A 72,089-nucleotide genomic window follows, 5' to 3' on the forward strand; every position below is an offset into this window, starting at 1 on the left:
CCTGCTGGGATAATCGATTTTTTTAACCAGCATTCCTGGGTTCTATTCTCTTGCTACAGTCAGCCAACACTTCCACTTTCCTTTTTTCATCATCCATTTTTTAAAAGCATCCATATCAGCTATTTCCATCATTCCTCTGTCAATTCAGCAAATTTTAAGCTAAACAATCAGGAGAGAAAATCTCTTACACTATGTCAGAAAGCACTGAATTATTCTGTAGTGATTGAAGGGGTTTCCTGTTCTTCCTGGAGCCATCTAAGTGAGGCTATATTCTGTATACCAATATATGGTAACTCTTTTAAGGGACATCAGTGCAGAATAGAAGAAACACATGGAGGGAGAGTCGGAAACACTTGTGTTTGTACCCCAGGTCTTTCTCTTAGTAGTTGTCACTTATTATTCTTTCTCGATAGCCTCTTTGTTAAAATGAAGATACTAATCCAAATGATTTTCAAGACTATGAGGGCAGATGAAAAGGTTTTGTAAGTAAATGGGAATATTGTTTTGAAATACTATTTATTTGATTACATCTAGTTTATCTTTAATCCTTGTTGACTCACAGATACTGTATAACGTGTCAAAAGCATCATCCTTAACTTTCAAGATTGATCTAAATCCAGCCAACTAACATGCATGTCCATTATTTCAAATTATGTGAAGAAAGTACTTTCTACATCTTACCACTAGTGGAGACAGACTGTGAATCCGGGTCTTCCAAAACCAAGATGGTTTTCTTTACTTAGAACATTGTGCTTCCCCAGAGGTACTATTTCACTGGCTATTTTAGATAGGTGTGGAACCAATGTTGAGGCCAAAGAACCATCAATCTCCAGATTCAGAAGTAGGCAAAAGAAGTTAGAAATTCTAACCTTGTGAAATGATAAGGATTCAAAACGCCCAGTGTCTGATGAGAAACTACAAATGATCTCATTAAAATGACCTGGAGGAAGAGTAAAAATTCTTCCATGTAGGCTTACAGAAAACTGGAAAGAAGCAGGGATGGCTTTACCTCTAACTGAGCCAAGTTGACCACAGCCCACTGACTCCTGAACTGAACCAAGAATACTGGTTTTGATTTTGGTTTTGGTTTAGGGGTCTCAGAGGATATCGAATAGAGTAGTTCCACACCCACTTAACAATATAGGAAATTAGAAATAGTGTCGTTCTCACCCTAACAATAGGAAAAAGCCAGATAATCTACAAAATAATAACTATTCTTGAATTCATTAGACAGCTGAGGTCTCAAGACAGCCTAGTGGCCTGAAGTCTAGGAAGAGTCCAATTCCCCGAAAGAGACAAAAAACAGTGGCTTCCCTGCCGCAAACTACAAGGAAGAGATGTCAGGCCAAGCGCCACACAAGCAGACAAGAATACCTCAGCTAAAATATTTAACAAATTGCTAAAGTTCAAATGCTGGGAAAGAGCATTAAGAAATTGAAGTCAGTGCTGCTTGAAGGTATTCATAGTAACAGTTTAAACAAAACAAAACAAAACCCAGTTCAACTTCTGAGTAGATTAACTCCACATAGAAAACACTAGCAAAAGTAGAGGTATGTGCATTTCCAGGCATAAATACTATGTATTTTAGAATTTGTTCTGCCCTTAATGATAGGAGTTCAATAAAAGTCATGAGAAAAAGAAGAAAAACAGCTCATTGTCAAAGGCAGGGTCATCAATAGAACCAGACTCCCCAAAATGGCCCAGTTATAAATAGGAATTATCCGAGAATAAATTCAAATTAGCTGTGATTAATATGGCAGATTTTTTTCTGGAAAAAGTAAATGTTATTACATGAATATATGGGAAGTTTCAGCAGAGAGAGGGACTCCATTAGAAAGAAACAAATGGGTATTCTAAAGATAAAAAGCATGATAATAGAGGTAAAAATGCATGTCATGGGTTCATAAGTGGATTAGACATATAGCCTAAGCAATTTAAAAAAACAAAAAAAACAAAAACAAAGAAACCAAGAGCTATGGAACAACATCAAATGGTTTAGCAAACATTTACTTGGAATCTCAAAAAAAGGAAGAGAAAACAACAACAAATTTAACTATGGATAAAGAAATTAAACCGCAGATCCAATAAGGTCAGAGAACCACCAAACACGACAAATACTCCCCTCTAAAAACATACCTATTGGGGTGCCTGGGTGGCTCAGTTGGTTGAGTGTTTGGCTCTTGGTTTTGGTTCAGGTCATGATCTCATGGTTCACGAGTTTAAGTCCCACATCAGGCTCTGTGCTCTGTGCTCTCAGTGCTCTGCTCTCAGAGCTGTGTTCTCAGTGCGGAGCCTGCCTGGAATTCTCTGTCTCTCTCTGCCTCTTTCTCTGCCCCTCCTCACCTCTCAAAATAAATGAATGAAAACTGAAAAAAAATATTAAAAACATACCTATCATATTTAAACTGCTGAAAAAAAATAAAGAGAAAATCTTGAAGACAGCCAAAGGAAAAAGGCACATTGCATACAGAAGAACTAGAATAAGAATTATTGTGTTAGAAATTATGTAAGCCAGAAGACAGTAGAGTGACATATTTAAAAGTTTGAAAGAAGAAAAATAATTGCCAACCCAGAATCCTATACAGAGCAAAAGTATCATTCAAAAATGGAGGTCAAATAAGAACATTTTTAGACAAAAGCAAAGAAATTTTATTATTAGCAGACCTTCAATATAATGTATGTTAAAGGAAGTTCTTTAAGCAGAAACAATGTATTACACATAAGCTAAGATCTAAATGTATACATATATATCTCCAGAAATAGTAAAATGAAGATACATGTAAAGTATATTTCTCTCTTTTACTAAAATAGTATAAAGCAATAACAATGCCAGTGTATCTTGGGTTTATAGCAGGTGTTAAAGTAAAATGTAGATAAGAGAAGACAAGATGGGAAGGAGGAATTACAAGTATTTTTTGTTTAACATTATTTGAAGGTAGATGGTGATTAAAGATCAATATTGCAAACCTAGTCTTTTAAAGAAGTATAAATATTAAACCAGTAATGGAAACAAAATAGAATCCCAGAAAATATTTAATTAATTGAAAAGCCAGCAGAGAAAGAGAAAAGAAAAAGGAGATGTAGAATAAATAGAAACAACTAACTAAATGTAAGATTTGATCTGAACATATCAATAATTACATTGAATATAAATAGTCTAAACATATCAATTAAAAGACAAAAGATAATGGCAAAAAGACAAAAGATTGTTGGTAGAATTTTTTTAGAAAACATCTATATACCATCTGAAGGGAAACAGTGATAGATTAAAAGTACAATGAAAAAATATATCCCAAGTAAACATTAATCAAAAGGAAGTGGGGCACCTGGGTGGCTCAGTCAGTTAAGCATCTGACTTCGGCTCAGGTCATGATCTCATAATTCATGAGTTTGAGCCCTGCGTTGGGCTCTGTGCTGACAGCTCAGAGCCTGGAACCTACTTCAGATTCTGTGTCTCCCTCTCTACCTCTCTGTCCCTCCCCTGCTGGCACTCTGTCTCTCTCCCTCAAAAATAAATAAACATTAAAAAAATTTTTTAATAAAAAAAAGGAAGGAAAAGTGGCTATCTTAGTATCAAAGTAGGCTTTAGAACAAGGAACATTACCAGGAAAAAAAGAAAACATTTACGTAAAAATAAGGAATCATTTTAACAAGAAGAATACTAATCTCAAATGTGAATTCATTTACTAGCACAACTATAAAACACATGAAACAAAATTAATGGAATAGAAAGGAGAAGTAGATGTATCCACAATTATGATGGGAGATATCAATGCTCCTCTCAGTAATGAATAGAATGAATACAGATGGAAAATCTATAAGGATATGGAAGACCTGAAAAACACTATCAACCAATTTGACATAATTGATATTTATAGAATCCTCCACTGAACAAAAGCCAATATGTATTGTTTTCAAGTGTACATGAAATATCCACCATGTTGGACCATATTCTAGGCCAGAAAACAACCGTTAATAATTTTTTAAAAATTTAAGCCATGCAAGGATGCAGAGAAAGGGGAACACTTGTGCACTGCTGGTGGGACTGCAAACTGGTGCAGCCACTCTAGAAAACAGTATGGAGGTTCCTCGAAAAAATTAAAAATAGAGCTACCCTACAACCCAGCAATTGCACCACTAGGTATTTATCTAAAGGATACAAAAATGCTTGTTCAAAGGGCACATGCACTTATAGCATGTGTTTATAGCAGCATTAATAATCCTGGAGGACATAAGTGAAGTGAAATAAGCCAGACAGAGAAAGGCAAATACTGTATGATTTTACTTAAATGTGGAATCTAAAATAGATTCATAGAAGCAGAGAATAGAATGGGTGGGTAGGGGGAGGGGAAATGGTCAAAGAGTACAGAGTTTCAGCTGTGCAAGATAAGTTCTAGAGATCTACTCTATAGCATAGTACCTACAGCTCACCATACTGTACTGTATACTTAAAATTTTCTAAGAGTAAATCTTATGTTGTGTTGCTACTATTACTACTACTAATGGTAATACCCCACACAGTTCATAATTCTACCATATATTTGATAACAAGATCAAACAAACACAGCAAAGTTAGAGAAAATTTGTAGATAATTTCATTTATCAAAATAAATATGAAAAATCTCAAATAAAATTGAGCACTGTAAATATCAAACCAAATCCATCAATATATTTATAAAAGTAAATAATTCTAACATTTAGAATATGAATAAGCAGAGCTTATCCCAAGACTGAAAGAATTTTCCAGTATTAGAAAATTTGCTTATATAATTCACCATCTTAATATACTTAACAGAGGAAATTCCCAGCATTTTATAAAATTTAGCAGTCTTTTATTATAAAATTTTCTGGAAAGTAAGAATATAATATGATTTTCTTAATTTTAATCAAATAATATATCACAAATGTTAGTAAACACAGTGGTGAAACTTTGAAAACATTGCTGTTAAAATAAGAAAGATGGTAAGGGTTTATCTTACTGTTCTCACTATTCAAAATTGTACTTAGGCTTCAGCCTAAGCAATAGAACAGAAAACAAAAGTGAGAAGAGGATTTAGAAAGCATAAGATTATACTGAAATTATTTTCATGCATGTGTTGATCCACAAAGAAAATCCAAGAGCATATGTAGGTTAACAAATGGAAGCAGTCAGAGTTCAGGAAAGTTGTTCTTAGGTTTTGGTCTTCTGTTTGATCACTTTCCTGTTGTGTTCTACTTTCTGAGACCTTAATTTATAGTTCAGTCTGTCTGTTGAAATCTTAAAACTTCTCATACATTTTTGTATTCAAGAGCTGTTTCTTGTTGTTGTGTTGTTTTTTTTCCCCCAATACCTTTGTCATATAATTTAGGTTGTGTTTGTAGATGCAACATCACTTTGAGGATATTACTGATTTTTGTTTCTGGCTTCATCTATCTCTGAGTAATTATAACAATTAGTAGGATTGGTAGTATCTTTTTCATGTTGTAATTATGCCTCAAATTCTTACTGAACCTTTTCTGGTCCTTTTAATTTAGGAATAACCCAATAAAGATTGATAAGGTGAGGCTTGTTCATTGATGGGCTTTAGGGTAAACAGATATTAAGTAGACATTTTTCACCATGAGACCCCACCCCCACCCCCACTTCAGCAAGTGAAGATCTTTCCTCTTAAGATGTTTGTTTCTTAGGACACACGTCCTCCAATCTCCTGTCAGTAGGTGTGTTCATACTGGGGTGGGAGAAGATAATATGCTGTTACCCTGAGAACAAAGTGGGTCTGAAAGGCCACACAATTCAGAGTAAAGAAATTAATTTAATTCCTTTGTTTTCAGCTCCTTCCTTTGGCTCTACTTTCTGCTGTGCATAAATTCCCTTAGGAATAGCTTTTTCCATTCAAATTCTCTGAAGGAAAAAAAAGTAGGAGGCAACGTCTCAGTCATTAAGAGAATGGAGACAGACTGCTTGGGTTTGAATCATAGCACCACCACTTACTCTATGGGCCACCCTAAGCAAGTTAACCTATCTGTGCCTCAGTTTTCTTATCTGTAAAGGGAATAATGTTAATACTCTACTCTTAGGTTTATTATAGAAGTAAAACAATATTTTCTGTAAAGCACCAAGAATTATACTTAGCACATAGTGAATGCTATCTATATAGATACCACACTAAGTGCCACATTAAGTAACCTCTCTCTAGACAAACTTCCAATTGGTTCCCCAGTTTTCTGGCCCATATTTCACACCTCTCTGCCAAAGGCAGTGGGTGCTGCCATAAACAGAACTTACTGATGATGCTTATTTTCATTGTTTTTTTCCGGGTTGGTATTTGCTCACCGAGTCCAGATACAACAATAAATTTACTGGTGAGAGTCCATGCTGTACAGAGCATTTAATAGTTTTACTATCATTCTGAGGTAAAGCCTCTTCAGGTTCTTAAGCAGTAGCTTTCCTTCCTTATTTCTTTCTTTCTTTCTTTCTTTCTTTCTTTCTTTCTTTCTTTCTTTCTTTTCTTTCTTTCTTTCTTTCTTTCTTTCTTTCTTTCTTTCTTTCTTTCTTTCTTTCTTTCTTTCTTTCGATTTCCAGGGTCAGCTATCACTTCTCCACCTGGTTTGTGTCTCTTAAAAATTTGCAGAAATATTTCATCTGCAGCTCTCTCTCCCATTCTCATTGTCCCTTGCGGATCCATAAGATTTTTATTCATGTGCTTTCAATTTAGTAGTGATTTAATAGTAATTTTTCAATTTAGCAATAGTGATTAAATATTTGATCAGAAATCAACATGTCTCATTTTCCTTCCTTTTTTAAAAAAAGCTTATAATGTCAAATAGAAGCAATGGGATGCATTTATTTAGACACATTGGTATGTGTGTGTTCATGTGTATGAGTTTGTGGGTTTTATGTTAGCTGTGAAGTCTTAGGAGTTCCACAGGGATACATATTGGGGATGAGATGGCTGCGTAGTGATAGACTCCAAAACTCTTTTTGAGGAAACCTCAAATAGAAATGCCCCTTTTCTGTTGAGCTTATATATTGTTTTTACACTTACATCGTATTTGAAGAAAAATGTATTTGAGGAAATTGCTAGCTTTCAACTTTGTGGTTACCAAAAGTACAAAGATAATATAAATATATTATTGTGAGTAAAGATAGTAATGAGACATTTCATGAATATATAGAAAATATATATAGGGTTCAGTCATGTGGGAAATACACTGGTGGTCCCCAGAAATACAAACTACTTAATGGAATTGGATACTTGAATGGATACAAAATGAAACCTGTTAATCCATTGCAAGTGATATTTCAGGATGAATAAATAAAATATGAATGAGCAATCCAGAAAATAGCCAGGATCTAAGTGAGAAGGTTGGGTGTATTCTATCCTTCAAAATAGAAAGGAAGACCTTAAGCCTATTTGTAAACTTCCCATTCCCATTAAGGAAGCTAGAATAATCGGGGTGTCTGGGTGGCTCAGTCGGTTAAGCATCTGACTCTTCATTTCAGCTCAGGTCATGATCTCACTGTTCTTGAGTTTGAGCCGCATGTCAGGCTGGGGAAGCTTGCTTGGTATTCTCTGTCTCTTTCTCTTTCTCTTCCCCTCCCCACTCACTTTTTCTCAAAAATACACATTTTTTTAAAAGAGAGCTATGATAATGACTATACAAACTGCTGAACGTCCCCACATTGTCATGCTGCCATATTTTTATCTTTAATGTGTTATGCTCAGCCTGTCTTCTTGTAAAACTTATTATTAACAATCTTCAGGCAGCCACTTTGGGGAATTTCACATGATACAGTGGGTGGGGGTACCAATGAAGAAAAAGAAGGTAGACCTAGATGCTGAAACCTGTAGCAGGAAAGAAAAGGAGAGCACTTCATGCTGGTCTCGGCATGCTCTGAGAAATGCATAAAGTTCAGGTTCACTCAGAATTGTACAATCCTCCAGCAGAAACTTATCCTTTTCAAGGATGAGGTACTGTTTTCTCTACCATGTCAGCAAAAATAAAACAGCTGCTAGGACACATTAGTAGATATTATTAAAATACAAGCTTTTATTCCACTCTCTCCCTGAAAATATTGAGTCAGCATTGAATAGCAATGTGCACAGGTCAGCAGGTACTTCCTAGATTTTAATGGATTCATTTGCCAGAGAAGGAAGCATAGTGTCTGAAATTAGGTTAGCATATAACTTCCTTTTACTCTGAGTTGCCCAGAAGAAAAGGAAAAGTAAACAATACCTTGGATTTGTTGGTCCAGATTAGATCCAGATTTTCAGTGCCATTTCTCATGATTTATCACGTAGTTGTTTTTATCACTCTATAGTAAGGGAAAAGAAAAGACAAATCACAGGTATGACTTGATGTCACTGACTGGTTGCTGATATACTGTCCCCACCTTTTCATTGTTAAAAAAGAAAACAAAGAAAATATGAAAATTTGCATGGCAGGCAAAGGTAAGATTATCAACAAATAGGTTCTTTGGTGAAGTGTTTTTCAAACTAGAGTTCATAACCCAATAGTGGATTGTGAAATCAATTTTGTGGCTTGTAACCAGTTTTTGTTTAAGAAAAAAAAAATTTAAATTGAATCAAATCGATAGCATATAGAATGGACTGGAATAGAAGTACATCTCAAATGTATAGGTTAGTATTATTTCTTAAAATATTTGTTTCAGCTGTGGGCATTTATGAATGTGTGTGTTGCATCAAAATGTAAAATGTATCGTGAATCGTAAAGTTGTTCAAAAAACACCCCCTTAGAGTAACCATCCCTAAATAAAGATAGTGGAGGCAGGTTAGCAAAAGTATAGTCTATTTCATCCCTAATCCTCTGAAACAACAACATGACCACAGAGGAAAGGGATTGGCAAAGATTTCTGTTCTTTCCTGGAACAGGTAGAAACTTCTCCACTATAACGTACTATCCTCAGAGACAAACCTAATTATTTCTAACATCTCCCTTTTTTGTTTGAAGTAAAGAAACACATATTTGTGATTTTCCAGAAGCTTTCTGAGAAATTGCAAAGTTATTTTTGCATGTAATAGATAATCCTAAAATGTTTTATTTGTTTTCAAAATCTAGAGTATTATTTTGGGAATGCAAAATAAAAAATACTTTCACAGATTTGTTTATGTGGCTGATTAAGAGTGGCAAGTGACTGAGAAACTACTTGGTTTCCTATTGTATCAAGTTGACAATAAAATATTTCAAAATACATATACAAGGTAACACTATTATAAGGTATCTCAGCTCTTCCGTAAGTGAAGAACCTTAGTTCTTGATGGTTTTATTTCCCCGGTCCTTTACCATCATGGATATAACAACAGTAACATAAAGCACAGAAAATTATTCTACTAGGAAGCAGAACTGCTTCTATCTAAGCAGATTACACAGAAGGTAGTGAACAGTTTAGGAGCACCCGGGTGGCTCAGTTGGTTAAGTGCCAACTTCAGGTCATGATCTCACAGTTCATAGGTTCGAGCCCCACACTGGGCTCTGCACTGCCGGTGTGGAGCCTTCTTGTGATTCTCTCTCTTCTTCTCTCTTTGCCTGTCCCTGACTTGTGCTTTCTCTCTCTCTCAAAATAAATAAATAAACTAAAAAAAAAAAAAAAAGAGAGAAAAGAACACTTATCCATAGTAGAGGTTAAGGCATCAATTAGTAGGCCAAGGAAGCCAGCCCATCAAGACTTAAGCAAATGTTGCTAAAATTTTAATGTATTTTGTGGCCTACTTGTAAATTCAAGTATTCTGAACCAAGGCAAAATACAATTCAGTTGCATATTGCCCTTCATTGTGCTTTTTGGTATTCTGGAACAGACTGACATTTCACTTTAGGATAGCTATTCTCTTTCAATAGGTCTGAGATCAAAACTATTTTCATTGTGGGGTGCCTGGGTGGCTCAGTCGGTTAAGCGTCCAACTTCAGCTCAGGTCATGATCTCACAGTCTGTGAGTTCGAACCCTGCGTTGGGCTCTGTGCTGACAGCTCAGAGCCTGGAGCCTGCTTTGGATTCTGTGTCTTCCTCTCTCTCTGCCCCTCCCCTGCTCATACTCTGTCTCTCTCTGTCTCAAAAATAAATAAAAACATTTAAAAAATTAAAAAGAAAACAGTTAAAAAAAACTATTTTCACTGTAACATGAAGGTGTTATTTGCCTTCTGCTCTCTTCTCGGGAGTATACTGTGGAGCTTCCTAGAGGCTGTAGAACATGTGATATTCGGAACACGGAATATAGAAGCTGACCTGAGAACCCAGCTATCTATCAAGTAAGACATTTAAGAGATTTGCAAAAATGTCACTCTAATCATAATTATATTTTTGCTTTGAAAAAGTGTTATTTCTTCATAAAAATGTTGCTTTGTTAACACGAAATGAGTTCACTTTGACTATTTTCGAATGAATTCAGCATATATTTTAAAGTTTTATTTATTTAAATTTCTGAGGGTGTAATTTTGATAGTGGTCATTCACATTAAATCCAACATAAAGGAAAAATTTTAGGGGCCTGAAGACCAAAAAGTTTGGTAGCTGCTGCTTTAGGGAAAAACACTCTTTTCCTTAGGAAAAAAAAATATAAATAAAATAAAAGCATGCACAGTTGAATTTCTCTGTCATGAATGCTCTTTGTCTCAACTGTCTATATTCAGTATAACTTCTACCCAAAGTCACTGACTTATTTCACAGAGAAAATTGGGACTTGATAATTGAGAATTGACTATCAAGCACAAGCATTTTAAGACATGTGAAGCTCATGAAAACAACACATCTTGTACCCACACACATTCTTCTTACACCTTCTTAAAGAGGAAAACAATGAACATATTTAAGAAATATGACCCAAGAAACTTTCCGTAGCATATAAAAATAAGAAGCAAAAGTATATAACCTTAACTATTCTTAGTAATCTGTGTTTGATAATTCTATCTTATTTAGAAAATCTGAGTATACAATCTTATTTGTTGTTTTTAGGGAGATGAATCACAAAGAAAGATTTGACCTGGAAAATCCAATGAATAAATTAAAGAAAGTATGGATTAGCAAATAAAAAATAGCTATAAGATTATATGAGACCTTTTGTTTTTATGATGGTACTCTATGACATTCTTTCCTCAAAACGTTGAAAAGCTGTAGAAAATTGACAATATGGTAGGAAAATGTGAATTACTACAGTTTTCCCCAAAAAAGAAAACCTGAAAGGTCAGTGGGTAAGGAAAAAATTAAGAACTCTTTAAAAATTCCCTTCAAATAAACTCTGTGGCACACACACACATGCTCACACACACACCCTCACACCCTCACACCCTCACACACACACACACACACACACACACACACACACACGCAGGAGAGAGACAGAGTGGGAAAGACAGAGAGAGAGGATAAGTAAATGAAGCAAAATATAAATTTATATAAATATAAGTAATACTCTCAGTCATCCAGTCAGGCTGCAATGTGAGCTAGCCTTATGCACCCAAAAAATAAGAAAAATTCCATCAAAAGCCAATGCCCAACATTTAAGTAGAGTAACTATATTTACATCATATTTATAATAGAGTTTTTAAAAATTTAAAATGAGGAACAAGCTAAATTTCACCCAAGCTTCCCTTCCTTAGGCTGTTCTACTGGAGGAAATGTTCCAGCAAATATAAGTCAGCAAGAAATAGAATTGGGGTTGGAAATAAGAAGGCAGTACAGGAGTGGGGAGGAGGAAAGTATGAGAAGAAAAAAATAAAGATGTAGATTCTGATAGAGGGAATACAAGGTTTTCTAGAGATAGAAGATTTCTGATTTTACCTTAGGAAGACAGATTTCTAATTGTGGGAAATAATCAAACTTTAAGGAAGGAGTTCAGTATGCTGGGAGCCATAAAGATAGATATCCCCACAGTTTTTCATCCATCTTCTTCCCTGTTGTTGTTTATGATTCCCATTCTTTCATTGTGGTCACTGCAGTGGAGTCTCAGGAAAGAGAGAGATTACTGTACATCTTCAGCCATCCTTCTAGTTAACTCTTTAAAAAAAAAAAACGTGTATAAATCTCTGTATATATACACACATACGTAAATACATGTATACATGTATGTAGGAATTATGTATTGTATGTATATATAGAGAGAGAGAGGGAGAGAAAGAGAGCTTTTAATAGGAGAGTAATTTCTCTAAGAATTATTTTAATGAAACAGATACAGAGAGGGTTGAAATGAGCTAACCAAAACTCTTACACTCCTATGGTCTCCTTTAACAATTCAAGGCTTTCAATGAACAAATTTGAAATGTCAGGGAACTATTTTATTTTAGGCAACAAGTAGTTACTGAATATGACCAGAATAAGCTCCTTGGACCTGTGGCAAAAATGAATGGAGAGAACACAGGATACATCTTCATGTCTAATGTAGGGCACCGGATCAAGCCGTGAAGAGTTAGTTCCCTCTGAGGTTCACCATGGTATTAACTTCAGTCCTGCAGTATTTTTTTAATTAATTTTCTTGGGCTTTATTTGTCCTACAAATGAAAATCTTTACCTAATATTAAAATCTGCCATATAATATCATCTGCTTCTACCCCTTCCTAAGGGGCTTTCTACTATTTCTCATAAAACAGAATTTTCTCCTAATCTGTATCATGCATAACCCTTCCTTTTGTATTCCTGATTCCAGTTGTGCATTTAGGCAAACACAATCTCTTGATTTTCTTGAAATTCTAATTAATATACAGCCCCTCTTACATTTATTGATTGATCACTTACTCTATGAAACACTCTTTTAGGCTCTGGACATACAATGGTGAGCAAAAAGGAACAAAGACCTTACTTACCTAGAGTTCAAAAATCTCATTATTATAATTCACAAAATTACCAAATCATCCCACCAATAATGCAATGTTTTAGCTGTTATACTTTTTATGAGTAAGAGGTACATAAGGCTATGAGGGAGAGAGGTTGATTTGAGGAGGTTAGAGGTTTAGGGAAGTGATAAAAAAAATATTTGCTTGATGAATAAGCAGTTGAATAGATAGTTGAATGAAAATAAGGAAAAGATACTTTCCCTTGAAGTTGAAAACAAAGCATTTTTAGAAAAAATCTGTCATCAAATTCCAATATTTATGTAATAGGATATTTTTTGTTTATGTGATTGAAGTACATAAATTCATTAAACTAAGCATGAAAGTCTGGTTGGTTTTATGTGTCCATTACCACTTTTAAATAGGATCTTACTTTTTTTTATTATGTTTTGCTCCTTCCGAATTGAATTTATATTGCCTCCTTATTTTATGAAAATCTGATATCATATATTATCAACGTTTTATAGTAATTCCATCTCTTTATGAATTTATGAATACAGCTAATTAATTCACAACCTTAATTTGGCAAGGTCAGTAAATAGCATGAGAGATTATAAACATCTGGATGGAAAATCCAAGATGTTTGAATTAAAGTGTTTAGTTTTCACTCGATGTAAATCTTAATAAATAAAACCCCTAGGCTATTTGCACAAGTGACATGTCTCAGAACAAATTGATGGTGTATGTATGATAAGCCGTTTGTATGCATAAAAATTCCTGATATTTACTGGAATTAGGTACAGCAGATGTCACATTAACATTTGGCAAGAAAAAGCCCATATGAATGATTGGAGAAAGTAAATAGTCGACAGGGTTTTAATAGAATGTGTGTACACACCAGAGACTTCAGAAAACTATTAAATATTGAAATATATAAACTGACATCGTACTTGGTAGATGTATTTGGAATGAATGGGCCAAAGTAAAAATCAATGCTTCACAGAGGTGGGGTTTTTCATCTCTTTGTAAATCCTGGAAATGTGTCCTTCACCAGAAAGGTATCGATCAACATTTTTTAGGGATTTGTAGAAAATGTTAGAAAACTAGTACCAAGACTATCCAAACAGAGAAACAGCTTCATTAAACACCCAAAATACATACAAATGTTTCATTCTCTTCATCACAACAAAATTTAAAATTCACAGTGTTCTCTATTATTGTTATTTATAACAATTATAGTCAAATTGGTATCAGTAATAATTAGAGATGTATAGAGATGGGAAGAGAAGATGGAGGTAAACTGACTATAGAATATTACCCTGAGATTTTTGATTCTCTCCTATTGTGAAGAATGGATATATGTTGGGGCAAACAGCAAAATAAACAGTATCAACTACCCCCTCCAACTCTTTGAAATAGCAACCATATATGTAAACAAAATTTTCTCCCTTACCTTGAGAGCTCATTTGTTGAAGTTGAAACCCAAGAAAAGCAAGAAAAGAAAAGAAAAGAAAAGAAAAAAAAAAGAAAATCCACTTGGCCCAATGTAGCAGTACCCTCTGGCAAAGTGGAAGAAGAGGGAGGCTGAACCAAGCTGACCCTTGTCTTAGGAAATGTGAAGTGAAAGACCGGAAGTTACTATTAGGGGAGGAAACTGAACAGAGTGGCAAAAACATTGTATAAATTCCGCATTCAGCTTTGTTAGACAGTGAGCAGGGTATGTACCCAAAGGAAATGAAGAACAGTAAGAAAGTGAAAAATTATTTTTTAAAAATAAAATGTGGCCTATATGAGAAAGAAATACCAGACACTGCTCATGAAAATGTAAAATGATAAAACCATTTTAAAAACTGGCAGTTTTTGCTAACTCTGAATATTTGCCTTCCCTACAACTCAGCAGGTTCACTGTTGGTGTATTCACAAGATAAAAGAGTACATCTGGCCACCAAAAAACATACAAAATGCTTGTAGCAACTTTATTCAAAGTAGCTAAAACTGGATGCCCATGAAAAGAAGAATAGATATATTGTGGTATATTCATTCAGTGAAAATACTATACAGATATGAAAAATGGACTACTACATATAAAAACATAGATATTATGTTCATAGATATTATGTTTTGAAAAAAGCTAGATACATAAGTGTATTGTCAGTAACATTCCATTTATATTAACTTCAAAACAGGCAAAGTTATCTAATGATTATAAATGTCAGAGTTGTAGTCATCTGATGGGTGTCTTCAGGACAGATGCAAGAGAGTGTTAGAAATAGAGTACTAGAAATAGTCTATATATTCCTTGGAAAATGACTAGACAGGTGTAAATGTGTCAAAAAGTCATGATTATTAACATTCAAGATTAGTGTATGTCATATATCAATTGAAAAGAGTGTTTCCAATCATGGCAAATAGATAACTCATCCCGACCCTTCCTTTGATAATATCTGGAAAAACCAGAAAAGTATGGAAAGAACATCCATCTGGAAGTACGGGAGAACTAGTAAGACTGTGAAGAATTCAGGGGCCAACATCCAAGAAAAAAAAAGAAACTAAGAGATGTGAGCTCAGAAATCAGGACTACTTTTTCCTAGCTGTATTCTATCGATTCAGGTGTAGGCTAATATCTGCTGCATAAACTCTTATGGAGACAGCTGAAAGCATGTAATACGAAATAGAGTTTTGACAGGTTAAGTTGACAAAAATTGGAGTTCAGGATTTAGGTATCAAAGGGCTTCAATTTAGAAATAGACTACTCTCATGGTACTGTGGAATCGGATGCCCAAAAATAGAGAAAGGAAGAGAATCAGGATTTAAAGATGTAATTACCACTTTGTAAAACTGAGTAGCTACATAAAGCCGTAATTCCCGGGAGCACTATGAGGTAAAAGAGAAAAATCTTAAAAGCAGCCAGAGTGGCAGTGGAACCCAGAACTCACTGGAAGACCATCTTCAGAGTTTGGGGGAATACTTAGTAATATACCCTTTTACTATTTCTAGTTTAATTTAATTATTTTGCAGTGGTCAAACATTTATTCCCATAGTCTGCTCTCTTTGACCTTGAATGTGTCAGCTTTATAGTAGGATAAAATATGCAAACCTGTTGTGTTTTTTGTTTGTTTTGTTTTTGTTTTTCTTCCAAGTTTGTATTTAAATTCAAATTAGTTAACATGTAGTATTGGTTTCAGGAATAGAATTCAGTGATTCATCACTTACATATAACACCCACTGCTTCTCACAGCAAGTGACTTCAGTAATGACCATCACCCATTTAGCCCATCCCCCAACCCACCACCCCTCCACCAACCCTCAGTTTGTTCTCTATAGTTAAGAGTCTCTTTAAGATGGTTTGCCTCCCTCTCTGTTTTTATCATATTTTATTTTTCCTTCCCTTCCCCTATGTTCATCTGTTATGTTTCTTAAATTCCACCTAATGAGTGAAATCATATGATATGTGAAAGGGGAAGCCTTTTATACTGTTGGTGGGAATGCATACTGGTGCAACTGACTCTGGAAAACAGTATGGAGGTTCCTCAAAAAATTAAAAATAGAGCTACCCTACAACCCAGCAATGGTACTAATAGGTATTTATCCAAAGGATACAAAAATACTGATTTGAGGGGGTGCATGCACCCCAATGTTTGTAGAAGCATTATCAAAAATAGCCAAATTATGGAAAGAGCCCAAATGTCCAACAACTGACAAATGGATGAAGAAGGTGTGATATATATGTACAATGGAATATTACTCAGTGATCAAAAAGAATGAAATCTTGCCATTGGCAGCAACGTGGATGGAACTAAAGTGTATTGTCTTAAGTGAAATAAGTCAGAGAAAGTAACATGCCCTTTATTTTTTTAGTTTTTTTATTTTGAGCGAGAGAGAGCATGAGTAGGGGAGGGGCAGAGAGAGAGGGATAGAGAGAATCCCAAGCAGGCTCTGTACAGTCAGTGACTTGGGGCTTGAGATCACAAACTGTGAGACCATGACTGAGCCCAGATCAAAAGTTGGGAGCTTAACTGACTGTGCTACCCAGGCGCCCCAAAAGTACCGTGCCCTTTTAAAACAAAAGCAAAATGAAATGTTTTCAGACAAAGAGAAACAGATTATTTGTCACAACCAGATTTGTGCTAAAAAGAAGGTAAAAGATATTCTAAAGCCAGAAGAGTAATGATCCACAGATGCAAGTTTAGAGATGCAAGAAAGAACATAAAGTAACAATAAATGTAAATATAAATAAATATTTAATATTTAAAAGTCATAAAAATTTTGTGTTTATATGTTTATAATTCACATGTATGAAAATATATGGCAAACTATAATAATAGCATTAAGTCAGAGAGACAAACAGCATTAAAATGTTCTGAAAGTCTTGGTCAGGAAAAGTAGACATGTTAATACACATTAAACTTTAATGAATCAGAAATGCATGTTGTAATCTGTAGAGTAACCTTAAAAATAACAAGCTGGGGTGCCTGGGTGGCTCAGTCGGTTAAGCGTCCGACTTCAGCTCAGGTCATGATCTCACAGTTCGTGGGTTCGAGCCCCGTGTTGGGCTCTGTGCTGACAGTTCAGACCCTGGAGCCTGCTTCAGATTCTGTGTCTCCCTCTCTCTCTGCCCCCTCCCTGACTTACACTCTGTCTCTCTCTCTCTCTCAAAAATAAATAGACATTAAAAAATAATTAACAAGTATACAAACTATGATGCTAAGACAGGGAAAATATTGACATTAAGAAATACATACATATTTAACACATATATATTTAACCCATATAACAAACAAAAGATCACAATGGAATTTGGAAGATATTTGTAAATACACAATGATGAAAATATAGCAAATAAATTATGTGGGATGTAGTTAGATTTGTGCTTAAACACAGAATGTATAGCCTGCAACTCTGATATAGCAGAGAACAAAGCCTGAACAGAAATTTTCTTTTTTATAATATTTATTTGTTTATTTATTTTTTCAATATATAGCTATAGTTTATTTTTTTTAATATAAATTATTGTCAGGTTAGCTAACATACAGTGTATACAGTGTGCTCTTGGCTTTTTGAGAGAGATAGACACTGAGTGCAAGTGGGGGAGGAGCTGAAAGAGAGGGAGACACAGAATCGAAAGTAGGCTCCAAGCTCAGAGCTATCAGCACAGAGCCTGAACTCAAGAACCACAAGATCATGACCTGAGCCGTAATCAAGAGTTGGGTGCTTAACCGACTGAGCCACCCAGGTGCCCCAAATTTTCTAAGTATCAGTAGAAGATAGAAAAGAACAGCACATTAAAGTGGAGGAATGAAAATTATAAAGATAAGAGCCGAAATTACTGAAAGAAAAAAAATTAATGAGGAGGATCAAGGAAGCCATTTTATGCTTGTATACCTTTAATCACAGAAGTAATACAAGGTTTTCCTGCAGGTGGAAGCAGCCTTAAATCCAGGAACAATAAAGATGGTGGAGCATGAACAGGACTGATGCTGTTAAATCAGACTTGCAAAAGGCCCATTGAGTTTAAGATGTTAGAGGTCCATTAGAGATCTGATGAGGAAGGGGAAAAGAAGGGGTGACTGAACCAGAAGCAACAACTTTTTTAAAAAGAAAAGGAAAAGAAAACATAGAGCACAACTAATAACCAGTGAGAGTAATATGAATCTTAGCTATAGATGTATTTTTAAAATGAACATAATTTCCATTAGCTCTTGTTAAGAATGGTTGCAAGGATTTAAAGAGAACATTAGCTATTCTGGATGTATTTTTCCAGAGGTACTGGGTAGAAAAGGAATACTTCTAAATGACCTGATATTCTTACCAGAGGATATAGGAATCTCCTACAGTGTAAGCAACCAAGAGAACATAGGCTTCAGACTAAAAATATTTGATAGCCACAGTAGGATGTGGGTCAGGGTTAAGCTATATTTTCCTCCTGCTCGTTTTGGTAGCAACAAGCCCCAGATTATATTCGGACTAGTAATTAAAAGGTCAAAGCAATAATGGAGGGGAAAAAATTGTTTATCTAGACCTGGATCTGAGAGGAAAATAATTTCAGTGGAGTCCAAGTGGACTCTAAAACACACTGTTTTGGGGGCACCTGGGTGACTCAGCCGGTTAAGCGTCCGACTTCGGCTCAGGTCATGATCTCGCAGTTTGTGGGTTCCAGCCCTCCCCCCCCCCCCCATCGGGCTCTCTGCTGACAGCTCAGAGCCCGGAGTGTGCTTCGGATTTTGTGTCTTCCTCTCTCTGTCCCTCCCCTGCTCACACTCTGTCTCTGTCTCAAAATTAAGTAAACATTAAACAAAAATTTAAAACACACTGTTTTCTAGCATAAATATACTAAAAATGTTAACTGTCTTCTAATATTGTTCTAGCTATACTGATTTTAAAATAGAGCCTCTTGAGAGCACAATTAATAAATGCAAGATAAAGTGAGATAAAATCATTTCTTTATCTCATCATACCTTGTAGCCTTAAAGCTACCTAATCAGAATACCTTAGAGGAAGAATTTAATGGTAAGTGAGAGAAGATGAAAGCCTAAATTTCACAAGAAAAAGAGACAATAGAAAATCTAAGAGCTAAGTTTTCTGATAAATTATAGAGAATGTACTCTGTTTTATTACTTTCAGTCTTACAAATTAATATCTCAGATCATATTTCTCATTTTCACCTTTTCTGTATTTCCATGAGGAATATCTGGCATGTCATTTCATTTTGTCTCATTAATAGTAATGACTCAATGTGAAAGAATTGGATTTTGAATTGTCCATTACTGTTAATGGGAACATTGAGGGAAGGCATCTTCCATATCTAATGATGTCAGCTTGTTTACTTTTGGAAAGCATGACTTCCAGGGTTTATACAGGAGGAAAACTCCCTTCAGAAATAATCTTGTCAGGTTAATGTTGAAATTCCTTCCACAATAAACTGTTAGATTTCTCCCAGTTCCCCAAATCAGAATTAATCACTGTGTGCCCACTGGCATTTTTGTCATACTTCTTCAGGCACTTTTTGGTCTAACTTTATTATAGTTTCTCATAAACATGAATACCTCACCATGAGGTTATAAACCACTTAAAGGTAAGAATGAATCTTATTTTTCTTTTCCCACCATACGCAGTAAGCACATGAAATAAATATTTTTGAATGAATAGAAAATCAGCTTAATAAGAAACATGTAGTATTTTACAAGTCCCTATGGGGGAAATGCAGTACTATTTAGAGTGTATTTGTCTTACCATCCTAACATATGTACATATATATAGTTGGAGCATAAGGGATTCAGTACACAAGGGAACTGGGAGGAGATATTGACTCCTCAGGGACATGTAAAGAAGTTAATGCACAATTGGAATATTAAATATAACCTCATGAATCTTGTTTTCCCTAAGCAAAAATGAGCCAGACCACCCAGGGAAGATAACAGAAACATCAAACATAATGATGTTGAGGAGCAAGAGCAGATGAAACAAAGTCACGGCTAATTGTATTAGACTGAGAGATAGGCAGTCTCTTTAAACTGGAAATCAGCAAATCAGTACCAGGGGAGAAGACTTTGGAGTCATGGGATAACTGCTAGAGGGTCTAGTACCCATATATAAATCAGTCACCAAGATTTGAACCAGTGTGATCATAACTCAGCAGAATAGAGATTAAATCTAACTTTCCCAGGAAAAGGGGGCTAGGACATGCAAAGGGAACAAAACACCATGACATACATGGATGAAAATCTAACCCCCACTGCCTCCTAGAATGTTTCTATCAAAAGGACCTTCAAAACAAACAAACAAACAAACAAACAAATTTATTGCCCCCAATATACAGTGTGGTGATTAGAGATTATATGATTAGGAAATATCCCAAAATCTCAGCTAAGAGTTCTAGTCTTTTCCTATGGGTCTACATAGACAGAAAATCTAGGACCATTTGCTATCACAATTACATGGAGTCCTTGTCTGTTGCACATGTAGGTATGGTGTGGCTAGACTGCACATTTGTGCCAGTTTTATTCAGTACTTTTCAGAAGAAATCAGCAACAATATCCTCACTAATTAGCCCAGTTAGAGAATGATCCTTCAAGTTTGAGAATAGAACCTCTCTTGGTACATAAATTGAAAAACTTTGTTTTTCACATAATTAATATTAGCTGAATGACTCTTGCAATGCTTTTATTGCCAGAAAGCTCTTGCACTTGTAGTTGATGAGTAGGATCTCCCCCATTTCATCCTCCAAGAACATGGAAGTAAAGTTATCTCATAAGAATACAATATAAATCAAAACAGTGAATCAGAACATAACTATACAAAGTATACCTCAAAAGAGAATGGCACTAAAACCAGCTAAACTTGGTACCAAATTTAAAGGTTTGTGATGGAGGGTGGATGGTGCATGAAAGCATAAATAAGCATTATATATTATTAATTATATATTATATATTATGAAGAGTTATAGAGACAAACCTTATTTCCCATTTCCATTATTTCCCAAATTCCTGTGCTAATATCCTGAGCAACTCACAAATCTATTACAATTATGAGATGGATATATTGGATATCAAGTCTGATGTCATTGAACTGAACATCTCAAAGAGCCTGATTTGACCTGAAAAACATACTGTCTTTGGCCCATGCAGTTTTAAGAATTAAGCTTATGTTTACAAAATAGAAATTTCTCCTCAAATCGAAATTTTGGGCTTCTCTTGAAAAATTAGGTCTGACAGTGTTGGGATAGCATTTCTGCATGATATGACACCATTCTTAGTGTCTGCAGAGTGGCTGTCTCCTTGTGATGGCCCATAACTTCCAGTTTGCAAGTACCCAGCATTAATTCACAAGGCCAGCTTCATACATTAACACTATCTGCTTGGCAGCTAAACATTGAATTTCACATCCCTTGAACCAATCTGAAATTCTGGAGGCTTTTCTGTAGTTCCTATTAATAAGGACAAATTACCAGCAATATTTAGATGTAAGTTTTCTTATTAATTCAGGTGCATAATGGAAAGTCATTGTCAATAATTTTTTTTCTTTTTTTAAAAATTTATTTATTTAAATTCAAGTTAGTTAATATACAGTGTAGTATTTGTTTCAGGTGTATAACCCAGTGACTCATCACTTACACAAAACCAGTGCTCATGCCAACAAGTGCCCTCCTTAATGCCCATCACCCATTTAGCCCTTCCCCCCACCCAAACCCCCTCCAGCAACTCTCAGTTCTCTGTATTTAAGAGTCTCTTATGGTTTGCCTCCCTCTGTTTTTATCTTATTTTTCCTTCCCTTCCCCTATGTTCATCTGTTTTGTTTCTTAAATTTCACATGAGTGAAATCATATGATATTTGTCTTTCTTTGACTTATTTTGTTTTGTTCCATCCATATTGTTGCATATGGCAAGATTTCATTCTTTTTGATAACCGAGTAATATTCCATTATATATATATATATATATATATATATATATATATATATATATATATATATATATATAAGACATCTTCTTTATCCATTCATCAGTCGATGGACATTTGGGCTCTTTCCATAATTTGGCTATTGTTGATGGCACTGCCATCAACATTGGGGTGCATGTGCCTCTTTATATCAGCATTTTTGTATCCTCCTTTGAATAAATACCTAGCAGTGCAGTTTCTGGGTCATAGGGAAGTTCTATTTTCAACTTTTCAAGGAACCTCCATACTCTTTTCCAGAGTGGCTCTACCGGTTTACATTCCCAGCAATATTGCAAAAGCATTCCCCTTTCTCCACATCCTTGCCAACATGTGTTGCTTCCTAAGTTGTCCATTTTAGCCATTCTGACAGGTGTGAGGTGGGATCTCCTTGTGGTTTTGATCTGTATGTCTCTGCTGATTAGTGATGTTGAGTATCTTTTCATGTGTCTGTTAGCCATCTGGATTTCTTCTTTGGAAAGTGTCTCTTCATGTTTTCTGCCCATTTCTTCACTTGATTGTTTTTGGGGAGTTGAGTTTGACAAGTTCTTTATAGATTTTGGATACTTACTTGATATGCCATTTGCAAATATCTTCTCCCATTCTATCTATTGCCATTTAGTTTGGTCAATTGTTTCTTTCACTGTGCAGAAGCTTTTTATTTTGAAGAGGTCCCAATAGTTCATGTTTGCTTTTGTTTCCCTTGTCTAGATATGGAGACACATCTAGTAAGAAGTTGCTGTGACCAAGGTCAAAGAGGTTGCTGCCAGTTTTCTCCTGTAGTATTTTGATGATTTTCTATCTTACATTTAGGTCTTTCACCCATTTTCAATTTATTTTTCTGTATGATGTAAGAAAGTGGTCCAGGTTCATTCCTCTGCATGTTGCTGTCCAGTTTTCCCAACACCATTTGCTGAAGAGACTCTTTTTTCCATTGTATATTCTTTCCTGCTTTGTCAAAGATGAGTTGGCCATACATTTGTGTGTCCATTTCTGGGTTCTCTGTTCTGTTCCATTGATCTGTTTCTGTTTTTGTGCCAGTACCTTACTGTCTTGTTGATTACAGCTTTGAAATAGAGCTCGAATCCAGAATCGTGATGCCTCCAGTTTTGGTTTTCTTTTTCAACATTACACTGGCTATTTGGGGTCTTTTCTGGTGGTTATACAAAGTTTAGAATTGTTTGATCTAGCCCTGTGAAGAATGTTGGTGTTATTTTGATAAGGATTTCATTGAATGTGTATATTGCTTTGGATATTTCATTCTTTTTTATCACTTTGGATAGTATAGACATTTTAACAATATTTGTTCTTCTAATCCATGAGCATGGAATGTTTTTTTATTTATTTGTGTCTTCAATTTCTTTCTTTCTATTACTTTCTATAGTTTTCAGTGTACAGATCTTTTACCTCTTAGGTCAGTAATTTTTTTGTGGGCCAGTAAGTAATTTATGATAAAGTCAACTGACATAATTGTGTATTCAAATATGTACCTCTAAAATTCAAAGTTTAATCTTTCTGATAACTTAAAGATGTTGGAAGTGTAAAATAGTTGATAAACAATAATCCTAAGTCATTACTCTTCTAATAATAAACAATTAGAGGGGTGCCTGGGTGGCTTAGTCGGTTAAGCGTCCGACTTCGGCCCAGGTCATGATCTCATGGTTCATGAGTTCGAGCCCCGCGACGAGCTCTGTGCTGGCAGCTTGGAGCCCGGAGCCTGCTTCAGATTCTGTGTCTCCTCCTCTCTCTGCCCCTCCCCAGCTCATGCTCACACTCTGTCTCTGTCAAAAATAAATAAACTTAATAAAAAAAATGTTTTAATTAAAAAAAAATAGTTTGTGTAGTGTAGTCTTTCATTGTAATAGATGTTTTAACAAGCAAGTATGTGATATGTAAAGTAAATAATTTGTTTATACTCTACAATCAATAGATTTCCCATAGGTAATCATATTAAAAACTAATTTGGATTAAAGAGATTGTGAAACCATTCAAATAAAAGTATTATTCTACTATGGGTATATGGGTAGGGAGGGATAGGGACAGATATATTTTCTTTTGAGGGGAGTATGGATGGGGAGGGATATGAGGTATCTGAGAGACAATTCATAGTGAAGATTTGTCTTGTTAGAAAATACTTTTATTTATTGGAAAAAGATATGAAATAGTGAAGAGGATGCTATTATAATGTTCTGAGTAGAGATACCAAATCCTCAGTGCTACTTTGTTCCTCTTCTGTTCATGTATTCTTATAATAGTTCCACTTGTGAGGTATATAGTATATTCAGTAATTGTGATTCTTGGTCCTCATAATATCCATTATTTAAAGAAGGTGCACTTTTCTAGACCCTGCCCCTCTGGTTTATTAATCGAACAGAAGTGTGTCAATGGATTGAGTTTTATGGTAACTGTATTCAGCTATCAACCAACTTGGCTTACAGTGGCATAGCAAGTTGAAACACACCATTCTGCCATTAAGCAGATACATACCCCCTTCTCTCAAATATGCTCCCCCTGCCTCCATTCCCTAGAGAGTTGGGGAGTGGCATTATACTTCCTATTTTGACATTACATGATTAGTAGCATCCCAATAATTATATTTTCTCAGACTTCTCAGAATCGGCAAAACGTTCCAAATCTCTTGTCCTCCCAAATTCAAACATCTATGTGTCAAAATAATAAAGAAAATAAATCTTACATGCCAGGAAGGTAGAGCCATACATTTGAAGAGTGTTAGGGAAGGTCATCCAAGGTAATGTAGAAAAGCAATTTGAAAAGAGGGCAAAATATATTATCCCTGAGAATCTTTACTCTGAAGGTGTACCCTCAGAGGACTGAAGCATTGCTCAAATGCTAAGGACTAGGTTCTCATGTAAGTGATATTCAGTAGTTCCAAAAATTTGCACTTACTTGTATCTAGGGCCAAAGGATCAAAGCCACCAGGGCCTCCTATTCCAGGGCCTCCAGAATCATCCACACCACCAGCATCATCTGCCATTTGGTGTTTTCTTGGAGAGGAAGTTAGTTCACTTTTAGATGATATAAGAATCAACCTGACTTCATTTTCTATGCTAAAAATTACATATACTTCAAGTAACTGCAATATGATTTCACAATTAATAGAGTTGAGTCATGGGCACCTGGGTGGCTTAGTCAGTTAAGCACTGGACTCTTGATTTTGACTCAGGTCATGATACAAGGGTCTTGGGATTGAGCCCTGTGTTAGCTGGCACTGAGTGTGGAGCCTGCTTAGGATTCTCTCTCTCTCTCTCTCTCTCTCTCTCTCTCTCTTTCTTTCTCTCTCAAAATAAATAAATAAACTGTAAAGGGTAGAGTTGAGTCAGATACTCAAGGTATGGAGGACAGGAGGGGTTTAGGAAAGGCTTAGTGTTAACGAGATAAGAAAATCACTATCCATTAGATTCCCAGTAAAGATTTAACAAAACACAAAATTTCAGAATTCTAGGATTACAGAGACATTTAGAATTTATCTAGTTAAATTTAACTTTGGCTTTATAGATGAGGAAACAGATCCACATAGGAGAAAGAATTTACAAGACACAAGAGAGCCTGGGACTTAAATATGTCACTCCTTATGGCAATAATGGGCCTTCCTCTGTACCAGACTGCATAGCAATATATTTTGCATGTGCGTTTTATAAACTAATAGGGTATATTCAAACTATTATAATTGTAGGACAAAGTGTAAGTTCACAGTCTTAGATTTAACTTTATTAGAGGTAAGCAGCTGTCTAGTATATCCTTTGGGAGAAAATAATCCCAGCAGTGATGATGCTCTCTTCATCATTGTCTATAAATGTACTAAATTATTTATTAACGAATATCACAGATGTCAACCAGAGTGGAAAACTAATAACTTATAGTGCTTTAATTGATTTGATTTACACATATTGTCAGAGACAACCTTTATGGAGGAACATATAATAATTAAGCACTTGTCAGAATGGCTAAATGTCACTATAAAATAAACTAGCATCCAAATCTCTTGGGACAGTTTGGATATGTCACCAGTTCTCCTGGGAAGGGAGGCTTTTGAAAGCACCATATTTGCAAAATGTAGCCAATGTGGCAGGTTAATAGAATCAATAGATTTCACTTATGGAGCTAAGATTAATGACTAGGCAAAAATCCAAGCTAGTTATGGGAAATAACAAGTAACCAAATTTTAGGAACAATATGGGTAAGAATTGATTATTTTAAAGAGGGGTCAAAATCCTAGTTTAGATAGATGGCTATAAAAATCTCATTTCTCTCCTCTCTCTTCTGGTTTTCCTCTCTTCCCTTTTTCCTTTTTTTTTCTTTCCCTTTCTTTGTCTATTTTTTCTTTTTTTTTCTCTGTTTGTTTATAAGAACTCCCAGAACTATCTAATCATTTATAGTGTGTTATGCACTTTCTGTTGTCTCTTCCTTTTTCTTACAGCCAACCCTGCTAGAGGATCATTAGTTTTACAGAAAAAAAAAGCGTTTATTTGTAATATTTTTTGAATCATTTTAACATTTATATTTTAGCCCGCTTGACCCGCTTGAGAACTTTGCTGAAAGAGGCTCATTGGTTAATTTCCTTTAGATCTAGGGCTATTCATGAATTTTTAGATCTCTTGATTCTTAGATGGAACATCTCAGAGATAAAAAGTCTGGAGCATTCCTGTGGGTAATGTCTGTCTTTATTAAGATATAACAATGATGTAATGCTGCTGTGATTCATAGTACAATTAATTGTTTTTTGCTTAAACACATGAGGGTTCAATACTTTACATTTTTTTCTCTCCTCTTTACTTTTCATTATATAACTCTGTAAAAATAAATTAACAGAGGAGTTAAGAGGGAGTCTGCTTCTAGCCATGATGGAGTAACTGGCAGTTGTTACCCTCCTTCCACAAACAACTATAAAATTGGACAGAATATATGAGGCAATGGTTGTTAAACATGGGACAATAGATATGGTAGGATAGTCGTCTTTCAGAGAAGGGAGATGTATAAAGTCAATCCCAGGTTTATCTTCTTCTGTGTGAGGTAACTTTCCAAACTATGATTTAGGGAATCAAGTCCAACTGAAACCCTGTATGTCATTGAAAATAAAGAGATTAAAATAACTGAAATTGGTAGAGTTTGAAGCTACAGAAGAGGGATTTGCATGGGGGCTGCAAGGAGGACAAAATGGGTGATTTTGAAATATCCTTGACCAATGGCTGGCCTGCCTGTACACATCATTAGGCTTCATGGGACCTATCAGGGAACTCCGTGTATTCACAGTTGTGGGGCTGTGAGGTAAATGGGGATATCAGAGGTTGTGGGTTCTGAGACACATTGAAATCACAGTTCAGTCATAGTGAAATAACTTCACTGAGGAACTCAGGCTTTCAGCTGAGACTAAAGAAAGGCCATTCTTTAAAAATAAGTCCTCAATTTTAGGGGTGCCTGGGTGGCTCAGTCGGTTGAGCATACGACTTCGGCTCAGGTCATGGTCTTGCAGTTCGTGAGTTCGAGTCCCTCATTGGGCACTGTGCTAACAAACAGCTCAGAGCCTCAAGCCTGCTTCAGATTCTGTATCTCTCTCTCTCTCCCCCTCCCCTGCTCATGCTCTGCCTCTCTGTCTCTCAAAAATAAATAAATGTTAAAAAAAAAAAGTTTAAAAAAATAAGTCCTTAATTTTAGAAAAAATTATGTTAGAAAAATGTCCTGAAAGCTAAGGATATTACTGAAACAGACCTGCCATAATGAGGAATAAATCCAAGCGTACAAGATCAAGAGGATCCATTACTAATTTATTTCTCTACCAGGAAATCTAATACCTATTTAAATAAGTCAACATAATTTAAGCTCACAGCAACATATTATTTCTAACACCCAGTATATAATAAAAAAAAATAGTATACATACCAAAAATAAAGCAAAAAAAAAAAAAAAATGAAGAACATTGGTCAGTAGAAACTGTTCCTATCATGATTCCAGAAGTTGTAATTAGCAGAAAGTAACTTTGCAGTACCTTTTATAAATATGTTCAGATATTTAAAAAGAAAAAGAATGTAATGATTGAAAAGGTAGGGTACATCACATTAGAAATAGAAACTATAAAATAACCAAATGGAAATTCAAGAACAGTACATTATCTGAAAACTGACATCTATAATTTACTTAATATAAAATATTGAATGTTTTCCTGCTAAGACCATGATCAATAAAAGGATATTTAGGATATCTTCTAGTCATAGCTATTCTAATAAGGAAAGTAAAAGAAAGAAAAGTCATAAAGATTGGGAAGGAAGAAGTAAAATTATCCTTATACCAGATGTCATGATCATTTACACAGAAAATCCTAAGGAATAGACATTAAAAGCCTACTAGAATAAGTCAACTTCAAGCAGTCAAGGGATAAAATAGTAATCAATAAAAATTAAATGTATTTCTACATTTAAAACAATTAGCATTTAAAATTGAAAAAGTCAAAGTCATTTATAACAGCATCTAAAAACATGAAATACATGATACTCCTAACTAAAGATACACAATACCTATTCACTGAATCCATAGAAATTCTGAGAGAACTTTAATAAGACATAAATGTAGTTACATAAATGTAAAAAAAAAAATGTATAAATGTACCATGCTCACGGAATGAAGGACTTAATGTTAAAAATAAGTTATTTCAAAATGAAATGCTCCAAACAAAATTACAGTACCTTTTTTTAAAGAAGTTGACAAGTTCATTCTAAAATATATATGGAATTAGGGCCACCTGGGTGACCCAGTTGGTTAGGTATCTGACTCTTAATTTCAGCTCAGGTCATGATCTCATGGTTCATGGGATCAAGCCCTGTGTCAGGCTCTGTGCTGGCTGCGTGGAGCCTGATTGGGATTCTCTCTTTCTCTCTCTCTGCCCTTCCCACGCTCTCCCTCTTTCTCTCAAAATAAATGAATAAACAATAAACACATATATATATATTTCTGGAATATATATATGAAAATTCATAATGTCTATAAATTCTATACTTACTATAAGGCTGCAGAAATGTAGACAGTAGTATTGACATTAGTATAGAAATATATATCAATAAAAAGTAGACTACATATATGATTAATTGATTTCTGTTAAATTGGCATGTTTAATTGCTTTTGATGTTTTAGAATTATAGTAAAAATAATCATTTAGGAAAAAATTAATCTTTAGAACAAAGACATAAAATTTAAGCTTTAGAATAAGGCCACTTTCACATGATTTTCCATTTCCCTTCTTCATAACAGCATTTTTCAAAAGTCAGTTTCTTTCCAAATCTTCAAAGGAAATAAAACATCATAAGAAGTGTCTAAGTACCCACATCAAATTCCATCTTATGGAGTTTAGATAGATATTGTAAAGTTACTGCTACTTGGAAAAATAAAGCATCCTCAATTGTGGCTCTACACATACACATTTTTTAAGCCATATATCAGCTAGAGATTCAGGTAAAGTCAAAACCCTGTGCTGGCTGATAAAGTCCATCATTAGGAGAAAAAACCCAGTTTGAGTCACTCTCTGACATAAAATTTCAAAACAAACTAAACTTTTCTGAGGAATAGTTTTGCACGGAAGGCAGCTTCAGGAACGAGTCTCTAACACAACATCTAAAATTTAATGTCTACTCTCGGGGCACCTGGGTGGCTCAGTCAGTTAAGCTTACAACTCATGATCTCATAGTTGGGGTGGAGGGTGGTTTGAGTCCTGCTTTGGGCTCTGCACTGACAGTGAGGAACCTACTTGGGTCTCTCTCTCTCTTTCTCTGCCCTTACCCTGCTCTCTCTCTCTCTCTCTCTCTGTCTCTGTCTCTGTCTCTGTCTCAAAATAAAATAAAACTAAAAATAATGTCTACTCTCCAAAAGAAAAGAGAGAGAGCAAGCATCCTATTATACTTTCTTTTAATGTTTATTTATTTTTGAGAGAGAGACAGAGTGTAAGTGGGGGAACGGGCAGAGAGAAGCAGGCTCCAGGCTGTGAGCTGTCAGCACAGAGCCCCACGTGGGGCTTGAACTCCTGAACCAGGAGATCGTGTCCTGAGCTGAAGTCGGCGCTTAACCAACTGCGCCACCCCAGGCACTCCAACAAGCACCTGTTATAATCATAAGCCCTATCAAACATTCATCACCACTCAATGCCAGATACAGTCACCGAAAGTGGGCATATTTCCCCCACACTAGCAGTCTTATACCTACCACCAGATGAAATTAGCAGGCTTATAGGTGTATCTCCTGGTGCCAGCGGTTTTTTTCATATAATATAGAATACAAAGTTACTCCCACACATAACTGTTTCCTTGAGTATTTAAATGAGGGAATCCCTGTCTATGATTTGTACTGATTTGTTTATCTAAACTTGGAAGGAAATTCTAACTCAAAGTGACTTCTTAGAGATCATATATTTTGAATCAGAAACAGGCTTTCTTCAAGGGAAAGCTAAGGGTAAAATAATAGATAACTGGAGTTAGAGTTTTCTGACCAAGTACTTTGCCAATTTGTGGACACTAAATGCAGCTGAGATGCTGGTTAATTAAATTCTAACACCTCATGGCTTTTGATAAAGTGAAGCTCTGCCTGGGGAAGCAATTATAAGAATCAGCCAAGAGCAAACCGCAGATCCTAAGATCTGGGCTATATTCACCCTGTGTGGTTGAGTGATTTCTTGTAAGTCGTCTCCACTCTGCTATGGAACCCATCCATTGACGTTTTATTTTCATTACGGTAATGTTCAGGTCTGTAATTTCCATTTCTTTCTTTTTTATAAATTCTATTTATTTTCTGAGATTTTCAGTTTTTTCATTTGTTGCAAGATAATTTTTTAAACTGAATTTTAAACCATTTCAACGATGGCTACTTCCAAACCCATATTAGGTAATTCCCACATCTGATTCATCTTGATGTTAGTGTCTGTCAATTGTCTTCTCTCATTCCATTGTGATTTGCTTACTGGAAATTTTGGATATTTTGAGATTCTGTATACATGAGAAATAAAAATACATATGTGCAGAAGTAACTTGTACATGAAGGTTTATAGGTGCCTTATTCATATAGTCCAAAAATTAAAATCACATGATGTTTCCCATCAGGATAGGATAATCAAACTTGGAATATTCATATAATGGAAAAATAATTAGCAATAAAGATAAGTGAATTATAGATACATCCTGCAATATGGATTCTTCTCAGAAATAATACATTGAGTTAAAGAAGGCACAGAAGAGTATATACTGTATGCTTCCATTTATATAAGGTTCAAGACCAAGATAAACTAGTATATGATAATAACTAGAAACATGGTTGGCTATGGGGACAAGAGTTGACTAAAAAGGGCATGAAGGATATTTCTGGAGTGATGAAAATGTTCTAAATTTTTATGGAGATGCCAGTCGCTTGAATGTACAGATTTGTCAAAACTCACTGACTTAGATACCTAAGTTCTATGCATTTCATTGTAGGTAAATTTTCCCTCAATTAAAAAAAAACTATACAAATGAATAAAAATAAATAAATAACTGACGTACGGGGAAAACAATTTTATTTTTTAAAAGTTCTTATGTAAAAGAATACTTTGTAATTCATAAAAGCATTCTGTCAGGCATAAATTTCTCCTTTCCTTAGAATGGGATTCCCCCCTGGACATTAATACCAGAAATCTAACAAGCAACCAATATAGAACATGATGCTGTCTCAGTCTTCAACTCTCTGCCACTACCTCCTGTTTGCACCTACTTCTGGATTTTTCCATAATTTCTTTAGGAATCTTAGGGGCTTCTGAGTGGCTCAGTTGGTTAAGTGTCCGACTTCGGCTCAGGTCATAATCTCAGTTTGTGAGTTCGAGCCCTATATCAGACTGTCTACTCTCAGCACAAAGCCTGCTTTGGATCTTCTGTCTCCCTCTCTCTCTGCCTCTGCCCCACTTCCGCGTGTGCTCTCTCTCTCTCTCTCCCTCAAAAATAAATAAATATTAAAAAAAAAAGGAAATCTATAAAATGGCAGTGATGAGGAGGTCATAGTGATTGCATTATGTACTCAATGGCAATGCAAATTCATTTTGATGACTTGTAAGACATCAAATATATCAAAAGACAATGTAATAAATGAATACTACTGGATGGATAAAAATAGGCCACTAAAGACAACAGACTTCCCTAGGTTAAATGAAGTCTTTTGTGACATGTTAAAATAGTGCTGAGTAGAAAATGATACTCATGTGTAAAAGAATAACATATCATCAGAAAGACGAAGAAGAGTGGTAGAGTTCACCTTACTTTTCCTACTGAAGTGCCGTCTCTTTCTGCCTGGGTGAACAGTGCCATCCAGAAGTAAAACAAAGAACACACTAGTTGTTGGTGCATCTGTCAGCCCCCTTCAAGGATCCCTCTGCTATTCCTGACTGATTATAGCTCTATTCTGTGGCCTAATCTTCATCACCCAAGATAGAGGTCAAGGGTAGATTTTGGACCCTCTACCTATTCACACAGTAGCTTATGCTCTGGGCTGTTACTCTCAAGCATTATCATTTATTGTTAATCATATCCAGTCCATTATTTCAAGAAATAAATCGTCTCCCTGAAGAGGTAATATAGGATATTTACAATGAAAACATCATGGGCAGCATTCCACAATGCAATCACAATAATCATTTATAGTAATAAATCCTAGGTAAAGACAGTCACTATAGTAAATCCAGACATTGGAGATATTATTGCTGTCATAATTACAGAATTAAGAAATAAAGGGTGTGCTGAATTATCTGAAGAAAATCATTCTTCTGCAAATAACAACAGCTGTTCAAATTTCTAAGTTGCTAAAATCCTTACGCCATAACTCACCAGTCTTCGTATGAATATACCTTTTGTTTTGATGATTCTTTTTTCATCATGGCTGACAATTTATTTCATTTACAATATCAGGAACACAGGTGACCACAATTGATAAAATCTATACTGCAGAGGAAGCCAAGAAATTTTTTCATTTAACTTAAAAACAGGCCACTAAAGAAGAGATAAGGAAACAGACCTACACTTTGGTCCTCATGCTGTCTTCATAAAGAGCTTCAAAGAAAAGGTGTAACTGGATTCTTCCAGTAAACCCATCTTGCACAAATCTTGTGGGCATTCTAGGCTTACTAAACATGTTACCCGTCCTTGTGCAAAAAATACATTGTATCCCCACGAATTGTGCCAAGTTTTACTGTGTACTGATAATGTACCATTTAATGTGGAAAGCTTCACCAGAGCCGAGCAGCTATTTGGAGATGGGATAACCTTCATAATAGCAAATCTATTTGGTCTGAAGCTAGTCCACGTTCCAGTGATAGTTCTACTACCTCTGGACTGAGAGTTCAATCTTAGAACTAGAAAAATAAATAATGATAGAATAGTTTATTGTTGGAGTTTAATGCCCTCAGTACTCTTGATCTGCTATACAATTACTGGAGAAGGCCACTGCAATTCCATTAGTAGGAAAGCAGATTGGCGTTGAAGAAAACAAATGTTCATTCTGCATAGTTGGTTTGGAGAAGAAAAAACAACATGCTTCGCATCATCTACCAATCCTACCACAAAAGCATTTATTTTAATACCCTTACAAGTCTTTGTATAAAATTGCTAATGCTAAAGCTTTTAACATGCAGACGTACACACACACACACACACACACACACAATACATAGATAAGCAAGCAAACAACTGAATAATTAAGTGCATTTGAATTTGGAAGACCTTTTTTTTTTTTGTTGTCACATATAAGAGTTAATCCCTATTTTCATTTGTGTTTTAGCAAAAGAAAATGCTTGAGGCCTTCCCTAGAAACTACACCAACACTGACATTGTCAGTGTATGTTGCACCTGTACCCAACTAAGACCTCCAATATGAGGAAGGCAATATAATAATGCTTTCTAGTCACCACATCATATCATCCTGATTTTAGTATCACTTTTCATTATATGTTTTCTCATGTTTATGTATTATCTGTCACTTACAATAGGGCAGACACCTCTATTTTTCACTATGATACTATACTTAAAAGATTGCAGGCACATAAATACTCATTAAACATCTGTGAGAGGGAAGGGTTGACAGTGCTCAATCAGCTCTGAAAAGGAATGGCATGTGGGTGGGTGAGGAGAAAGACAGTTATCTGTAACTATGAGATAGAGCCTTTAGCCACCTATAATTTCCTAAATATAATTTATTTATATTATCATAAATAACTTGCTTTTCTTCCTTAGTAATTATGGGTTGTGCTTGGCCATCTTTGAAGATTTCTCAGTCCAGAGAGACTGCACTGATGGAGGACACGACTGTCCATTTAAGTCCTTTGTCTGTTAAAGTCCTGGGTTTACACAGAAGTCTAGTGAGATGATATTGTTTTAGTGTAAGTTCTTCTCCTTGAATTCTGTCCATACTTTTTCAAATCCAAGTTTGATTTTTCTCATCAAGTAGAACTGAGAATGAGTACCTGAAACATAGTAAATTCTTTAAGTTAATGCCAAACCTGAGTAAGCAAGGACAACCAGCTAATCTTGCTTACAACAATCTCCACATATGCTAATAATGGTTGTAGCATTGTGTTAAAGCACATTTCAGGAAACCAGAGGCTTTTAAGTGGATTGAATATAAGCCTAGTAAAAATAATTTAAAATCTTTTTTCCTTTTTAAAAAAATTTTTTTAATGTTTATTTATTTTTGAGACAGAGAGAGACAGAGCATGAACAGGGGAGGGTCAGAGAGAGAGGGAGACACAGAATCTGAAACAGGCTCCAGGCTCTGAGCTGTCAGCACAGAGCCCGACGCGGTGCTCAAACTCATGGACCGCAAGATCATGACCTGAGCCGAAGTCGGCCGCTTAACTGACTGAGACACCCAGGCGCCCCTAAAATCTTTTTTTCTCTAAAAACATAATGTAACAGTCAAGGTCCTCCAGAAAAACAGACCAGTATATATGTGTGTACATATATACATGCACAAGCCTATGTATATATACATACCTATATATTTTAAGGGGTCTTTGATGATAACTTTTAATAGTTTAATTATGGCTTTTGAGTAAGGTAAAAATTTTACCAAATTAAACATTCGTACCAATACTAACATACAACCTATTTTCAGAAACCGGATCTTAAAATCAAGGTAGTCCCTGTCGATACAGCATAGAATGTGATGGGGAGAGGGAGGAAGCTGTAGCTTAAATGGCCATCTCAAGCAGAAGCTTATAAGAACTAAAATTATTTAACTCTTAGAAGCATAGGAGTAAATTTTCATGACCAAAAAGGAAAACCATATCCATTAGCAGATACTCCTCATTCCTCCCTTCTCCCAGCATCTGGCAATCATGAATCTACTTTTGCCTCTATGGTTTTGTTTATCTATGCATCAGCTCATGAGCATTTGAATTGTTTCTACTTTTTGGCTATTATGAATAGTGCTGCTATGAATGTTTGTGTACAAGTTTTTATGTGGACATACATTTTCAGTTCTCTTGGGCATATACCAAGGAGTGGAATTTCTGGGTCATATGGTAACAAGTTTTAAAATTTTGCAGAACTGCTAAACTATTCTCCAAAGTGTTTGGAACATTTTACAGTGCCACTGGCAATATATGAGGGTTCCAATTTGCCATATCTCATCAATGCTTGTTACTGTGTCTTTGAATTTATACAAATTTTTAGCCACTGTAGTGAGTGTGAAGTAACATCTCATTGTGATTTTGATTTGCATTTTTCCCAGAAAATAATGTTCAGCACCTTTTCATGTGCTTAGTGGCCATTGTAGATCTTATTTGGAGAAATGTCTTGAAATACTTTGCCCATTTTTTGACTAGGTTGCCTTTTTATTGTGGAATTGTAACTGTTCTTTATGTATACTTTTTTTTAAGTTATTTATTTATTTATTTATTTATTTATTTATTTTTTATTTATTTATTTTGAGAGAGAGAGAGAGAGAGAGCGCGAGTGGGAAGTGCAAAGAGGGAGAGAGAGAGAGAGAGAATCCCAATTAGGCTCTGCACTGTCAGCGCACAGCCTGATGTGAGGCTTGAACTTATGAATTGAGAGATCATGACCTGAGCCGAAACCAAGAGTCAGATGCTTAACCAACAGAGCCGCCCCAAATGTCTTTATGTATTCTTCATGTGAGTCCCTTTTCAGACATATAATTTGCAAATATCTCTCTCAGTCTATGTGTTGTCTTTTCACTTTCTTGATAGTATCCTTTGAGATATAATGTTTTTAATTATAGTGATGCATGGGTCAATGAAGATATATCTAGAGTATTGTGCACTTGTGCGCAAGAAAGTGCCTGATGAAAAGGCTGTCTAAAAAAGGCCTACTGGGGCACCTGGGTGGCTCAGTTGGTTAAGCGGCCGACTTCAGCTCAGGTCACGATCTCACGGTCTGTGAGTTCGAGCCCCGAGTTGGGCTCTGTGCTGACAGCTCAGAGCCTGGAGCCTGTTTCAGATTCTGTGTCTCCCTCTCTCTGACCCTCCCCCATTCATGCTCTGTCTCTCTCTGTCTCAAAAATAAATAAAACGTTAAAAAAAAAATTTTTTTTTTAAAATAAAAAATAAAAAATAAAAAAGGCCTACTTTTACTCCTCTTCCTTTAGTCAGCCTGATGCTGTGTATTACATATGTGTGCTAATACCTTGAAGCAATTTTTAATCCATTTATCATCTTTTGTCAGCTCTATAAAGTTGGCCTAGTAATTGGCCACACTGTGTTTGACACTTTTTATATAGCCAGCTTCTGGAAATAACATCTTACAAATCAAGAAATGAATATATTCTCAGAAGTTTCTAAACAACACCTTCATTGACTAGGATCCAAGTATAAGAACTTTGCTATTTAGTTCTTCTTAAAAATTCACAAAACAGGGGTGCCTGGTTGGCTCATTTGGTTAAGTGTCAGACTCTTGTTTTCATTGTCTTGAGATAAAGCCCCACATTGGGCTCTGTACTGGGCATGGAACCTACTTAAGATTTTCTCTCTCCCCTCTGCTTGTGCCCTGCTCACACACGTGCACTGTCTGTCTCTCAAAAAGAAGAAAAAAATCACAAAACATAAGCCACTCATTGTTGGGGGATGAGGAGGAAAGGTATGGGCTCAAACCTAATTCTATATCATACTTAAATTAAGGTATTAGCATACTTCTTTGTATAGTGCTTCTAGAGTTCAACACAGTGCCTGGCACATAGTAGACTCATATGAATACGTTTGTTCTAATGAATATGATTACATATACATTTGTTTGTATATACACTGTAGTGGGAAACTTGTATAGTATCCATGCCCCTTGAAAATATCATTGGGGATATTCTGGGGATGCTATATGATTTTAAAATTGATTGCAAAAATCCAATCAAAACAAAAATGAAAGCCTAAGTGTCTTTCAAGCAAAGTATACTTTTCAAGCAAAGTATAATATATCCCATGATGAAAAACTGCATAAATTAAAATAATTTTAACATCAAATCCATGTTTATTTACTTTAAAACTTATTAATGATATTTCATGAAATCAATAAGAAAAATATGAAAATACTATAACCATTGGAAAATTTTAAAGTATTCTTAGAATGGTAAGACTTTTGCAAATATGACATAAAATTCAGAATCATTAAATTGAATACATAAAAATTCAATGATCTGTATAAAATATATAGTTACTCCATTGGAAAGCCCAACATAAGCACTTCAAAAGCATAAATTACAAACTGGGGAAAATATTTGAAAATATTTTTGGAGACAATGGATAATTTTTCTATTATGTAAAGAACTTCATGTCAACAAGATGTAAACAACCTACAAGAGGAAGATCAAAAGATATGTTAAGTTTAAGGAGAATAATATGCATATGCATTTTAAACATATGAAAATCTTTATTATATTAAGAGAAATACAGGGGCCTCTGTGTGGCTCAGTTGGTTAAGCATCCAACTTTTGGTTTTGGCTCAGGTCATGATCTCACAGTTTGTGAGATCGAGCTCCGTGTTGGGCTCTGCACTGACAACATGTAGCCTGCTTGGAATTCTCTTTCTCTCCTTCTCTCTCTCTCTTTCTTTCTGCCCCTTCCCAGCACTTTCTTTCTCTCTCTCTCTCTCTCTCTGTCTCTGTCTCTCTCTCTCAAAATAAATAAATAAATAAACATTAAAAAAGAGAAATGCAAATAAGAACTACACTGAGATGCAGTTATTTTTAGTTTGGCAAAAATAAAAATGTTTAAAAACACACTCATGTATCAGTGACAGGGTAGAGAAACAAATTCTCCAAAGATCATTGAAATCACATAAATTGGTGAACATTTGTGGAAAACAATAGTATTTATAAGTATGTTAAGTATGCCTGCCACTTGATCCAGCAATTCTATTTCTTTTTTCTTAAAATTTTTTAATGTTTATTTATTTTTGAGAGACCGAGACAGTGACAGAGCATAAGTGAGGGAGGGGCAGAGAGAGAGGGAGACACAGAATCTGAAGCAGGCTCCAGGCTCCGAGCTGTCAGCACACAGCTGGACGCGGGGCTCGAACTCACAAACCCTGAGATCATGACCTGAGCCGAAGTCGGATACTCAACCGACTGAGCCATCCAGGCGTCCCTCAGCAATTCTATTTCTAAAGATTTTGTTTTACATATATTTTTCAGCATGTAAGAAATTACATGTGTACAATATTTTATATTTTGGCATTGATTGTAATAATAAAAGAATAGAAGCGACATAAGTATTTATTAATAGAGATCACTCAAATAAATTATAGTACATATATCCATACAGTGATAATCAGTGCAGCCATTAAAGGGATTGAAGAAGTTCTTCATAAACTGTTCTGTAAAACTCTCTAAGATATACTGTTGCTTGGAAAAAAAGTCAAGGCATAGGACAATACATATAGTATTCTGCCTCTGTATGTAAGTGTATTAGAAGAATAATATATGTATGCACAGAATATCACTGGGAGTGATATAAGATATTCATAATATTGGTTGTCTCTAAGGGAAATGATATGCATAGTTCAGAAAAGAGATTGGAATGTTAAACCATATGAATTCATTATATTTAATAATAAGCAAATAAAACTTAGCTACAGAAAAAGTTTACACAAGATTATGTGAACATTATGTGATTCCAATTTTTAGCAAACAAAATGAATAACAAAAATTAGCTAACTCTGTACACTGAAAGGGCCTAGAGATGATGCCAATGGCAGAGAGCATCCTCAATGCCCATATTTTGGGTTCTAAATACAATCCTCCAGTAAAAGAAACCAGTGTTGCTTGGAAAATGGCTCACTCTAGTACTGGGCCAGGGAAGATAAAAGATGAATGAAGATCATCTTGTAGTACCAGAAGTGCTCAAAAAAATGAAAGAATATGTTAAAGGAACACAGGATTCAACCTGGAAGAGCAACCACTGACCAAAACTGTACTAGTACTAATCCTCAACATTGTGAAAGTCATTAAAGCAAGGAAAGGCAAATTCCTTCCCAGAGGAGACTGGCAAACATGCATTGTGGTACCTAGATTAGATCCTGGAACATAAAGTAGACATTAATGGAATATCTGGTAAAATCCAAATAAAGTCTGGAGTTCAGTTAATAGTAGTGTACCAATTTTGTCATTTCAACTGGAAAAGAGGGTTCAGAGGTTTCAGCCTATATATTTCAAAAGTAATTTCTAGTCACAATTGTGCCTGGGTAGAACAGGGAAAAAGACTCTGATATTATTAGCCTTTTCTTCTCATTGCCTTCCTTTTCTCCACTATTTTTACCAATTCTTCCATTGTGGTATCCATAACTCATTTCTCCAGATGAGGTGATATGAGGAATAAGGACAACATTGTTCAGTGGACAGTTGAGTCTCTCTGACTGAGAAATACATAGAGGAAGGAAACACCCTAATCAAACGTAGTGAAATTTGGGCAGTTTCTTCACCATTGCTTCCTTCCCTGAAACATCTATTCATGGATAGATAGGCATGCATGTATAGATTAGCTAATGAATGAGAAAACTGGAAAATGGCCAAAGTTTACTTTTAAGAAGCAGATTACATCCATAACTATTTCTGTAGGAACTATAACAATATACTTTTAAAAAATAGATAAATAAAAACCTCAAACCAGAAAGCCAATGAGAAGTTTATATTTTAAAAAAATTTCTCTTAAAAGAAAATTAGTAAATCACTGAAAATTCTACATTAGGTTCATGTTACATGTAGAAAGCAATCTTCAGCACTCTCGATTTGCTATTAAAGATAAACCTAATGCAGTTTTCATTTGAGGCTTAGTTATACTATGCTATGCTTAAAGTATAATACTTTCCTCAACTGTTAATATTCCATGTATGAAAAAGTAAATTAAAATACCTCAGTCTACTGACACCTTTTATATAATTTTTTCCTTGCATTATTTTTATGTCTTTAAAAGCATAATTGCAGCCAGCTTAACATAACCAAACTATACATGAAACTTTTCTAACATGTTTGCTTACCTCAAATAATTTGGTCTTATTAGTGACTATAACTGTAATGCAGCTATAAACATTTGTATGAATGGTATCTGTACTTCCAGTAAATTGGTCTCATGCACACACACAATCAGTACACTTCCATTTCTTTTTCATAAAAGTTTTCTTGAAAAGTAATTTTTTTCTCTTTATTTCTCTCAGAATTTCTACTCTAAATTTCAGTCCTGGTTGGTAAAGGTGGTAACTAACACAGATTGCTTTTTTTCTGCTCTTGAAAACAAACTTTAAAGTGGCCTCAGAAAAGAGAAGTGAGTTAATGGATATAAGAAACTGAGAATAAAGGAGAAAAAAAAAGTAGTCAGTCCTACGGTTGACTACTGTTAACTGCCTGGTTGTAGTGTTGCTTCCTGAATATAAATCATTTCATAAACTATCACCATTAGATAAGGTTACTTTGTGACCCTGATGGAACAAGACAAAAATAAGGACAATATGCAACCACATTCTCTCAAAGCCAGTGTGAGTGACTAATGCTCCTTTACCAATTACAGCCCTGCTTTATCCCTCCCTTCTGCTGAATTAAAATTATTAATGTTCTCAGTAGCCACATAGCCTCCGTTTTCTTTTTTTCTAAAGTTGAAGTATAGTTGACACACAATGTTATATTACTTCTAGGTGTACAGCATAGTGATTCAACAGTTCCATATATTAATCTATGTTCACCGTGATAAGAACAGTTAACCATCTGTCACCATACAGCATTATTACAATTTATGGATTTATATTCCCCATGCTATACTTTTTATACCCATGACTTACTTGTTTTATAACTGGAAGTTTGTACCACTTAATCCCCTACATCTATTTTGACTCAACCTTCCCAGCTTTGGCAACCACCATTTTGTTCTCTGTATTTGTGATTCTGTTTCTATTTGTTTTTTGTTGTTTTTTTGTTTATTCATTTGTTTTATTTTTTAGATTCCACATACAAGTGAAATCATATGCTATTTGTCTTTCTCTTACTAATTTCACTTAGCATAACACTCTCTAGGTCTGTCCATGTTGTCGCAAATGTCAAGATCTCATTCTTTTTATGGCTTAGTAGTATTCCATTGTTCATCTTTATCCATTTACCTATCAGTGGACACTTAGGTTGCTTCAGTATCTTGGCCATTGTAGATAATGCTGCAATAAATGTAGGGGTTCATATGTCTTTTCAAATTAGTGTTTTTGTTTCTTTTGAGTAAGTACTCAATAGAGAAATTACTGGATTATGTAAATGTAAATTTACATCAATTTACATTTCCACCAACAGTGCAAGATGGTTCCCTTTTCTCCATATTCTCATCAACACTTTTTATTTCTTGTCTATTTGATATTAGCTATTCTGACAGGTGTAAGGTGGTATCCCATTGTGGTTTGATTTTCATTTCCCTAATAACTAGTGAAATTGAACATCTTTTCATGTGTCTTTTGGCCATCTGTATGTCTTCTCTAGAAAAGTGTCTATTCAGGTCCCCTGCCCTTTTTTTTTTTTTTTTTTCCCTTGAGTGAGTGAGAGAGAGAAAGGCGGGGGGAGGGGCAGTGGGAGAGGGAGAGAGAGGATCTTAAGCCTAGCATGGAACCTGATATGAGGCCTGATCTCAAGATTGTGAGATCATGACCTGAATCAGATGTTTAACTGACTGAGCCACCCAGGTGCTCCCCTCTGCCCATTTTTAAATCAGATTATTTGGTGTTTGGTGTTGAGTTGTATAAGTTCTTTATGTATTTTGGATATTAACCCTTATTGGATATATCATTTGCAATTATCTTCTCCCATTCAGTGGGTTGCTTTATTGTTTTGTTGGAAGTTTCCTTCATCGTGCAAAAGCTTTTTGTTTTGGTGTGGTCTCAATAGTTTATGTTTGCTTTTGCTTCCTTTGCCTGAGGAGACATACCTAGAAAAATGTTGATAAGCTTATGTCCAAGAGATAACTGCCAATGTTTTCTTTAAGGAGTTTTATGGTTTCAGGTTTCACATTTAGGTGTTTAATCCATTTGTGTATGGCTAATAAATAGCCTCCATTTTCTAACAATCCAATAAAAAACAGACTCCCACATCACCTAGTATAAACCCAACCCCATATAAGACGATTCTAATTCCATCTCACTGAGATTATTTTCCTCATAGGATACAGTTTTCCTTGCTGCAGCAAGTTAAGACACCTAACATTTGTGTGACTACAGGTGTGTTCTTGGTGGTCTTTGGGCACCAGGCTTTAATAAAACAAACACAAACTATGGAAAAATTACCGGTAGATAGAAGATCTTGTTGCAGGGGCACCTGAGTGGCTCAGTCAACTAAGCGCCCAACTCTTGATTTCAGCTCAGGTCACGATCTGACATTTGTGAGATTGAGCCCCATGTCAGGCTTCACACTGGGCATGGAGCCTGCTTAAGATTCTCTCTCTCCCTCTCTCTCTGCCGCTCCCTCATGCATGCCCTCTCTCTCTCTCTCTCTTTCTCAAAAATTCCGCAAAGGTCTTGTTGTCATCCCTGTTGTTTAGCAGTGGTGGAGTAGGTTGGAAGGTGAGCCATGGTGGGAGGAAGAGCAGAAGAAAGTTATGTACCCTGGATGAAGATTGGCTATATGAGAGATGGAAAGACTTTAGATTTGCTCTATTTTTCTTTCCTATATTGTCTTGCTTGATTTCCATGTTGCCCTTATTCCCAGTATTGTCCTTCATTCTGCCTTCACTATGAATCAAAAAAAGAAACTCAGCAGCACTGTTGCTGTTGTTTGGGTCCTTTAATAACACCCCTTTCTTTGCTATCTCATTCTGACCCAGTTCAGAAATAGATGCAGATTAAGAACTATGGATATCAACAGAGGAGTTTTGTTATTGATCAGAGCTAGGTAAGAGGTTGTGACTGAGGTTTATGATGAGATTGGTTTGCTCATGCTCTCTGCTGACCCTCCCAGCCTAGATCTTGTGTCACTTGAACTGAGGAAAACTTTGGTTTTCAGGACAGACCTAACTACTGAGGATTTCTTCCTAGTACTAGTGTAAAATGAAAAAAATGAAGAAGAGAGGCCAGGTTCCCAGTGCTTACAAATTATCTCCACTCAGTTAGGAAATATGGACCATCAGTGTCACCTGATAATCTGATACCTTATTCTGGAAGAGCTTCTGCAGTGTAAGTTCCAATGCATGCAAAACATGTGTAGTAGATAATAACGCATCCCCCTAATACTCTCCAGTGCTTCTTCTTCATCAAATCCATTGAGTTTATCCATGACACCTGTGATCATATAAGAATGTCGTGATCTTCCTTGGGAGGGAAAAGGACAGCCTCATTTCCATCTTCATGTAGCCACTCCTTCCATATCAACCATTGTTTTTTGTTTTTTTTTTTTTTTGTGGGCATCCTTTGTACCTCTGATGGTCAGAATAGATTTTGCTCCCTAGAAGGCATTGAAATGGGTGAGAACAGCCTACTTAATTAATTCATTCCAATGCTACACTGTATTTGAAGCTACATGTTCACTCCCTTCTCCCTACACTGTCTTATAAGGGTAATCAGGCACCTTGCAGCGATGTAAAATGGCAATATTAACATTCTCTAATAACAAAATACAGCAACATCAAAATACAGCAACCAAGGTTGAACATAAGCCCCTCTTATTATTAAATTTCTGGGAAAATTTAAGTTCAAATATAATGCCTCTGTGGTTAAGTGCACAGACTCCAAACCAGATTATCTGACTTCAAATCTCAGTTCTTAAAGTTACTTAGTTTGTGATCCTGGGAAAGTTCACTAACTTTCCTTTGCCTCAGGTTTTTCATCTGACAAATGGGCATATGATAAGACAGAGTTGTGAAACTTAAATGAATTAATATTTATAAGGCTTTTTAGAAATATCCCTGGCAGATAACAAGTGCTTTATAAAATTATTACTTATTACTGTACTTATAATTTAAAGTCCAAAAATTACATTGAAGTCAATTACCCCTACATCCCACAATTTCTTATTCTGCTGAATATCAGGTAACATGTTCTCCATCTTTAGATGCTTGAGGAGATCCATTCAGTGGTATTCCAACCTTGATATTTTTATTAGAAAAGCTATTGCTTCTGGCTTATTGGGCTTTAGTACTCCTGAAGTTAACTCATTCCAACCCACTCTCTGATGTACCTCACCTTTGTTATCAACTTTATTGAGCTATAATTTACAAACAATAAAACTCACCAATTTTCACTGTATAATTTCATGAGTTCAAGAACTGTTTACCATCTTGTAACCCCCACCACAACCATGAAATAGACTTTCCCATCACCCCAAAAAGTGCCTTTGTATCCCGTTTTTTTGTCAGTAACTTCTGCCCAACCCCTGGCTCTTGGAAACTGCCAATATTCTTTCTATCCCTACAGTGTTGCCTGTTCTAGAATTTTATATAAATGGAATCACACGTTATATAGTTTTTCTCTCTGGCTTCTTTCAGTTAGCAAAATGCTTTTGAGATTCATTCATTTTCTTGCATGTCTCAGTAGTTCATTTATTTTTATTAAGTAGTATTTCATCAAAAAAGTATTTTATCATATGGATATACCAATCTTTTAAATTTCATTTAAAAAAAAAGGAAAATGATAGATTTTTTTCAGACATTTGGGATAAAAAGACAAAGAAACTCCAAAATCCTGTTTAGCTGTTTGGAGAGCTGAGGAGATCAATATGTGTCATATACCTATAACCCTTTTGTAAAGATAAATATCTTGTTCATAATATCTGTATGTTTGCTGCATTAAAATGATCTTGTGCTGTATGTCCATCTTATACTTATTCAAACTTCTTCTGCATGAACTCTTCACTGAACCTACTACCAGTGCCTCCAACTATCTTTGTTTCTACTGCAGTTTTCTCCGTCAAGAATTCCTTTCCCTCAATTATCAATCTATCAAATTCCTTCTTGTTTATCCTTTATAGCTCAGCTGAGAGAGCACCTCCCTGTCATGTCTTTCCAGATCTCTCCAACTAGAATTAATTACTTCTTTCTTGGTGTCCCCAAAGCACCATGTATATAACTCTACTATATCACTCACTTAATGGTGATTTATTAACAATTTCAGGTATGTCTCCATTATGGAAAAAGATAGTGTTCAACTTTGTTTCCCCAATGGTAAGTTTAATGCTCAACACCAAAGCAGATATTCAATAAATTTTTTGTTTGATAAAAGAAAGAAAATGAATAAATGAATACATTAAAGTGCTCTCCTGTTGATACACATCCGTCATAGGTAAATGCAAGTATGTGAACACAACTCACTGCTCTAAATTGCTTGGAAATCTACTTCTTTGTACCCCATCGGGTTTTGAAACAGGGAGCAGGGAAATCTGTTAATGCTCGGATAAGTCTTGCTGAATTTTAAGGGAACAACTGCAATCCACTGAAAAGTGCACTTAATTATTCACAGTGCGTAGGGGTTCCTGTGACATGACTAGCAACAAGCTCCTGGCCCTTCAGACAGGAAGGATGCATTCGTAATTAAACCGTGACCCATGCTGTCTCCTGCTGCCAGATTTCCTTGAGTAGTCACTGGAGATGAAATTCTAATTATGACATTTGAAGAAACAAAATTCTCCAGGGGAAGCAGCCTCCAAAGACAGACTGTATGTCGACAGCTGTTGTGGAAATTACTTATTTTAACCTTTGCCATAAAAATTGTAAAACTGATCCAGCTTCCTTCTCTGTGGCAGACATTTTGGGAGATGGATTTGTAGGTGTGTTTTGGGGATTAGCCTAAAGCCAAGACAGCCTCATTTTGCAACAGAAGTTCCATTAAAGTTTCTTAAATTTCATTGAACTTCTGTTCAGGAAGTCCTTTTAAATTCTGATGAGCTGACATTTGAATGTTTCTGTAGCAGATGGCTATCAGCTAAAAGAAGTGCACAATATTTTATTCTCACTAGCTGAAACAAAATTTGAAGGCTATGATAGATTTTTTTCTAATTAAAACTCTGAGAAGCTTGGGTCATAGATTTTATACATTTAAATGAAAATTCACACTGCTTTGGACTAAAACTCAAGTTTCCAAGTGAAAGGTTTTTTGTTTCAAAACATACTAATGGAAGCACAGTTCTCCAAGATACCTATACTGTAGCCACTTAGAACAACGTATTTAAACATCATTGCACTAATCAAATACTATTTATTAAAGTCTCCATAACTGAGAGTTGATTTATCTATCAATTATTTTTCCAGGAATTTCTATTCAAAGATCTCTTTTTTTAGTAGATAGCTAGTCTGTATTCAGTAGGAGATTCAGAAGGATTGTTTCTGACCCACAGGGATTTCACAACCCTAGTGGAAAGATAAAATTAATACACAGAGAGACTCACATATAGTTAGAAAAGAAACACTAAAATGAAAAAATATCTTGTCAAATCTCAGTATTTATAGATGATGAGTCAGGATGGATATTTTAAGTGCTTTACCCAAAGATACACATCTAATTAGTAGCAAAGTTTAAGATGTGCTTTTACCGGTTTTTCTCATGGTATTAAATGATTTAAAAAAAAAAAAACAGAATGATTTATGTTCTAATGATTTTGCTTTTCTGATTGAACACTGATACAGAATCCAAGTTTTTATAACATCAAAACCCACACTCCTTCTAAAAATGCTTTTCACTGTTTCATTGATGTTTTACCATATTAATAAAAGGCCTGACTTGGATATACTGAAGACCTTAAAATTCTCCCTTTCAAAATGACCTTCTCACCAAAATAGTGAGCCAAGATGCCTCTTAAGCCTCTGCCTCACTCAACTGTGTCATCATCAACCACTAGTAAATAACTCCAGACAAGTAAAGTGCTAGCTGTTTCAGAGCTTGATGAATAGCTTTATGGGCCCCTTCTCACAGCTGTCATTGTTCTGACAGCTTGATTGAATACAACTCTTGCACCATACCAAGGGGAGCTGCCCACAAAGGGCACCACATGTTTCTAAGTGCTTCTGCTCTCATGCTTCCAGGACAACACTGCAGTACAAAACCAGCAACCTGTTACTCTAAGGGGAAAGTAAACTCTGACCTCCTAGAACCTAACTCACATCTTCTATGAAAGATTCATAGGTCAAAATTCATCCCTTCTTATGGCATGTACGTATATCTCTATGGAATTAGATAATGTTCCTCTTCTAAAATCTAATCAGACCAAATGGTTGTTGAGCAATGTTTAAACTTATTTCAGTTGAGCAATTAAAAATTTAAGAAAGGGAGTAAGCATTAAACAACAGCTTCCTTTCATTTCAAAAGGTGTCGATTTTGTCTTGTTTCTCTTTGTGTCTGTGTTAGTTCTCCATAGCTCAGTCTGCTAATGCCCCCACTTGCCTATAAACTCTTCCCTGTTGCAGTTTCTGTGCTAACCCTGACATATGCAAGAAGTAGATCACCATTCTCAATTTCTCATTCTTACCTTCTTGGTCTGGTCTCTTGTGGCTTAGATCTAATGCCCCCTGAGAGTCAGAATCCAGTGTGCCAGCCCAGGTTGATGGCTTACCATGTTGCTCTTTAAAATAGCTTCAGTAACAATGAAATTTGAGACTAATCTCCCCCACAGGTAATTTCTGAGATCTTTCTTGCCCTCTAAGTCAGAACTTTCTCCTTTTCCTTTTGTTGCTTTAATTATAAGGCTCAAGTTACGCTCCAGTCCTTCATCCTAATTTCTAGTTTAAGTGCTTTAAACTGAGTAACATCCAGATAAGTATTGCCTTGTACTCTAGAACTGTATGTTCTGCCTTGCTACACGCAGTGCTAACACACCGTGCAATCCAACAGCTCAAACTGGGTCATGGTGAGATGGACTCATAAATTTCTTAGGTCTCAAGTACTGATTCCACCTTTATCCCCTGCTACAGTGCTTTCTCCCACCAGCACCAAAGGTACTGGATTATGCCTGAGAGTTTTATGACACTGTAGACACCCACATTCAGCTAACCAGTTCCTCTAGTCACTGTTCCTGTGTTGTTATGCTCTTGTGTTTTGAATTGACTCAGTCCGTGACTTCACTCTAAAACTGAATAATTGATCTTGTAAGGCATGTGTAGCAGACAGGTATATAAGAAATACACTGTTTTGAGGTGGAAATAATCCATACCACAGTCCAGCACTATAGTTCCTCTACTGGGCATCTGTGCACAGTCCTAGGATGCACATCTGATAGATGAGGCACTCATATATAGCCTATAAACAGAATCTGTATTTCCCAGGCCATAGCAACCTAAATCATAAATAAGGGTATCTTACCACGATAGTGGCTTCATCACTCTCTGCTCTATAGGAATCTAATCCTCACTCAAATACACCCCACTGTGGTTCAGAGTTTCCCCTTTAATCTTCTTGTTTATTAAAATAGCATGTACTGTTTTCCTCCTCCTCTGATCTAGCTCACTGTGATGCTGTGCCTGTCAATAATGATTCAAAAAGAATGAGCTGTATTATTGATGTCTGCTGGCACCCACTGATGCTGATGCCAACACAAGTTTTAGATGTTTGTCCTGTGGAAGTCAATGACAGAGGTTAAGAGCATCTATGTTGATGTTAAAGATGCCACAGCCTGCTATGTGTTTGCTCGAGTGGTTCTGTTTGCCCATCGATCCTTTCTTTTTCTTTTGGAAACCCTGTCTTCTGCAGAGAAATGCTGTTCCTCCAGAACGAAACATGAGATCTGAAAGGTTACGTATTCTTAAAAGCATCCCCTTCTCCCTCTGTCCCCATCCCCATCTACATGATTAGCTTGGTGCTGGGTACCTAACTCAAATTAACTCTCTTTTTGGATTTTGTAACATGACATTAGATTAAGCAGATGTCAGCTTTCCCAAGAAGTAGGTGGTGAGGCCCTGAAGATTTCAGCTGCATAGAGCTTTCCATGTGTGAAGGCAAATTTGTGGCAGGAAAGAACGTTGTGATAGAGAAAGAGGAGGACAGGAGAAATCTAGAGGGTTATTTGGGCTCATTAACTTCTTGCGAAGTGTTGTACCCAGTGTCTAGCTTTACTTCTGCCTTTCCTGCAGTTGTAGGACAACCCTAGCCTCTTGTCGCTGTATGTAGACACACATATCTTAACAATGGGCTTTATCCCCTGAACTTATTATTATTTTGTTGTTGTTATTATTATTATTATTATTATTAGAGTGTTGGTATCAATATTGCTAAATACTGGGCTCTCATTTTCCAACTTCATTTTCCCCCTAAATATTCTCATTCAGGTATTTTATTTTTATTTTTTTTTTAAGTTTTTAATTCCAGATGTATATGCATAACATACAGAGTTATATTGGTTGCAGGTGTACAAATTAGTAATTCAACACTTCCATACATCAAACTGTGCTTATCACAACAAGAGTACTCCTTAATCCCCATCACCTATTCCCCCCACTCCACTTTGGTAGCCCCCACTCCGCTCTGGTAGCCATCAATTTGTTTGGCATAGTTAAGATCTGTTTCTTGGTTTGTCTCTCTCTCTCTCCCCCTCTCTCTCTCTAATTTTTTTTCCTTTGCTTGTTTGTTTTGTTCCTTAAATTCCACATATGAGTGAAATCATATGGTACTTGTCTTTCTCTGACCGATATATTTCACTTAGCATCATACTCTCTAGCTCTATCCATATCATTGCAAATGGCAAGATTTCATTCTTTTTCATGGCCGAATAATATTCCTATATATATAATATTCATATATATGTATATTATATATTTACATATATATTATATATACATATATATTATATATATACATATATATGTGTGTGTGTGTGCATATATATATATGTATATATATATATATATGCACACACACACACACACACATACCACTTCTTCTTTATCCATTCATCAGTCGTTGGACACTTGGGCTGCTTCCATATCTTGGCTTTGTAAATAATGCTGCTATAAACATTGGAAGGCATGTCTCCCTTTGAATTAGTGTTCTTGTATTCTTTGGGTAAGTACCCACTAGTACAATTGCTGGATCATAAGGTAGTTTTCTTTTTAACTGTCTGAGGAACCTCCATACTGTTTTCCACACTGGCTGCACCAGTTTGCATTCCCACCAACAGTGCATGAGTCTTCCTGTTTTGCCACATCCTTGCTGACACCTTTTGTTTCTTGTGTTGTCTAATTGTAGTTTTGATTTGCATATCCCTGATGATAAGTGATGATGAGCATCTTCTCAGTGTCTGTTGGCCATCTGGATGTCTTCTTTGGAGAGATGTCTGCATATCTTTTGCCCATTTTTAAATTGGATTATTTGGTTTTTGGTGTTGAGTTGTATAAGTTCTTTATATATTATCAGATATGTCATTTCCAAATATCTTCCCTCATTCCATAGGTTTTAGTTTTGTTGATTTGTTTCCTTTGCTGTGCAGAAGCTTTTTATTTTTATGTAGTCTGCAGTTTATTTTTGCTTTTGTTTCCCTTGCCTCATGAGGGAAACTTCTAGAAAGAAGTTGCTATGGCTGATGTCAAAGAAGTTATTGCCTGTATTCTTTTCTAGGACTCTTATGGTTTCAGGTCTCACATTTAGGTCTTTAATCCATTTTGAATTTATTTTTTGTGTGTGCTGTAAATAGTCCATTTTTTTTTCTCTTGCATGTTGTTATCCAGTTTTCCAAATACCATTTGTTGAAGAGACTGTCTTTTTCCCATTGGATATTCTTTCCTGTTTGTCAAAGATTAATTGACCATATAGTTGTGGGTTCATTTTTGGGTTTTCTATTGTGTTCCATTGATCTTTCTGTCTGTTTTTCTGGCAGTATCATATTGTTTTGATTAGTATTTTGGGGTTTTTTAATTCTGTTCCATTGATCTATGTGCTGCTTTTGTGCCAGTACCATACTGGTTTGATCACTACAGCTTTGTAATATAACTTGAAGTCTGGAATTGTGATGTCTCTAGCTTTGCTTTTCTTTTTCAAGATTGCTTTGGCTATCTGGGGTCTTTTGTGGTTCCATACAAATTTTAGGATTGTTTTTTCTAGCTCTGTGAAAAATGCTGTTAGTATTTTGATAGGGATTGCATTAAATGTGTAGGTTGCTTGGGGTAGTATAGACATTTTAATAATATCTGTTTTTCCAATCCATGATCATGGAATATTTTTCCATTTCTATGTGTAATCTTCAGTTTCTTTCATCAGTGTTTTATAGTTTTCAGAGTACAGATCTTTCACCACTTTGGTTAGATTCATTCATAGGTATCTTATTATTTGGGGTGAAATTGTAAATTGTATTAATTTCTTAATTTCTCTTTCTGCTGTTTCATTATTGGTGTATAGAAATGCAAGAGATTAATGTACCTTTATTTTGCATCCTGTGACTTTACTGAATTCATTTATTCTTCTAGCAGTATTTTTGATGGAATCTTTTGGGCTTTCTGCAAATAGTGAAATTTTTACTTCTTCCTTACCAGTTTGGATGCCTTTTATTTCTTTTCATTGCCTAACTGCTGTGCCTAAGACTTCCAGTACTATGTTGAATAAAAGCAGTGAGAGTAGACATCCTTGTCTTATTCCTGACCTTACAGAAAAAGCTCTCAATGTTTCTCCATTAAGTATGATATTAGCTGTGGGCTTTTCATTTATGGCTTTTATTATGTTGAGGTATGTTCCCTCTAAATCTACATTGTTGAGGGCTTTTATCATGAATGGATGTTGTACTTCGTCAAATGCACCTTTTCTGCGTCAGTTGAAATGATCATAATGGGGTGTCTGGGTGGCTCAGTTGGTTAAATGTCAGACTCTTGATTTCATCTCAGGTCATGATCTCATGGTTCATGAGTTTGAGCCCCACATCAGGCTCTGTGCTGACAGTGCAGAGCCTGCTTGGGATTCTCTCTCTCCCTCTCTCTCTGTCCCTCCCCTGCATAAACTTAAATACATAAACTTAAAAAAATTTTTTTAAAGCTTAAAAAAAAAGAAATGATCATATGGTTATTATCCTTTCTCTTGTCAATGTGATGTATCACATTGATTGATTTGCAAATATTGAACCACACTTGCATCCTGGGAATAAATCTCACTTGATTGTGTTGAATGATTTTTTTTTTTTTAGTGTGTTGTTGAACTCAGTTTGCAAGTATTTTGTTGAGAATTTTTTTTCACATCTATGTTCATTAGAGATGTTGGCCTGTAGTTCTCTTTTTTTGTGGTGTCTTTATCTAGTTTGGGTAACAGGGTAGTGCTGGCCTCATAGAATGCATTTGGAAGTTTTCCTTCCTCTTCTATTATTTGGAATAGTTTGAGAAGAATGGATATTAACTCTTCTTTAAATATTTGATAGAGGGGCGCCTGGGTGGCTCAGTCAGTTAAGTGTCCAACTTCAGTTCAGGTCATGATCTCATGGCTCGTGAGTTAGAGCCTCACGTTGGGCTCTGTGCTGACAGCTCAGAGCCTACCTAGAGCCTGCTTCAGATTCTGTGTCTCCCTCTCTCTCTCTGCCCCTCTCGCATCACTCTCTCTCTCTCTCAAAAAATAAATAAAAACATTTAAAAAATTAAAAAAGTTTTGTAGAATTCACCTCTCGGGAACCCATGTGGTCCTGGGCTTTTGTTTTGGGGGAGTTTTTTGATTACTGATTCAATTTCTTTGCTGGTTTTTAGTCTGCTCAAATTTTCTATTTCTTTCTATTGCAGTTTTGATAGTTATATTTTTCTAGGAATGTATCCATTTCTTCTCAGTTGTCCAATTTGTTGGCATATAGATTTTCATAATATCTCTTATAATTGTTTGTATTTCTGTGGTGTTGGTTGTAATTTCTCCTCTCTCATATGTGATTTTATTTATTTGAGTCCTCTCTTTTTCTTGATAAGTCTGGCTGGAGGTATCAATTTTATTGATTTTTTTCCAAAGAACCAGCTCCTAGTTTCATTGATCTGTTCTATTGTGTTTTTTCGTTTCTATATAATTTATTTCTGCTCTTTTAGTGTTTCTTTCCTTCTGTTGGTTTTAGGTTTTGTTTGTTGTTCTTTTTATAGCTCCTTTAGCTATAAGGTTAGGTGATTTTCACTCAGGTATTTTAATCCTCTCACTTGAGGTTTCCATTATGAATCCACACAGGGTATGACACATTCAGAATCATGTACTCTATTTTCTACTATCTAAAACAGGTACAGTGACTCAGACAAAATTTCTGTGTCTTCATCCTCTGTTACCCCTCAGCAGACTTTTAAACTTCAATAAAAATTCCAAGAGTCTCTGTCCTGTCAATAAAAGCTGGATTACCAGATCAGCAATATAGAACTCCAGGGACTAGAGTAGGATCCAAGTAGGGCATCATAGAAGAGATGGTAGTGGAGATGAGTCATAAAGAATGAATTTGATTTTGTACCCACAGATAAAATCTGTGATGTACTACTTTAAAAAAATATGTTAAAGATGTGTATACTCTTTCAGTGTGCTCCAAAATCACTTCCTAGAAGAACAAAAAAAAAAGTATTTCTGAAACCTGACCAGCTAGACAGAATTCAATAAAACTTGTATCATTTCATTCACTTTGTTTGAATTCACTAGGTTTCTACTAGTTTTGCAATAACTAAGTTAAGTTTTGCCAGGGAAAATAATAACAAAATAAAAACTCTCAATTGTCTGATTTCTGCCAAACCTGTAAGTTTTATCAGCATTATAGATTTCCCGTAACATTCTCCTCAGATGCTGTTTCCTGCATCTTTATTTCATTTGCTAGAGCAGAAAGTGGAATATAGATCTGCCTGTAGCTCCAGGAATGGATGGACAAGTGAAAATAATCTGTCATTGTGTCTTTTTGTGAATGAAACATTGATATAAAACAGGTAAAACCCTGGAAAGAAATATGAACATTTGGTCAGAGTACAGCATGCTTTCTTTGCAAAAGATGCATCCAGTGCGTTTTAAGGAAAATAAGCAAGAAATGGAAATAAGGGGAATTTCATTTTTCTAGCTGAATACAGACAGTTGTCATTAGTCATCTTTTCAAACTCTTTGCCTTCTTACTTAACGTCATCTGATATTCTAAATGTTTTGTTTTGTTTTTCCCTAAGGGAAGTCTTAAAAATAATGCTAGTGAAACAAAACAGATAGATATTGATGTGTATGTCACTTTCATGGTCAAAACAAAACAAAAACAAACACAAAGACAAAATTCTAGTGGAATTCCCTTGTTTACGCAGAAGCCAGTTCCTGCCTCCTCAAAGGGCATGGACAGCCCTCTGGGCAGGGACCTGTCTTCCTTTTCAGTTTTTTCTCTGCCTCCAGTCCCAGTGCACCTTTTGTATTTCCATGATTTTGCACTCTCTGTTTCTTATCCCACTTTCTCTCCTGAGAAATTCTGGAATATCCTTTGACCCCACCCTTGTGTTGCCGCATCTGTATTTCTTCCTAATGTGTCTCTGCAGCAGTAGAGTGTAACACCCTTCTGTCTGTGTTCTCAGTGCGTGTTGATTACACCTCTGCTGCAGAATTTATCAAACTGCCCATGGGCATCTCTCAGACAATAGCCTTGAGGCTCTTTCAAGGCAGAAGCAAGGTCCTCAGTTCAATTAATTCTATGTATTTCTAACCCCTGTTTCAACACGTGGAATAACCTCAGATCCAACAGTTTGCTGGAATCAGCCTGTTCTTGTTATTTGAAGTTGGTTTAAACCCTATCCTACACGAAAAAGGAAAGTCAGTATCTTCCTCAAAGGATTTTGTGGGAGTAGGAGGACCTTGTCTCTTTTTAGCGCCTCCTGTTCTGATTTTCTTCTTCCATTGAATTCTCCATTTCTTTTCTTCCTTTCTCTTCCCATGCATGCTACCCAGTTGCAGCACTGCACTGTATTAGACACTGCCCTTAAAAATATACTTTTTTCCCTTATTCTTCAGAGTCCCCCCGGACCATTCCTTTTACCTGTACACAAATTCCCCTAGTTATCCCTTCCTGTTAGGTCCATCCTCCTGCCTTAATGTTGGGTGTCCTCTCTTCTTTGATTTCATTATTTCTCCTCAGTTTAAGCACCATCTACCCCAGAAAAGTTTTGCTCATATGGCTCATTGGCTCCCTCCTGACAATATCCTTAAAACTATCATGCCACTACCACAATTGTCATCAAGAAATTTTACTAGACAAAAGTTTCTATCTAGTTCTTCTAAAACCAGCTTCTATATAACTCCAGCAACACTTGTAATGAGTATTTGATTATCAGATCCTGTTCTAGGCTCAAGGAATACAATCGTGAATAAAACATGGCACTTGCTGAAAATGAATTGAAAACCTAGTAGAGTCCTGTTCATTTTTGAGAGCTTTAGTAATTGACACGTAATAGGAACATAGGAAAAGGCACTATAAAATTATGAAGGTAAATGGAGTCCTCTTTTCAGGTGGTTAATATGAATTTTATCTGGCATCATGTGAAATATGACTACAGACAGAATAGTGTGGTTAATGAGCTTTACCAGTCCCTTCCTAACCTCTAATTCACCGATTCTTTCATTCACCACTCCTCCTAGACACAAATTCAACCTCATGAATATACAGGAGCTTTGGAATTAGAGATATTTTCAGTAGTGAATTGTGCATTGATACAATGGAACTGTGTAAAAGACAATATTCTTGAGAAGCATTTTACATATCTTATTAAACAATTAACTGAAACCATTTTAAAAGTTACTTTCTCTTAAGAGATTAAGAAGCATAGATAAAAACTGCCTTGTAAAAAGGATGTGAAAGATGGCCATATAAAGCTTAAGCTGATACTTATATTATTTAATAATAGTGTAGATCATTCCTTGAAAGGCTTTATGCTTTTGAAAAGAGACTTTACTGAAAATGAATTAAGTATTGAATGAACTAAATTGATTTAAGAAATTTAATGATTTCTAGTGTAGTTATATTTTGAGAAAAGACATGGAGCTTTCCATTCTAGGTATTTCATTAACAGCTTCATTATCACTGCCATCATACTAACTGGTTTTTTAGTATCTAGCCACCCTTTGTAATAATTTGGGATTCTTTTTGAAAACTGCAGGAACGCCTTTGTCCTTGCTGTATTGTGCATCTGAGGGATACAACATCAAACTTTCCTGACTCCCCTTTATCCGAAATGTTATTACAGGACACAGGTGTCTATTTCCTAAAAAGCTAATGAAGCTTTAACCTTGAGCACCCTCAAATAAAGGGACCTTTGGGAGGGCTCTAACTTTAGGTTTATATGGTCACATATTTTTTGTAAATTGCAAAGTAGGATATTCTAACCTACTCATACCTACAGATAAGTATTCTAATTTAAGTGCCATTTCTTTCCATTCCAACTTTCCGGCCTCTAGAATAACCAGAACGTTTTTTATTTTGGCTAAAAGGAATTTGAATCAGAGATATAGTCAGTTTGGGTTTGTTGGTATATATGTGGTAATTCAGAGCCACATATTATATATATAATTATATGTAACTGTATGTCAATTATATATGTAACTGTATGTCAATTATATATGTAATTTAGAACAATTTCTGCTTATAGTGAGGGTACTATTAGCTTTATGATGTAAAAATAGATTCTAGAAATATTCCTACTGTCCATTGTGCCAACTTACCCAGTTTGTATCATGAAGAATTAGAATCAGAATGATTGATATTGTAATAAGAATATAACTTATGATACTCAGCATCAGAAGTACTTTGGAGTGGAGAAGAAAAGATGGATTTAAATGTGTGGAGCATCTGTGCAGTTGAGAGGTAATTGTTATTTCTTGGTTTTGATTTTGTGGGTGTGTTAGGCAATTCTCCAACAGATGATGTGTAATCTGCCTTAAGCAAGCTGAGTGTGTATGAGGTACACATTTCTGTGTTTGGTACAGGCATGCATTCACCGGGCAACAAGGGGAGATAGCATCCGTCTGATTGACCTTTTCATTCCAGATTACAGGGGCTGGTCAGTGAAAACTAGTTTCAAGAATAACATTTTGATTGGAATGAATCCCTCTCAAAGTCTTAAAATTAGATAATCTCAGAAGAAACAGCGAAGGACTTCCTAGTGTAGAAAATAAATTTTAAGTTTGACTATCAGTTTTCTTGTCCGACTTGGAGTGAGAAGTTGAGAGCCGGGAAAATGCATTTGAATTTTAATAAGGGATTTCAGAAGAAAATGCCCTGGATTACAGACCCAGTAACATGAGGCACGGGGGCCTTCTGGCAGCTCTCAAACCACGTGTTGCCTGATGGAAAGGTAAATACCTCCTCATACCTAAGGTTATCTCTAGAAAAGATATGATTTTCCAGAACCTTCTAGTGAGTCATAATATGGAGTCTATGAATAGGAGACCAATCCAATAAGAAAAATATGTGTACAGTAAATCTCATTTTGCTTCCTGAAGTGCTTCATGTTCTGACTGTTGACAGTGCAGTATTTTGCTTGGTGCATGTCCTTCTAGGAAAAGAAAAAATAGAGTGAAATCATTAGACTATAAATTTAACATTAATAGAAAAATGAATTATTCATCCATATTTATAGCCTGTGTATAAGTGTCTGGCCTTTGCCATCATAGCTGTTTTTCTTATGTGAATTAATAATAGATAAAAGCCTATTTGCTTTCAAATGCCAGAAGACTCTTGCTTGTTTTTTTTAACCCTAAATTTAAAAAAAATATATAGTATTAATAAGGTTGGTGTATCATATATCACTTCTGATACCCTCAGGCTATGCGATCACAAAACTTTCATCTTTAGTGCCATTAGGCTGCAACATTATGAACTTCTGTAAGGGAGATAACAGTTAGCTTCAGTGCAATATCTTCCTCCTGACTAACAGCGGTCACTGAACATAGGACTTATAGGAATATATGTTTATAGGGATATAAATGCTCTGAAAGCTACTGCTAAAAATAAAAATAAACAATTTTAGAATTATTTTTAATACTTCAGAATTGAGAGTTTTGTGTAGAGAAACAGCTCATGATTCATCCTTGAGAATTCAAATCATAGTTATACTTTTAAATAATAAAATAGTTGAAGGGCACCTGGGTGGCTCAGTTTGTTAAGTGTCCGACTTCAGCTCAGGTCATGATCTCACAGTTTGTGAGTTCGGGCCCATGTCGGGCTCTGTGCTGACACCTCAGAGTGTGGAGTCTGTTTCAGATTCTGTGTCTCCCTCTCTCTCTGCTCCTTCCCCATTTGTGCTCTGTCTCTCTCACTTTCTCTCTCTTTCTCAAAAATAAATAAACATTTAAAAAAATTTAAATAATAAAATAGGTGCAATATTCTTCATCCAGTTAATTGTATCTGCCTCATCTACCTAATGGACAAGGTATAATGGAAAGAATTTGTGCTTTGGATCTGGCTAGACCCCCTTTAAATCTTGGCTCTCCCAATGATTAGATTTATCATTATGGTCAAGCAGTGTTGTCTGTAATACAGTTTTTATCACCTGAAAAATGTGGATTATAATGGATAACTTGGAAAGAATTTCTGCAGGTTATATATAATAGTGAAATGTTATGATTATTAAAGTCTCAGCTCAGTTCCCTCTTTTTGCAAGAGCCTAATCTATTCTTTCTGTTTCTACTTCTCCTGAATAGGGATATGTAAACTCCTCTCAGTCCCTTCTGAAAGTGATATTACTTCATGACATCAGTTTATATTATAAGGGACTTCATAAAAATAGTCTTGTTATGGGGCACCTGGGTGGCTCAGTTGGTTGGGCCTCTAACTCTTGATTTCAGCTCAGGTCATGATCCAGGGTTGTGGGATTGAGCCCTGCATCGGGCTCCACACTAAACATGGATTAAGATTCTCTCTCTCTCTCTCTCTCTCTCTCTCTCTCTCTCTCTCTCTTCCTCTGCCGGTTTCTCCATGTGCTCTCTGTCTCTCATTAAAAAAAAAAAAAGGCTATTATGGTTATCACAACATGCACTGATCAGTTGATACCACTTTTTATAAGATTATCCATATGCCCTCTATGGAGACCCATAAGAGAAATTCATTTTTGGTTTTTCTTCCAGAAATAGATTCATCCTAAACATCAGGATGGGTTTTTATCTTATGTGCACTATGAGTTGTATTATTAATAGTGGTACATTAGTTTAGAGAAAAATCAATGTCCGTCTTTAGCAGATGTGTGTAAACTTATTACAAATTCATCTTCAAATCTATTGTATTTCCAAGACTTAAGGTCTCATCTCCTGCTTAAATATTTTTAAATTTTGCTTTATTTATATATATATATATATATAAATATATATATATATATAGCATATATATATATATATATATATATATATAGCAATTCTAAATTCTTTTCATAAGAAATTAGAATATAAAATATAAATTAATTAGGGTACCTGGGTGGCTCAGCCAGTTAAGCATCTGACTCTTGGTTTCAGCTCAGGTCATGATCTCATGGTTCCTGAATTCAAGCCCTACATTGGGCTCCATGCTGACAGCACAGAGCCTGCCTGAGATTCTCTGTCTTCCTCTCTCTCTCTGCCCCTCCTCTGCTCTCTCTGTCTCTCAAAATAAACAAACTTAAAAAAAATTAAAAATAAATAAATAACGATGCCTCATTCAGAGTTGCTTTCAAGATTATGAAATAATGTATCTGGTGGCCCTGTGTTTTGTTACTTGTCAAAAGTTAAACAAATGCTCAGTAATATATATGTCAGTGCTCTTTGTATTTTTATGTGCACCATGACTCATTCTTTAACTTTTCACATGTGCTTTTGCTCAAGTTTTTTTCACTAAGATTTATTTGATGTAGATGCAGTAACCTTTTATCTTCTCTTAGAAATTAGCATTATTGCATATTTATAAATACATAAAATGGAACAATTCAATTAGGCAAAAATTTATACAATGTGACTAAATTATAGGCAACAAACTGACAGCCAACCAGACTCAGTCAAAGTGAGCTATGCTAAAAAGGCAAAAACAAAGAGCAACTTTAAATGTGTTATGAAGACAATGCCTTCTCCAGGCTGCTAGAATCTCCCATCATTTTTTGTTCTTATATCTAGCTTAATGCACACATGCTATGTTGCCTGCTGGCCCCTATGGGCTTTTTACCTTGGTAATCTATAATCTCACCACTAACCTTGGAGTAAAGCCAAATATAAATAAAGTCACTTAAAGGTCATTATTTTTCCTTCCCTTGTGTGCAAATCTGTTTCCTTCTGGCCTCCTTTCTACCTTTTTGGTCTCTGTGAAGACAGCAGGATATGGGCCATTTGGGGACAGAAGAATTCATCAAGGAAGCAAGCTCCATCTAGTCCTGGAGTTTCTTTCTCTCTCCCCTTTCTCCCCTCCTCCTTCCCCTCTCCCCGCGCACCACTCTCTGTGTATGTGCCCTTTGTTTAGTTACAAGTGCCACTATTTTAATAGATGCAGAGCCATTTAGTTTTTCTAATCCATCTTGTGTCAATTATGATAAGTTGTGCCTTACAAGGTATTCATTCGGTTTACCTTAATTGTTAAATTTGTTAGCATAAAGTTGTTCATAAGATTACCTTTTGAATCTTTTAATATCTATTAGATCTCTGCTAATATCCACTGTTTAATGTCTCATATTGGCAATTTCTGCACTTTCTTATTTTTCTTGATCAATCTGAGTAAAACCTTATGAATTTTGTTGATCTTTTCAAAGAGCCAAATACTGCGTTGTCTGTACTGTTTTATATTTCACAGATGTCTGTTCTCATGTTTATTATTTCTGTTCTACTTTGGGTTACTTAGCCTTTCTTCTTCTAGTTTCTTAAAATAGAACTTTTGATCAGGGTTGAGTAAGTAAACTTTTTTGGTAAAGAGCCAAAGGGTAAATAGTTTGAGCTTTGCAGATTGAGGATATTCTATAGACATGTATTTTTATACATATGCATATTGAAGATATTCTATATAAACATATCTGACTGTATAAAATGTATCCATTTAAAAATATAAAACAATTCTATTTGATGGGCCATAAAAAAGTATCTACCAGGATTTGACCCACCAGCTGTTTATCAAGCCCTGCTTTAATCACTTACTTTATATCTTCCTTCTTTTCTATTATAAACTATGAAAGATAAAAATTTCCTTCCAAGCACTGATTTAGCTGAATCTTACAAATGGTTATATTTTCATTATCGTTCAAAAAATTACCTTTTTGATTTCTCCTTTTACCATGGCTTTTCTTGAATTTTTCAAATTTCCAAATGTTTGGGAAAAGATTGTTCTAGATAAAACATTGTTACTGATTTTAATTTTAAGTCCATTGTGATCACAGGTAAATTCTCCCATATTTCAATCTTTTGTAACTTACTGAGATTGTGTTTATGGCTTAGCATATGTCCTATCTTGTTGAACATACACTGTGGCCTTCTTAAAAATGTGCATTTGGCAACTGTTAAATGTAGTGTTCTATAGTCAATTTGGTCAAGATGGCTAAAGATGTTCTATGTCTTTACTGATATTTTGTCTGCGTGTTCTATCAATTACTGAAAGAGTGATGTCAATATCCCAAAATATATGTTTGGATTTATTTATTTTTCTCTTTATATCTGTCAATTTTTACTTTGTATGTTTTGAAACTCTGCTATTAGAAGCAGACACATTTTTTAATGATTTTATGCAGATTTAATCCATTTATCATTTTGAAATATCTCTTTTAATCTCAGGTAATAGATTTTATCTTCATCATCTGATATTATCCTTATTATTTACTTAGTATTTCTTTTTGCATCCTTTTAATTCACTCTCTGTGTGTCTTTATATTTTAAGTGCATCACTTCCTTTTTTTAAGTTTATTTATTTTGAGAAGGAGAGAGAGAGAGAGTGAGCATGAGTGTGGGGGTGGACAGAGAGAGAGAGAGAAGAAGAGAGAATCCCAACCAGGCTGCACACTGCCAGTACAGAGCTCGATGTGGGACTTGAACTTACCAACTGTGATATCATGACCCAAGCTGAAACCAAGAGTTGGACACTTAACCAGCTGAGCCACACATGTCCCCCATTAAATGCATCACTTCTAAACAGCATATATTTAGGTCTTGCTGAGATTTTTTTCCTTTTCACTTATATATGCATATTAGTTATAGTAATTAGTTGATTTACATTTATGTAATTATATATATGGGTAAATTTATGTAATTATAGATATGATTATGTTTACCCCATTCTGTTAATTATTTTCTGTTTATAATCTCTGTTTCTTGTCCCTCTGTTGCTCGTTTTTGACCTTTCTTCATGTTCATTGAATTTTTTTTAACATTCTCTTTTAATTTATATTTTGACTCTTTGCTATATCTCTTGGTATTAATATTTAGAGGTTTCTTTCTGTAATGTCTCCCAAAGTAATTAGAGTTCACATACTCTTAATATAAAATGTAAGAACCTTGAAATTACCCACTTTGAGCTGTGTTTTCCATGTGTATTACATCTACGTATGTTACTAACCATGCAGTATGTTACAATGTTGTTTTAATGATCATATGCATTATAAATAAATAAACTGATAAACTAATCTTTTATTTTAGCCCGTATATTTATCATTCCTGGTACTAGTCTTTCCTGAAGAGCAAATTTCTATCTGGTATCATTTCTCTATGGCCTGAAAAACTTTAACATTTCTTGTGATATAGGTCTGCTGGCGACATTCTGTTAGTTTTAATTTATCTAAAAATGTCTTCATTTTACCTTTGTTCTTAAAAGATATTTCATAGGATATAAAATTCTGTCTTCTGAACTGTTGTTTCCCCTGAGAAATTAAAGTCCTATTTATTATCTCTTTATGTATACAATCTAAATCTTGTGTTTGTCTTTGCTTTTTAGTGGTTTGTCTTTGATGCACCTAGGTATAATTTTCTTTGTTTTTGTACTACTTATGGTGTAATGATTATATTCAAATAGAGCAGCTTAGCAGGTCAGCCCAGTACTGGGGTGTTTTAAAAATATTTGATTTGGGGGAATAATTGATTATGGTCTACGCTTATGTTGATTCTGAACATATTTTCAATATCTTTCTCAATACAGAATTCCAGGAAGCAGTTACAAATCTCTCAGACTTAAAACCTTAAATGATAAAGTTTGTCTTTGTATACTGTATTTTTCTATGTAAAATTTTTCTATGCATTTTTCTATGTATGCTGTCAACCATCCCCTTCCAGAGTTGCTTTCTATAAAGAAAACTAATGGCTTCATAATGCACTCCATAAAACATTTATTAATGAATTAGATTTAGAAGATAAGCCTTATTATATGCCTTCCCTAATTCTTATATATTTATATTTATTATATATGGATAAAATATATATAATTTATATATTTATATTTAATATAATTATATATATATGATTATATATTGCCTATTTATTATATATATATTATTACAAGAATTTAGTATTAGCATTATTTCAAATAAGCATTTGCCATTTATATTTCATCTTTTGAAAATCCAAGGCACCCGAAAATTCAGTAGTTTTCTCAGAGACACTCAATTACTGAGCACCAGAGCTGGCATAACAGCTTTGATCAAGGATTGTCTAATTTGAAAGCCTGACCCTTCCATCTTAACTTCACTGACTCCTTTAAAGAAAAGTGATGAATCTTATTCTTAAGTCTGAAGATAGGTTCAAACTCAGCCCTACTGAAGAAAAGCTAAACCCATAATATATGGTCTTAGATCATGTCTTCTTTAAGAATTCATTTTAAAATATTTAAGATCTAGTTCATTTGTTTAACCTCACATGGAAATACTGCATTCTTTTGGTCATCAGAGTTAATTTTCAAAACATTTTAAAGATCTATCTTCAGCTGTAACCTCAATCCCTTGTTTCATACTTGAATAATATTTTCTATTCAACTCCAAAATGATATTTTTCTGTTAACTACACTTGCAGCTTCTAACACAATGCAGAGTTCAGGAGAGGGAAGAAGGAAAGACCAGGAAGTAAGCCAGATACTATGTTTTTTTGTGGCAAGAAAATGTTACTATTTGAGTATTATTAAATTATTAATTATAGTGACAGTGATAATAAGTAACACTCATAGAAAGCTTGCTATATTTGAGGTACTACCTCTAAACATATCACATTCATTAATTCATTTAAAAATTTCAACAAGCAGTGAAAGTACTATTATTAATATCATTTAATACATAATAGGTATTATTATTAACATCTCTATTTTACTATTGATGAAATGGAGATTCAAGAATGCTAACTTAAGTAATTAATTAACTTAACTTAAGTAATTAATACATAGTGAAACAAGAATTTGAAACAAGAGAGAGTAAGTCATCATTCTTTGGTTACCTGATTACCAAACGGAAGAAGAGGAGGAGGAGGAGGAGAAATTACTCAAAGTAGAGACAGAACTGGAATATAGATCTCTACACTATATATTTCATTTTGCCCAAGTGCTTCCCCAAGCTACAAAATTATCCACATATCAGAGCACAGTGTTAGCTGGTGACAGAAAGTTTAAGATCACGAACATGGATATGTTCACATGGGAAAGAAATCCCTGTGCTAGAGATTGAACCCTTTAAATCATTAAAATCAATAACTCACTCTATTTGCAATGAATCCTGGCTTAACAAGCACATTTATGAGTGCCAGTATTTCTTCTCTATAGTAATAAATAGGAAGAGTAAAAAAGTATAACTTTCTTACCAAACACCTATCACAAAATAATTAACAGTCTTATTTAAATATTTTAAAAATGTGTGTATGTTTGCATGTGTATGTGTATATAACTGGGTTTGACCAAAATAATTGTATTCAATGTTTCCATGAAAAGAACACTATAGGGGCGCCTGGGTGGCTCAGTCGGTTAAGCGGCCGACTTCGGCTCAGGTCATGATCTCGCAGTCCGTGAGTTCAAGCCCCGCGTCGGGCTCTGTGCTGACGGCTCAGAGCCTGGAGCCTGTTTCAGATTCTGTGTCTCCCTCTCTCTGATCCTCCCCTGTTCATGCTCTGTCTCTCTCTGTCTCAGAAATAAATAAACGTTAAAAAAAAAAAAATTAAAAAAAAAAAAAAGAAAAGAACACTGTAGAGGCAAGAAAAAAAAATAAAACAACTAGGCTTTTTTTAAACCATCAATATATGATATAAATGTAACAAACATTTTAAACAGTTTGACTCTAGTAGTTCGGCCAAATTAAAATGAACTGTCCAATTTTATTATCAAAGACTTAAAAGAGTAAAGGAAATTTCCTCTACAAAAAGATATCACATTTTTTTGGCATAATGTGTCTGTTTCCAAAATGGTTTCCAATTTGCAATACCATATGTAGTACACATATGTATTGTGCTTTTTAATGTGATTTTACATATGGAATTGAAATAAAAAACTCATTTCAGTTTTAAGTTAATAGTTTTATCTTTAATTCTAGACTTGCTGCTGGTCAAATACATGTTAATAAAACATACTTATTACTTTGGACACAGTAGATAATCTTTCTCCCTGATGATTTATCTTAATAAGTTTTCTGAATCCTTAAGTATAAATTATCTATGCAAAAAACTGATTTCCCTGGGAAAATGTGTTAATCGATTTCATATATTTGTGCTTTCCTACACAAATATTCACTGTGGACATTGGTAACCCTACGAAGAGTAAAATAGTTGAATTTTCCTATTTGTGTCACCACAAAGTCAGTTTCACCTACCAATCTCAGAGCAATATCTCTATAGAAATTTAATACTGCTTAGTCCAGGAAAAAATAAAAAACAACATCTAAAACAACTTATAAATTGCTGATGCCTTAAGGCAACCACCAACTAAATCTTAGTGAAAAGAAATTCCAATTTAATTTATTATGAAATCCATACATTTGTTAGAAAGGTACAGGCCAGACCAATGTTTCTGAGCATTTACTTGGAGACTATATTTAGAAATTTCCCAAATGAAAGAAGGTTTATGTGAGCAGGTTATATCTGAAAACTTCCCTAATGTGGAGAAGAACACAGATGTCAAAATTCAAGAAGTATAGTAAACTTCCATTACGTTCAACAAACTGACCATCACCAAGGTATAGCGTAGTCAAATTCACACAACACACAGACAAGGAAAGAATCATGAAAACATCAAGGCAAAAAAAAACCTCCTTAACCCACAAGGGAAGACAGATCAGTGGATCTGTCCACAGAATCTCGGTAGGCCAGAAAGAAGTGGCAGGATATATTCAATGTGCTGAATTGAAAAAATAAGCAGCCAAGAATTCTTTATCCAGTAAAGCTCTCATTCAGAATAGAAGGAGAGATAGTTTCCCAAACAAAAACTAAAGGAATTTGTGGCCACTAAAACAGCCTGCAAGAAATTTTAACCGGGACTCTTTGAATGGAGAAAAAACAAAAGAAAACAAAAAAGACCAAAGCAACAAAGACCAAAAAGGAACAGAGAACATCACCAGAAATACCAACACAATGGCACTAAATTCATATCTTTCGTTAATAATTCTGAATGTAAATGGACTAAATGTTCCAATCAAAAGATATAGGGTATCAGAATGGATAAAAAACAAAACAAAACAAAACATCTATATGCTACCTACAAGAGATTCATTTTAGACCTAAAGACACCTGCAGATTGAAAGTAAGGGGATGGAGAACAGTCTATCATGCTAATGGACATCAAAAGAAAGTCAGAGTAGCCATACTTATATAATACAAACTAGATTCTAAAACAAAAACTGTAACAAGAGATGAACATGGGCACTATATCATAATTAAGGGGTCTATCTACCAAGAAGACCTAACGGTTGTAAATATTTGTGCGCCCATCTCAAAAACACCCATATATATAAATCACTTAATCACAAACATAAAGAAACTCATTGATAATAATACAATAATAGTGGGGGGCTTTCACACCCCACTTGCAGCAATGGATAGATCATCTAAGCAGAAAATCAGCAAGGAAACAATGGCTTTGGATGACACACTGGTAAAGATGGACTTAACAGATATATTGAGAACATTTCACCCTAAAGCAGCAGAATACATATTCTTCTTGAGTACACAGGGAACATTCTCCAGAATAGACCACATACTGGGTCACAAATCAGCCCTCAATAAATAGAAAAAGATCAAAATCATACCAGGCATATATTCGACCACAATGCTATGAAACTTAAAATCAATCACAAGAAAAAATCTAGAAAGAACACAAATACTTGGATATTAAAGAACATCCTACTAAAGAATAAATGGTTTAACCAAGAAATTAAAGAGGAAATTAAAAAGTTCATGGAATCCAAAGAAAATGAAAACACGACAGTCCAAACCTTTTTGGATGCAGCAAAAGCAGTCATAAGAGGAAAGTATGTAGCAATCCAGGCTTTCCTGAAGAAGGAAGCAATGTCTCAAATACACAACATAACCTTATACCTAAAGGAGCTGGAAAAAGAATAGCAAATAGAGCCCAAAACCAGCAGAAGATGGTAAATAATAAAGATTAGAAATCAATGATATTGAAATTTAAAAAAAACAACAGTATAATGGATCAAAGAAACTAGGATCTAGCCATATTTATCAAAAAGACAAAGGAAGGACCCAAATAAATAAAATAATCAATAAATTAAATAAATAAATAAATAAATAAATAAATAAATAAATAAATAAATAAAATAATGAATGAAAGAGTAGAGATCACAACCAACACTGCAGTAATACAAACAATAATAAGAGAGTATTATGAGCAACTATATGCCAACAAATTGGGCAATCTGGAAGAAACGGATACATTTCTGAAACTTGCAAGCTATCAAAATTGAAACACGAAGAAATAGAAATTTTGAACAGACCCATAACCAGTAAATAAATTGAGTCAGTAATCAAAAATCTCCCAACAAACAAGTCTCCAGGGCTGATGGATTCCCAGGGATATTCTATCAAACATTTAAAGAAGAGTTAATACCTATGCTTTTGAAGCTGTTCCAAAAAACAGAAATGGAAGGAAAATTCCCATACTCATTCTATGAGGCAGGCATTACCTTGATTCCAAAACCAAACAAAGATCCTACTAAAAAGGAGGATTACAGACCAGTCGCCCTAATGAACATGAATGCAAAACTCTCAACCAGATACTATCAAACTGAACTCAACAACACATCAAAAGAATTATTCACCATGCTCAAGTGGCATTTATTCCTGGGCAACAGGGGTGGTTCAATATCTGCAAATCAATCAACATGATACATCACATTAATAAAAGAAAAGATAAGAATGGCATATTCCTCTCAATAGATGTAGAAAAAGCATTTGACAACATACAGCATCTTTTCCTGATAGAAACCCTCAAGAAAGTTGAGATAGAAGGAACATACCTCAAGATCATAAAGGCCATATACAAAAGACCCACTGCTAACATCATCCTCAAGGGGAAGAAATGAGAGCTTTCCACCTAAAGTCAGGAACATGACAGAGATGTCCACTCTCACCACTGTTGTTCAACATAATACTGAAAGGCCTAGCCTCAGCAATCAGAAAACAGAAAGAAAAGGCTTTCAAGGAAAAGGAAGCCTTTGGCAAGGAAGAAGTCAAACTTTCACTCTTTGCAGATGACGTTATACTCTACATGGAAAACCCAAGATCCACCAAAAAACTTCTAGAACTGATCCATGAAATCACCAATGTCACAGTATAGAAATCGGTTGCATTTCTGTATACCTATAATGAAGCAGTAGAAAGAGAAATCAAGGAATTGATCCCATTTACAATTGCACCAAAAACCATAAAATACCTAAGAATAACCCTAACCAAAGAGTTGTAAAAGATCTGTACACTGAAAACTATAGAAAGAAATTGAAGAAGATACAAGGAATGGAAAAACATTCCATGCTCATGGATTCAAAGAACAAATATTGTAAAAATGTCTATACTACCACAAACAATCTACACATTCAATGCAATCCCTATCAAAATAACACTAGCATCTTTCACAGAGCTAGAGCAAATAATTCTAAAATTTGTATGGATCCAGAAAAGACCCTCACATAGCCAAAGTAATGTTGAAAAAGAAAACCAAAACCAGAGGCATCACAATTCCAGACTTCAAGCTGTATTACAAAACTATAATCATCAAGACAGTATGGTACTGGCACAAAAACAGACACATAGATCAATGGAACAGAGCAGAGAACCCAGAAATAGACCCACAAATGTATGGCCAACTCAGCTTTGACAAAGCAGGAAATAATATCCAATGGAAAAAAGACAGTCTCTTCGGCAAATGGTGTTGGGAAAACTGGACACTGACGTGCAGAGGAATGAATCTGGACCACTTTCTTATACCATACACAAAAAATAAATTCAAAATGGGTGAAAGACCTACATGTAAGATAGGAAATCATCATAATACTATAGGAGAAAACTGGAAGCAACCTCTTTGACCTCAATTGCAGCAAATTCTTACTAGCCATGTCTCTGGAGGCAAGGGAAACAAAAGCAAACATGAACTATTGGGATCTCATCAAGATAAAAAGCTTCTGCACAGTGAAGGAAACAATTGACAAAAATAAAGGCAATCTGTAAAATGGGAGAAGATATTTGCAAATGACATATCAGGTAAGGGGTTAGTATCCAAAATATATAAAGAAATTGTCAAACTCAGCCCCACCCCCGCAAAAATCCAATGAAGAAATGGGCAGAAGACGTGAAGAGACACTTTTCCAAAGAAGACATCCAGATGACTAACAGACAGGTGAAAAGATGCTCAACATCACTCATCATCAGAGAAATACAGATCAACACCATGATGACTTACCACCTCACACCTGTCAGAATGGCTGAAATGAACAACTCAGGAAACTACAGATGTTGGCAAGGATGCAGAGAAAGGAGAACACTTTTGCACTGCTGGTGGGAATGCAAACTGGTGCAGCCACTCTGGAAAATAGTATAAGGTTCCTCAAAAAATTAAAAATAGAACTACCCTATGACCCTGCAATTGCACTATGAGGTATTTATCCAAAGGGGAATACAAAAATGCTTATTTGAAGAGGCACATGCACCCCAATTTTTATAGCAGTGCCATCAACAGTAGCCAAATTATGGAAAGAGCCCTAAATGTCCATCAACTGTTGAATGAATAAAGAAAGTGTGTGTGTGTGTGTGTGTGTGTGTGTGTGTGCATGCGCGCGCAGCGCGCACACACACACACACACACACACACACACACACACACACACACAATGGAATATTACTTGGCAGTCAAAAATAATGAAATCTTGATATTTGCGACAACGTGGATGGAACTAGAATGTACTATGCTAAACGAAATAAGTCAGATAAAGACAAATATATGATTTCACTCATGTGAAATTTAAGAAACAAAACAGATGAACATAGAGGAAGGGAAGGAAAAATAAGATAAAAACAGAGATGAAGGCAAACTGTAACAGACTCTTAAAGACAGAGAACAAACTGTGGGTTGCTAGAAGGGTGTTGGGTTTGGGGATGAGCTAAATGGGTGATGGAAATTAATGAGGGCACTTGTTGGAATGAGTACTGGGTGTTATATTTAAGTGATGAATCACTAAATTCTACTCCTGAAACTATTATTACACTATATGTCAACTCACTTGAATTTAAACAAATTAAAAAAAGGAATTTCCTACATGGGTGGAAATATATTAATTTAATGTTGACCAAATGAGTTTTTTTCAACTCAGTATTATCAAGCATAGTAAAAAATGGACTTTAGAGTCATTTAATCTATAAAACCACTGTGAAAGACAGTGCTTTCCCTGGAAACATCAAGTAATTGAAGTAATTGTGTGGGTTAGATGGTGAGGTACTCTATTTTCGTCTGGTTTTCTAACTAGTAAGATTTGCTATTTTAGTGCAGGAAAAAACCTCTGGGCCCTTGGTATTTGACTGAACTTTAAATACTGAATGTATCTGGTGTTGCTTCAGTCTGTTCAATCTGCATTCTCAAAACCATGTCTACATTGGAACAATGAAAAAGTAGAATCCATGATTAAGAAAAGGTGAAGGTCTGCTCCTGTCCTCATCTGTCACACTTAGTAATTTTAAATTCAAACTTGTGGATTTGTAATTTACTTGATTAAACAGAGATTGTCTTAAAGTTTGTAATATTTATGAAAAGTTCTCCTGAACAGATCTGTTATTCTAACAGTTACCAAAGTGTTTAAATTACTTCAAGGGCACCTACTTGCTCAGTCAGTTCAGCGTGCAACTCTTGATTTCCACTCAGGTCATGATCTCATGGTTGTGGTATCAAGCCCCCCATTGGGCTCTGTGCTGGGTGTAGAGCCCACTTAAGATTCTCTCTCCCTCTGCCCCTCCCCCATTTGTGCACACATGCATGTTTTCTCAGAAAATAAAAATAAAAATAAATAAACAATTTCAAAAGTAGTACTATTTTCAAATTTTCAAAACCAGGTACTTTTGTATATAAGGTGTAATTGTCAATCATTAATCAACTTGTCTCAATATTTATTTCTTCTTCTTTGTAAGG

This window comes from Panthera pardus, unplaced genomic scaffold (genome assembly GCF_024362965.1).
Source record: "Panthera pardus isolate Hobbes unplaced genomic scaffold, ASM2436296v1 HiC_scaffold_20, whole genome shotgun sequence".
In the NCBI taxonomy this organism is placed as follows: Eukaryota; Metazoa; Chordata; class Mammalia; order Carnivora; family Felidae; genus Panthera; species Panthera pardus.